Raw genomic sequence first — 72,089 nt, 5'->3', positions numbered from 1 at the left:
CTTGAAAGCTTCTCTAGCTTCCGAAGGTACTATGTTTAACTTCACTTATAAGAGCAATTGAATTGATGACTATCTTCCCATTCTTTTGACCATGTTGGAATTAACTGTAAACTGTGTGCATTGCATATATGGTTAAAAAAGAAAACAAACTTGAGACATGGTCTGATCCCCAATGCAAACATCTGTCTGCCATTGTTTGAATGTCGAATTTGTATACGCTAAAAAAAGAAGGGCTTTTGACTTGCTGTGGTATTCCTAGCGTAATCAGCAAGTATTTTTTTTTCCCCTTAACTGTTATTGTTGGGAACTGCCAACTTTGACAACTAAGGTTGATAGGAATGGCGAGATGTCACTAAAAAGCCATGTTCATTCGCGTGATTTATAAGAACTAAAAAGCCATGTTCATTCCCCTGACAGGAACTCCAGCTATTTACTAGAGTTCCCTGTCTCCTGAAAATTGTATTTTTTATTTATACTAAAAAGAATCTGAGATTCAGGTTACTAATTGAACATCACAGGTAGAAGGTTCTTCTGTCTTAAATTTACATATGATTGTTTTATGGTAAGTGCTTCTGTGCTTGTATGGTAAACCGATAGCTTTAGATAGTGCGATGGGAGGATAAATATCTGTGATTTGGTTCAGAGACAGGGCCTTCTGGATGCCTCTCACCAACATAGTGTGTGATGTCTAAAAAGCCGTGCTATGACAGTCTTTTGGATTGGGTGGACAAATGAAACAAGATTGATCTTTTGGGAGCTTGTGGAATAGAACTAGATAGATGACTGCTTTGGGCATAGGAGTGAATTTTCAATTCTATATTTTTGGATTAGGAAGCTACTGTACTTTTTTTTTTTGTCAATGAAGCTACTGTACTTTAATCTGCGTTTTTTTTGTTTGTTTTTATCTTTAAATACACGATCTAATAAAACTCAACAACATGTTTCAGTGTACACCATGAAACATATATTAAAGAAAATGCATGGTTAAGTATGTTTTCATAGACATAAAATATGCATTAAATTTTGTACACATATGATGAAGTGATGCAAGAATTAAATCTATGGATTGAGACAACATTCTGGTGCTAATGCGTCGGTCATGGAAAAGTGCATAAGCTCAAATGACCTACATATTATGGAATATAATAATTTGTAGTGAGCATAGTAAAATGATATTTTCGTGACAAGGTATAATATTACCAAAAAGCCTCTGAGGATTTTGTCATAACTGGGGTGTGTGGCCAAGCATGTCATAACTAGGTAGTGGAGAAAACTGTCACCTGCCTTCACAGATATTGTCAAAAAGCCTATGAGGATACTGTCATCACTAGGGGCGTGTGTGTGTGCGCGCGTATGTGGCATAGCATGTCATAACTAGGTAGCGGAGAAAACTATTTTTCACCTGCCTTCAAAGATGACCTCATGTCAGATACTTTTGCAGGTGTGCCAATGCCTATTCTTCATAGACTTTTGAGGAACATAGTGTCACGTCCCGCCAACCTTCATAGAATTTTTCTTGGGCATTTCTGAAGCCAGCATGGCTCAAGGAAGGTATTATAGATCACTTGAGTATTTTGGAAGCATCTGGAAGACTTTAGAACCCTCCAGAATTTCATAGAAGGTTATGGAAGACTTTGGAAGATTATAGAAGCATCTAGAGAGTCATAGAAAGCTCTGAAAAGTCTTAGAAATCTTTAGAAGGTTTGGGAACCTTTGGACATCTCTGGAACTCTCTAGAACCTTAGAGAGGCTCAAGAACCTAGACCACTCCGGAAGTCTCTAGAATACTCAAGGTATCACTTAGACTTGTATAGACTTGTGTAGAACTTTCTAAAAGCAACTACACTTGTACATTGTCCTAGAATTCTCTAGAACTATTGAGGTAGGATGAGGAAGCCTATAAATAGCAAGACACCCCTCACATTTGAAGAATCAAGTAAGTAAGCAAGCAATCAAGCAAGGAGTATACTTGTAAGCTTTCTTTCCTTATTCAATATAAGTTTTCTTTTGAGATATTCCCTTTGTCTTTCAATTGTTCTAGCAGGGGGTTTGCGACAGTAAAGCTGACTTAGCATAAGGGAGTTGCTAAGGCCGCACGAGTTGCATAGCAAAAGAGTAAGCTCGTGACAGTTAGTATCAGAGCCGAAGTTCGATCAAGAGGCTAGCTCGACACAATGGCAAAGAATGACAATCATGTTGGTACTGTTTCCGACGACACGCAAGAGAAGGGTCATGAAGAACTTGTCAACCCGACGGTTCCAAAGAAAGAACGAGTGAAGGATATGTTAGCTGCAATCGACTCACGACTAACTCAAGTGGAAGACAGCGTGAGTGGCATGCGAGCCCAGGTGGAAGATTTAGAGGCGGAGGACGCCGCAATCCACACTGCGATCAAGGGCATGATGCTCAAGCTAGAGGAGTCCTTGCGGGGTGAGATAGACAAAGTTGGCGAGGAGTTCATGGGGGAACTCGCCCGGATGCGTGAAGTGCAAGAAAGGGAGCACAATAACATGCTTGCACACATGGAGGAAATGCAGGCAGATTCTACACGCATGGAGGCAATGCAAGCAGATCTTGCCCTATGCAAGCGCGCACTAGCCGCGGGGGCTATGTTAGGTTAATATTAACCTAATAATGTTTGTCTTATTCTTATTCTTTTGCTTTATCTTTTTGTATATTTATTTATTTCTTATTACGTTTCCTACTCATGCTAGAAAAATGTGCAAATGATCGAAAACACGTCAAAAAGAGTGGATTTAGCGCACATTCTGGATTCGGGTGAAAGTTTCAAGCCAAAAAGAGCAAATGTGCAGATTTCACAAGAAAACAAAAGTCAATGCCGAAAAATGCCGGTTAAACTCCGGCGATGAGAAGGTGGTTGCTGGAAATGGTGGTAGTTAAAGTCAATAAGTCAATGAAGTATATTGGTGAATTATGAATTGTGAATTTTAAGTTACAATTTAAATTCAAAATAGAAGAAGACAAATGAAAGAGACAATTTCAAGAACAAGATTCACAATTTATGCTTCATGAATTGATGATTTAAATTTAAAATAGAAGAAGACAAATGAATGGGACAATTTCAAGAACAAGATCCACAATTTGTGCTTCCACATTTGTCTACCATATCTAGCCATTCATCCGCTTACATCTCTACCATTCATTTGTGACCTTAAGGCCTTTAAATACCCTCATTCTTCCCAAATTCGTGTAAACTCCTTCACCACACTAAAACTCCATCAAAACTTCATCTTTTCCATAGGTTTAACATAGTTTTCTTAGGCATAAGTCATAGATATCAAGTTGTGCAAAGAGAAGTGTAAAGTGTCTTGGGTTTTCACAAAAAATTAAAGATATTTTACACATTTGATCAATCACAAACTTGTTTCATAGATTTGGGTTGGAGTAAAGAGTTGTGATAGTGTGAGGGTTTTACTAAAGTCATACTCACTTCACTCTCTTCATCCTTTACACATCCTCATCCTCAACCATTGTTCTTTGTTCCTAGATTGTGTGGATAAAGTATGGTGTTCATGGAGTTCTTCCTTTGTTAGAACCCATTAATACCATACTTAGAAACACTTTCTTTCTTATTACATCTTTGTAGGTAGTGAACTTTTAAGAGGTACGGTTTGATATTATTTTGTATCAAACCCTTGGTAATCTCTTCTCTATTTACTCTACTTCTCTTTTGATGTATTTCATTTTCAAGGGTTTGTTGTATTTAATGAGTTGTGAGTAGTTGAATTTGAGGCTAGGCTAGCCCTAGCCAAACTCATGTGCTAATGAATTAATTTTACTTTTAATTGATGTTGATGCATGTTGAATCTATGGGCTTCTACACTTAAAATACTTACTAAATGTGTTACTAGTTTTGTCACCTAGAAACATATTTAGGTAATTAATGAATCGGAACTTGAACTTGACAACTTCTTGAATCCGTGAGCATTGGTAGCCTTTAGGTGGTGGCTTAGTGTTTCTTATGGGAAATATTAAGTTGCTTGAATTTCTTATTTTGAACTTAATGCTTATGTCATGAGTGTAATTACTCTAAGGGGGTGTTATGCTTGTGGTACATAGCCCACTTGTATTATAAGGTAATATAATTGAGACTAAGGTTGTGTGATTTAATTTGGCTCCAAAAGACTTTGTTAAATTGCATGATTAATTAGTTTCTTGGTAGCTTTACCAAAGCACTAGGGGGAAGTTTGTCAAACATGTTTATGCATTAATCTTGAGTTACATTTGTGCATGAGTAAGGCTAGGTGCAATGCCTAAGTCTCTACTCTTTTGATTCTATCTTTACATTTACCTTTCTTTGTTGTTTTTGTGCAAGAATTAATTTGCTTAGCTTAATTTTAAAATCAACCAAGTCGATTCACTACCACTTGTTAATACAATCTCCATGACTCTTAGCTTTCAAAGGGCTAAAGTTGTGAACTTGTAAAAAAGTTAGAATGCATGTTTTTCTTGTTTTTCTTGCGGAAATCTAGTTAGAGTTGAGTTTCCCCCAATCCATTAGGTACGATACTCTACACTTTCCCTTACTAAAACTTGACCTCCTATACTTGAGAGTATGTAGTTTCACACATAAATACACATAATCATACTTAAGTGATTCAATCAATAGGCTAGCACCAGCAACAGCGTAGAAGCCAAGCAGATCGAGGTGCCAAAGCTAAAGAGCTTCGGAGGCATGCGCAACGCTCGAGAAGTAGACAACTTCTTATGAGGGCTAGACCAATATTTTGGGGCCGTAGGCATCGTGGTGGAGGATGCCAAGATAAAGATCGCGACTCTTTATCTAACCGATACCGCTATGTTATGGTGGAGGAGAAGGCGAGGAGATGTCGAAAGAGGTACATGCACCATTTCTACCTTTGATGACTTTGTTAAAGAGCTCAAGAAGCAGTTTTATCCTGAGAATGCCGAGGATGAGGCAAGAGCTCGCTTGCGACGGCTCAAGCACATGGGGCCTATTAGTGATTACATTAGAGAATTCGCTAACTCGGTAATTCAGATCCCCAACTTATCTGACGAGGATGCTCTCTTCAATTTCATGGGTGGTCTCCAATCATTGGCCAAGACGGAGCTAAGGCGACGAGGAGTGCAAGACCTTGCTTCCGCCATTACCGTGGCCGAAGGCTTAGTAGACTTCCCAAGTCCAAGAGAGTCCACCAAGCCCAAGGAGAAGAAGAGCAGCTATGCCAAAGGTGGGGGAGACAAAATCCAAGGCAAGGAGGAGCCCCGCCGTGAGAGCTACTCGGTAAGATTCAAGGATAAAGACAAGCAAAGGGACGTGCGGAATTGAGACAATCCTAATGATAACAAGTGCTTGTTATGTAATGGTCCGCATTGGGCTAGGCATTGCCCACAAAGGAGAGCTCTAAGTGCACTCCTAGGAAGTCATCAAGGTAGGAGTGAAGCCAAGGTTGGCAATGAAGGTGCACACTTGGGATCTTTACAGGTGCTTAATGCAATCCGCTCAACACCCAAGGTCCAAGCCAAATGTTTGCTCTACACGGACATCACCATATGTGGGAAGCCAACAACGGCGATGCTCGACACGGGGACAACTCACAACTTCATTTCCGTTGAAGAGGCACGCAAGCTTGGACTCAAGGCAACAAATGGGGGAGACTCCATTAAGGCGGCTAACTCACTTGCCCGCCCAATACAAGGAGTAGTTCGAGGAGTCAAGACAAGCGTGGGAGCTTGGTGTGGGAATCTAGACTTCTCGGTAGTACTGATGGATGACTACAAGGTAGTCTTGGGGTTGGAGTTCCATGATCAAGTCAAGGCATTCCCGATGCCATTCATTAATAGCATGTGCATCATGGACGGCGACAAGTCTTGTGTACTACCGACAACTAGAGGTACAAACAAGGCGTAAAGGTGTTGTCGACATTACAATTCATGGAAGACACATCAAGGGGAGCTTCACATATGGCACCAACAACTTTTGTCACTTATTTAAGGAAAGAAGTAGATGAAGTACTCGCTAATCGAGTCACCCGACGTCGAGGCATGTCGATGTACAAGGAGTACCTCATCAAATGGAGGGTTCTTCCTTAAACGGAAGTAAGCTGGGTGTCCGAGGATACACTATGTCAATTCAAGGACAAGATCTAGCATTACGAGAAGGAATGTGCGATGAGGGCATCGCGTGCTTAGGTGGGGGAGAGTGTCACGCCCCGCCAACCTTCATAGAATTTTCCTTCGGCATTTCTGAAACCAGCATGGCTCAAGGAAGGTATTAGAGATCACATGAGTATTTTAGAAGCATCTGGAAGACTTTAGAACCCTCCGGAATTTCATAGAAGGTTATGGAAGACTTTGGAAGATCATAGAAGCCTCTAGAGAGTCATAGAAGGCTCTGAAAAGTCTTAGAAGTCTCTAGAAGGTTTGTAAACCTTTGGATATCTCTGGAACTCTCTAGAACCTTGGAGAGACTCAAGAACCTAGACCACTCTGGAAGTCTCTAGAATACTCAATGTATCACTTATACTTGTATAGACTTGTGTAGAACTCTCTAGAAGCAACTACACTTGTACATAGTCCTAGAATTCTCTAGAACTATTGAGGTAGGATGGGGAAGCCTATAAACAGCAAGGCAACCCTCACATTTGAAGAATCAAGTAAGTAAGCAAGCAATCAAGCAAGAAGTATACTTGTAAGCTTTCTTTCCTTGTTCAATATAAGTTTTATTTCGAGATATTCCTTTTGCCATTCAATTGTTCTAGCAGGGCGTTTGCGAGAGTAAGGCTGACTTAGCATAAAGGAGTTGCTAAGGCCGCACGAGTTGCATAGCAAAAGAGTAAGCTCGTGACAATAGGGACTCAAAAGGTGAGGAAACAACAAGTGAACCCAAGCCAGAGGATGCTCCTGCAGATAACAATCGAGAGACTTCACCCCTTAGGGAAGTTGAATCTGCTGAAAGAGCAAAGGGAGAGAAAACCCTGTAGGATGCTGTAAAGGCAAAGAACAGGAAATCCAAGAAAAAGAGTTGCTCCTCTGCTGGTCCTAGCTAGAGAAACTTCTGCTCATCGCATGTATGGGGTCTTTCTGTTCCTAACACTTTGTTGGCTATTTCTTTTCCTAATATTATTTGTTCACCTGGCTGCACTACTGCCTTAAACACGCAGATAACTGAATTTCTTAAAACAAAAGCAACCAAAAGAAAATGGATAATATCCTCTCCTAAGCAAATTAGCTCAGTTTATTTTCCTGACTCTAGTGTTTGAAGATGTTAACTATTTTATGATAAATGGAGCCGTATATTATAGCATGAGTGCAGCTTTTTAGCATTATGACTATTTGAATTTTTTTTTATCATCATGATAGTCAAGTGCTATGTAGCACCGACACTTCTAAGGCCGGAGTGTCGGAGTGTCCGACACTTCCCGACACTCCCCGACACATCCCCGACATGCCACGTGGCGTGTTAATAATATTGACTCTTCCGACACTTCTCCGATACTTTGACCGACACGCCACATCATCATTTTAGATTCTTACGTCATCTTGAATTTGTGTTGCATCTAAAGCACACAAAATTTGCAGATAAACAGAAACAAAGTTGAAGAATAATAAATTTATGGGCCATTGTATGAAATTACTGAAAATGATGATTTGAGCTTCTATTGCTACCACTGTGGAAAGGGAAGCAAATTGAACTCAAGTAAACTAGCTTGGATAACGACCACTGAGAGTGTCATACTCTTAGCAATAAGCTTAAGTTCAATGTGGTATTAAGACATTGTGGTTGCTAGCTTTCTACAGTCATTGCAATGGAATAAAAATATATAAATGTTTAAATTGAACGAGTATTTTATAAAGATACTAGGACTTATGGCGAAGTAAAACGAAGAAGTTTATAAAGAACTCACACAGCTCACAACACTTCGGGTCATTCAAAAAGATCAGCACGCCACAACAAAATAGAGCAACACCCACATTCATCTTTTGGGGCAAGATTGGCCTAGAATGCCACACTTGTGTGTGCCCAAGCCAAAAAGCTACATTAGAGCATCCGCACCGGCGATCAAACAGGGAAGAGCTGCTCGAGCATGAGGTGGGACGGCTTGGGTTTGCTCGAGCAAACCCAGATCATAGCTCGCAGCGGCAGCAATCGAGGTTTGACTTGCTTACCTAGTCAACCTTCCAGTTTTGCTCCATCTTCCGCTCGAGCAAACTTTGCTCGGCCTTTTGCTCAGCAAGTGGGTGACATTTTTTTTTCTTTTCTGTCAACCAGTAAAAAGTGAAAAACAAATTACAGACCAATGATGCGATGACACGTGGCTTACTGACTGTGTCATTCAAATTGCAACGGTTTAATAGATTTAGGCCTTCCATTTGAATCATAAATTTCGATCGAACGATCAGAATTCATAGGCAACGGCTACTATTTGATCAGAACAGAAACAAACCAAAAAAATAGTAAAAATTTTTCAAAACTCTCCCAAACATTTGCCTATAAATACTACTTCAATTTTAGATCAACTCACACCAATTTGTGCACAACAAATTTCACATCTTCCTCCATCTCCTCTCTCATTTCGTTTAGCATTTTATCTCCAAAACAATGGGCTCCAATTGACTTCCTTCCGAAGATTTACAAATGTGCATATCTTTTGTTCATCATAGCGTTGATGAATACGACGGTAACAAACAAAAGAGAGACAAATTGTGGGAAACAATTCATGCCGATTATATGCAAAATTGGCTGCTAGCACCGGGTGAGAAACCTCTGAAGGAGCCGAGGACCCAAATCGCGCTCACTTCTCACTACAACAAGTTCAAGCTACTCTTGCAAAAATGGGGCGAATGTTTGGCGGCGGCACAACAACGTGTAGATAGCGGTACTTTGTTTTATCATATATTATATTTTTATTCGCTTATACATATAATTAAATTATGTAATTTATATATCTAATTTTTTTAAATATGTAGCATTGTTTACATCATTTGTTTTAATATATCTAATTTGGTTACATTATTTTTTATCCAATTTGTTTAAATTATGTAAATAAATATGTACCTAATATAAGTTTTTCATTAAGAACGACAAGCTCAATCATGTTACTATAATGCCAAGAAGAAAAAGTTTACACACTTTGAATGTTGGGAAGTGGTTAAGAATCATCCATTTTTTGTTGCGGTGCTACTAACTACTCAATCTCCATATGCAAGTAGTTACGATGCTACTCCTTCCGCAACCGAATCATCTCCAACATCAATTTAGATGACGATCAAGTGAATGAGACACCTCAAAGAAACACGACAACTTCTTTGAGTCTGCCTAGACCAATGGGAACCAAGGCGGCAAAAGAAGCTAAGCGCTAAAAGAAACAGAGTAAGAATTTTATTGAGCAACGAGTTGAGGTTTTGCATACCATTGAAAGTGATCAAGCATTATAGCACGCCAAGAGGCTAGCGCATAATGAAAGTGAGCTTAATTATTACGCGGAGTACATAGACATTCAAAAGCGGAAGGAAGTAAGGGCGGAAGAAGAGCTACGATTGAAGAAACAAGAGAATGACGCAAGGATCATGACAATGGATTTGGAGGCTATGACCCCAATCTCGAAAAGGAATTTTACCAAGAGGAAACTAAAAATCCTTAATGAAGGAGGAGATAGTCAAGATCAACCTAGCGATTAAACAAATCCTAATTTTTGAATTCATTTCAGTTATTCAAAAATTAGGAACGAGTCGCACATACACCCTAGTACATGTTCCTCGTCCATTTTGTGTTCTTGTTAGTCACGATAGGTCGAAAATTACCACCGAAAAGATTAAACCAATCTAATTGTGACCTCCCGAGAATTAAAGGAAGTGGGAGGTAAACATATTCAGATTGTTATCACCCAAGTCACCCAAGCCGCGTCCTATTTCCATGATAGTTATAATATTGTACTAAATTGAAATACACATTATAATATTGCAATTTAAATTTTATGTAATTTAGTTTTTCGAGAAATAAAAATGTAATTTATTTATTAAGATGAAATTGAAATATACATTAAATTTAAACACACACTTAAAATTTAAACACATACGAGCCTAATAATTAAATACAAACAGAATGAAAACACATAATAAAATATATTTAGAGTATTTCTTAATTTTCCACCCTCCAAATGTGTTTCACCAAGTCTCTCTAGAGCTCTCTATGGATGTAAACGGATTCGAGATCGGCAACACGGTCGTGAAACTGTTGTATATTGGCTTCATATCTACTTATTGGCTCAAAACGAATTCAATTCTCTCGTACATCCACCAACCCATCATCCACCAGCTCAAAGATCTCTGACAACACATTTGATAGGTGGAGCACGTTAATGTCATTTTTAACTCGAGGACACCCAAATAAACTATGTCATATCCACGTATCATAGGAGGCCACGGCTTCTAGGATAACCATTGGGTGATCCATTCGACCCGAGTATGCCCCTTGATAGGTGGTTGGGCAGTTCTGCCACTCCCAGTGCATGCAGTCGATGCTTCCAATCATATCTGGAAAGCCTCGGCGTTCGTGTTTAGTTAGTAGTCGAGTGAGGTCTGCCGGTGTTGGACTACGAAGGTATCTTGAACCATAGAGGTGAACCACTTGCCTAAAAAAATCCTTCAAACAATGGAGGGTAGTCGAATCCCCCATCCTTGTAATTTCAGTATATTGATCTGCATCTGACCCGTACGCCAGCATTCGTAGAGCCCCGGTTATCTTTTGTTGGGGAAGTAGCCCTAGCAAACCAGTGGCGCCTTCTCTTTAGTGCCCAGATTAGTCGTGGTTGCAGAGGTCCATCATGATAATGTTGAATCCGTCTCTGCTCATCCTGTAACTCCGGTAAAAGTCTTGTGAGTCAAATATTGGACGTTCAATGAAGTAATCTTCCATGAGATTGTGTCCCCTAGATAGCCTCTAACGTGGCTTGGTTTTTTACCGCGACGTGAACCAGCATGGCCAAGCGTAAACCGCTTGGCCATGCTGGTTCATCGTCGTGTTGTGCTTCTGTCAGGACCACCTGATAGACGAATGATTGCTCCATATGGTCATCCTCTTCTTGTTGACGTTCTCTCAACTAAAAAAAAATTGTGGAAGCTGAAAGGATGCATTGGTGCATGAACAAGGAAATGCTGCTAAGTGTTTAGATAGAATGATCATAAATCCCACCGGTGTGAGTATAGAATGAGTGATATTAGACAATTTATCACCAATTGGTCGAAAATTTCACCGGAAATCTGGTCTAATTATTTTGCCGATAATGACAGTGGCAGTGATACTTGTCAGTTCTCTATTAGTCAAAAATCTATCTGAAATCTTGTGTAATATCGAGTCGATAACGACACGTGGCACATTATTATTGGTTGTAAATATATCCGGTAATTTTTTTTAATCATTTCAAAATAAGACAAAATTGAATTGCTGAAGCAAATTATGAATGAGTGTGTGGAAAAATCGATTTGCGTGAAGCAAAATTTGCTTCCGGACCCATCATTTGCTTGAGCAAACTCATTTTATGGGTGCGGAGGCTCTTACAGCCACAACTGTTGAGAGTTTGTGCTCAACGAGGGTGTGGCAATCATGAAAAAGCCACATTTGTTTTGGAATGTGGCATGAATTGGATTCTGACAATGTGGGCCCAACTTTCATATGATGAATGTAAATTATATTATAATTTCTTTTCTTCTTTTTCTTTTTAATATATTTTGTTCCAATATCAAGTTCTTCCCTGATCATATTTACTTAGTTTCATATATCTTGAGATTGAAGAATCAGTAATGATATTCATCATCGATAATATTCTTGGTTCACTCACTGTCATGGTTTCAGTCTCTCTTACTCAGGGATGATATTTGGCTTGCATAGACTCATACTTCATTGAAACACTGAAACCAAACTCTTACTAGGAATAAGAATAGAGCTTAATATATTTCCATCATCATTAATATAAAACCCTATAGAATATACATCCGCTATAGCACTACTTATCAAAAGAACCATGTAAATTCGATGATAAAAAAAAAGACACATAAAACTCATAATTAAAAAAAAGAACACATATTCATTTAAATCTTAGGCCCCACCGTGTACTTATTTCCAGTATTGAAATTTTAAACCTAATAAAAATTGACCACCCCACTCTTCGTGTGCTAATATGGGAGAGATTGACTAGGTCTGCTGGTATTGCCACACTTTCTCATGTTTGTAGCAATAGAAGTGTGGCAATACCATTTCTGGCTTATTCAATAGTCAAGGTGTGTGGTGTTCGATGATGGATGAGGTTGAGGCTATTGTGCTTGGGTACTTTCAGGATTTGTTTTCTTCTAATCCCACAAATTTTCAAAACCAATTGGAGGGGATTCAACCTTTTATTACAGTGGAGGACAATGTTCAATTAACTAAAGAGATTGACAAGGATGAAGTTATGTTTGCTCTTAAAGGAATGCACCATTCTAAGTCCCCTGGCCCAGATGGGTTTGATCCATGTTTCTATTAATCTTTTTTGGGAGGTAGCGGGAGATGATGTAGTGGATATGTTGCCTTCAGTGGAAGCTGTATGGAATGTTAGCAAGACATATGTAGCTTTGATTTTGAAGGTTGATACTCCTCAGTTTATGCAATAGCTTTGCCCAATTTTGTTGTGTAATATGGTCTACAAAATTGGATCTAAGGTGCTAGCCAATCAATTGAAGTGTTATCTAGATGGTATTATTAGTCATTTCCAAAGTGCTTTTGTTCCTTGTTAATTTTAGAAAACTCTCTGATGGCTTTCGAAGTTTGTCACTAGTTGAAGAAAAGGAGGAGTGGTAAGGAGGGTTTTGGTGCCTTAAAGCTAGATGTGAGTAAAGCGTATGATTAGGTAGAGTGGATTTTTCTGGAGGAAGTCATGCGTAGGCTGGGGTTTAGTGAGGTATGGATCAGGCAGATTATGAGTTGTGTGTCAATGGTGTCTTATTCTTTTATCATCAATGGTGAACCTCAGGGCATAATTTTTCCTTCGCGGGGGTTACGGCAAAGGGATTCCATCCCTCCATAATTGTTCCTTTTGTGTGGAGAGGTGCTTTCTCGTAGTATTCTTTTTGCTGAGGCTTCAATTTCTCTTCAAGGATTGCGCATTTGTCAGGCGACGCCTAGTGTGACACATCTATTTTTTGTCGATGATGCTTTCATATTTTTTCAGGTAGGTAGAGAGGAGTGTGAAGTTGTAAAGAACATTATGTCTTCGTATGAAGTTGCTTCTGGGTAGATGATGCATTTCTCTAAGAGTTGTATTTCTTTCAGTAAAAACATATTGGAATTTTATTTGAATTTCAAACTACAATATTATTTTGAGTAATCTTAAATTTTGAAGTTGAACATCCATTGGGTGTTACAAGCTAATAAATTACTTTTATTTATGTATATTTATCATGTTCATAACATTTATGTGGGGGTTATAGTGGTTACAAATTATTTATTTCTTTGTAACTTCTTTTTTATCATTATGAGTTACAAACTTCCACTCCTATATAATCTTGACATCTCTTTCTCATTTCATTATATATACATATACACATATACATACATATTCTATATTCTATTCCATATGGTTAAAATTCTTAGTTGTTTTCTATCATGCCAAAGGAAATACAAAGTAGTTCTAGGATCCGACTTTGCAAGTGTACGCTTACAAGGATCAACGGTTGTTGTACCCTGGAGGGTAGACACCACAAACCTGCTACACCGAGACATTGTCTCCGAGGGGCTAAATTTACTCTTAAGGGCAGTGTTTACACGCCTCAAGCTTAAATATTTTGTTATTTAAGTATTATTTGCAAGCCTCGCCAATCAAAGATAAGTAGTCATTTTATGTTATTTACCGATGATTTTGACTTAAATATTACTAATAGTATTTGTTAATAATATCTTGTATTTGTATGACTCTGTAGGAGACAGAATCATGATGACTAGAGGATCATCCATCAACCAAATTTCCCATAGAACGTTCACCCGTTCATGCAAGAGGGAATGACTTTTACGTTGGGAGTTGAGAGGGTTGACAAGCATGATAAGTATTTGGGCTTGCTAACGGAGTTGAGTTATTATAAGGTGAAGTCGGTTGCTTTTCTTTATGAGAAGATCAAAAGTAGAACAAGCGGGTGGAGGCAGAAGTGCTTAAGTAATGCAGGGAAAGAGCTTTTAATTAAATCAGTGGGTCAAGCAATTCCTTCTTATGTCATGAGTTGTTTTGAGGTTTCAAACTATATGTGTGATGAGATCAATTGTATTATGGAGAGGTTTTGGTGGGGTGATGAGGAGAATAAAAGTAAAATTCATTGGCTCTCTTGGGAGAAGTTGTGTGTCAAAAAGTGAAAGTGGCTTGGGTTTCAGAAATATGCATTCATTTAATCTTGCTCTACTGGCCAAATAGGGGTGGAAGCTAGTTCATGAGCCATATTCTTTTCTTGCTAATTGTTCGTTTATGGAGGCAGAGCTGAAGGGTGGAGAGTCTTATCCATGGTGTAGCATTCTAGTCGAGAGGTGTTGAAGCAGGGCCTTCGGGTTCAGGTTGGTTTGGTGGAGCAGACTAGAGTTCGGTAGGACCCTTGGTTGCATGTTCCACATTCTTTCCGTCCTTACTCTTCGATAATAAAAGGGACAGAGGATTTGTTAGCGTGTGAACTTCTAACTAATTATGGGAGGGGTGGAACATGGAGGCCCTGCGGGAACTTTTTATGTTTGGAGAAGTTGAGTTGATTGCAGTTATTAAGCTTGGCCATGTGAACTCTGAAGACAGATTTGTATAGCACTTTCACAATAAGGGAATTTTTAATGTTAGAAGTGGTTATCATGTGTTTTCTCATTAACCAAAAAAATCACGTGTCATAGGAGAGGGCTTCTTCTTCGGTGGGTTATGTGGGGGGTATCTCAAAAAAGTATTAGTTTAAGGTGTGGAGTTCTAGGGTGCCACCAAAAGTTAGAAGCTTTATTTGGAGGCTTTTGAGGGGTATAATCTCAATAAGGGCAGCATTATTAAGAAGAAGAGAAGAGATTGCGGGGAAAATTATTTAATGCACCAAAGTACAAGTGAACAATCTACATCTTAACTATTTTAATAATATATTTTTTAAATGATAAAATTATATGCTTAATGAAATCTAACCACTCATTTAAGTTGGTACAAGTGCACCTTGGTGCTCTAAGTAAGCTCCCAGATTACGGACCCTCTTTGTGTTATATGTGGAAAGAAGAATGAAGTGAATGTGCATCTCTTTAAAAATTGATGGGAGATTCAAAGCTTTTGGCTTTTGGGACCACGTCATCTTGATGCCCTTTCACACACAACAAGCTCTATTGCCGAGTGAATTTTGGCTGTTCTGGATGATTGTGATATGGCCGTTACTAATTGGATTTTCACGGGACTTTGGGATATTTGGGCTGAACACAATAATGTGGTCTGGAAGGCACATCTTTTCTCCCTGTGAATATGATTCATTAGGCTTTTAAGATGCTGGCGGATTTTCAGTTATATCACCCAAAATCAATAAGGGGAAGAGAGCTACAGTTAAGTGGCAGACCCCTCATAGGGGACGTCTTAAAATTAATGTAGATGGTGCGTATGAGTTGAGTTTGAATAAGGATGGTATTGGCGTGGTTTGTCGGGATGAGAATGGGAGGAGTATTACTGTGCTTGCCAAATCCTCTCTCCATGCTCACTCAGCTCTTGCTATGGAAGTTGAGGCGTGTAGAGTATTAACCAAGGTTGGGATAATATGGACATTGAAAGCGACTCCTCGGTTTTAGTTGGAGCTTTGAGTTCTGGTGGAGCAGATTTATTGGATGTGACTCGAGTTATAAAAGATTGTAAACGGTATCTTTTGACAGTTTCTTCTTCTACGATAAGACACACTTTCCGAGAAGCAAATAGTGTAGTAGATCGTCTGGCTCACTTTGCTTGTGGTGGTACTTTATAGTTCATGATTTGAGGAGCCTCCTGACTTTATTCGTGATGTGCTTTACGAGGATATTTGTGATTTACCTTCTGTAGTACGGGATTTAGGTTCTTTGTTCACTCAATGAAAAATTCATTCTATCAAATAACTCCTGCGACACCTAGTCCTTTCTAGGTGTTCTGCCTTAAAAAAAAAGTGGTTGTTGCCCCATTTGTTGCTTCGTAGCTTTTTAGCCAGAGCGTACTGGCCGGCATGGTGATCGATATGCTCCTTGTAGCGGAATGTTAATGGAACTCAGAACCATTTTTAGACATAAAATCCTCGATGTATTTCTCAATATATACTTATCTCTCTTCACCGTGAAGTCATTGATTAGAAAATTGAAATTGGAATTCACTCAATTTAGTTCCAACGCCAAACTGAAAAGAGACTAACCTCATTGTAATTCAATTTATATAGAGAACTACGTAGTTCACCTTGACCTGATATATGTAAATTAGTGAAGAACTAATTGTCTGTAAATCAATAACTTTATAAGTGTTTGAGGATGAAATACTTGTATATTATTGAATGATATGGGGGCCTATATATAGGCATTTACAACACCACAATCCCGTAGGATTCGGAGTCCTAATCTACTACGGAGATGCTAATCTATCTCCTAACAGGAAACCTATTAGGCTAAGACACACACAAGGGTAGAATAGTAATTCTCCCGGAACACTCCCCCTTGTGTCGCATGCCTAGGTTGCATGGCGCACAACGTTGCCTCGGTAAAAACCTTGTCAAGCAAAACAAAAACCTCTTGGGTAAAACAAAAGCTTGATCGAAGGGAAAAAGAGCACAACGCACCAACTACTTAAGGATCTTAACATGTGATGTAGACTCCCCCTGAAGTCTACCAAACTCTAGTGTTCCGATAAACGACGCATGCCAATGCTCTTCACATGTTTCACAAAAGTAGATTTAGGCAAAGACTTGGTGAACAAATCCGCAACATTGGATTCTGAACTCACTTGATTGATCTGAACATTCAAGAACTTCTGTTGTTGAACATTGTAGAAGAACTTAGGCGAAATATGCTTGGTGTTGTCTCCCTTGATGAAACCTAACTTCGTCTGCTCTATGCAAGCAGCATTATCTTCATAAATGCACGTAGGTTGATCAGTTGTAGAGACTAATCCACAAGAATCACGAATATGGCGAACAAGTGATCGTAGCCAAACACATTCTTTCACTGCTTCATGGAGAGCGATGATCTCCGCGTGATTCGAAGAAGTAGCAACAAGAGATTGCTTTGTGGATCTCCAAGATATCGCCGTATTCCCAATGGTAAACACATAACCGGTTTGAGAACGAGCCTTGTGAGGGTCAGAGAGGTACCCTGCGTCGGCATAACCAACTAACAAGTTGTTTGGAGTCTTTGCATCGGGGGAAAGAGCTGCACGGGACCGGTGGCTGCTCTCGGCACCGCGCACGGTCTCCACGCCATGGCGGCCGGCGGCGTCGCTGCGGCGTACGGCGGCAAGGCCGGGGTCGGCGACGGCGGTGGTGTGGGGAGATACCGTGGCGGTGTTCTCTCTGCAATAGGGGTAGAACAATCCCATGTCAAGGGAACCTTTCAAGTATCGAAACAAATGCTTGATTCCATTCCAATGACGTAGCGTAGGTGCGGAGCTAAATCTAGCCAATAAGTTCACTGCGAAAGATATGTCCGGTCTAGTGCATTGAGCAAGATACAATAGTGCCCCAATTGCACTAAGGTATGGAACTTCAAGACCAAGAACTTCTTCATCATCCTCTTTAGGACGGAAGGGATCCTTCTTGATATCTAGACTTCGGACGACCATGGGAGTAGACAATGGACTGCATAGATCCATATTGAAACGTCGAAGCATCTTCTGCGTGTAATTTGACTGATGCACTAAGATGCCGTCGGCCCTATGCACAAGCTCAAGGCCGAGACAGAATTTCGTCCTCCCTAGGTCTTTCATCTCAAATTCCGACTTCAGATAAGACACGGTCTCTTCAATCTCATCAAGAGTACCGATTATGTTCATGTCATCAACGTAGACCGCAACGATGACGAATCCGGAATTTGTCTTTCGTATGAACACGCATGGGCATAGTTCATCATTCTTGTAACCCATTCTCACCAAGTATTGATGCAACCGATTGTACCACATTCTTCCGGATTGCTTTAACCCGTACAACGAACGACGTAATCTGACTGCATGAGCACTCCGTGGTCTGGAGGCACTTGATGGAGGTAAAGGTAGTCCCTCAGGAGCTTTCATGTATATCTCTGCGTCAAGATCCCCATAGAGATAAGCTGTGACCACATCCATAAGCTGCATGTTTAGTCTTTCGGACACTACCAGACTAATAAGGTAGCGGAAGGTAATGATGTCCATAACAGGAGAATAAGTCTCTTCATAGTCAATACCAGGTCGTTGTGAGAATTCTTGCGCCACGAGTCTTGCCTTATAACGCACGATCTCGTTCATCTCATTACGCTTACGAACGAAGACCCATTTATGTCCAACAGGTTTGACATCTCTTGGAGTCAATTCAACCTTTCCGAAGACTTCTCGCTTCGCTAATGAGTCAAGTTCTGCCTGGATTGCTTCCTTCCACTTCGGCCAATCTGCTCTGCGTTCGCATTCAGCTACAGAGCGAGGTTCAACGTCGTCTTCAGATATGATCTCAAGTGCGACGGAATAAGCGAAAACGTCATCAATGCATGTAGTGGCTCGGTTTCGGACCGACTGCTCACTTGTGTAGTTCACTGAGATTTCGTTGTTCTCTGGCATCAAACAAGGTTCCATAGCGTCCCACGGAAACACTTGAGTTGATTCATGGACATAGCTGTAATCAGAGACAACTTCATACGATGGTGATTCATCGTTGATGACGCGCTGTGCCTTAGTCATTCGCTTCTTTCTAGGTTTTGAATCCCTAGAGTTTATCGGTCTTCCCCTTTTTCTTTGAGGAGCCGAGGCCGAAGCTGCTCCATGCTGGGCCATCTCAGCATCGTCGCCACAAGGGGCGCCGGCAACACCACGGCGTACGGTGGTGCCGCCGTCGGCCTCCGTCCCACTGTCAGGGGCGGCGCCAACGTTGCTAGGTCCAGGAGCTTGTCTTCCACGCCCGTATTTCGGGACATCCAACCGTGCCGGTACGTTCGCAGCGGGTATGTTTGATCTCGTCACTTTAGCAATATCTACAAAGCCGTCGGGCATCGAATCCGCGACTTTCTGGAGGTCGATAATGCGTTGCACTTCTAACTCACTTTGAGCAGTGCGGGGATCATAATGAGACATAGTGGGGACACACCACGTCAATTCCTGACGTTCATTTGGAATGATAACATTCCCATCTCCCCCTAATGACGGGAAGCATGTCTCATCAAAGTGACAATCTGCAAATCTTGCAGTAAAGAGATCTCCGGTGGTTGGTTCTAAGTAGCGGACAATCGTTGGGGAATTATAGTCAACATAGATACCTAATCGTCTCTGAGGACCCATCTTAGTACGCAGCGGAGGCGTAATAGGCACATAAACGGCGCAACCAAAGATGCGTAAGTGTGAAATATTGGGTTCGTAACCAGTTACCATCTGGTACGCACTAAACGCTTGGTTAGCCGCGGGTCGGAAACGAATAAGTGTCGCTGCATGCAACACTGCATATCCCCACGCAGAGATCGGCAGGTTAGTACCCATAACCATTGCCCGAGCAACAAGCTGAATACGCTTGATGGTAGCCTCTGCTAGACCGTTCTGTGAATGAACATGAGGAACGGGATGTTCAACTTCGATCCCAATAGACATGCAGTAATCATCAAAAGTTTTGGAGGTAAATTCTCCAACATTATCCAAACGAATGGATTTGATAGTATAATCGGGGTGGTGAGCCCGGAGTTTGATGATCTCAGCTAATAACTTAGCAAATGCAGCATTCCTTGTGGATAGCAATGCGACGTGTGACCAACGCGTCGATGCATCAACCAATACCATAAAATATCGAAAAGGTCCGCATTCTGGTTGAATAGGTCCACAAATGTCACCTTGGATACATTGTAAGAATGGAATGTTCTCGGTTGAAGCCTTAGCAAAAGAAGGACTTCCTTGAAATTTAGCAAGAGAACAAGCTTTGCAAAACGAGCGATGGGCATCAGAAATTGCCATGGAGGCATTGGAAAGCACGGGAGGCATCACAAGCTCCTGTGAAGGAGGGGATGCCGCCACCGACGGCATGAAAGCCGTGGAGCTGCCGAGTGAGGCATGCTCGGCCTCACCATGCGGTGCATGGGTCGGCACGGCCTCACCGTGCGGAGCACGGGTGAGGTGATCGTCCAATCGCTTCCGGGACTTGAAAAATGGATGACCATGTGAATTCTTAAGAATTCTAATCATCATATCACGTCCAGGGTGCCCGAGACGGGCATGCCAAAGCATATAAGAGTCCGAATCACAAAAGTTGCGTTCAACCGCATATGATTCAAAGATCCGAATGGAAGTAAGATACAAACCATTCCCAAGACTCTTCATCTTCTCTAAGATGCGGCGATGGCCTGCTTTCTCAGAGGTAACGCAAAGATATTCCTCTCCATTCTCAACATAAGTATCGAGGTGAAAATCATTGGCACGTATGTCCTTAAAACTTAGCAAGGTGCGGGGAGACTTCGGCGCATAAAGAGCGTCTACGACGTTAAGAGTCGTACCATTAGGCAACATGAAAGAAGCAGTGCCTCTTCCTTGAATGATGGATTTCGAGCCAATCATTGTAGTCATCGAAGAAGTCGAAAACACTAGATCCGTGAACAACTGCCTGTGCCGTAGGACAGTGTGGGTGGTTCCGCAATCAGCTAGACATTCGATTTCACCGCGTGACATCTACAAAATGACAATTAAGAGAGTCAGCGACACGGGAACAATTCTATACAATACGCCGTAGGATATTGTAAGAAAGGGAATCGGAACGAAGGGCGATCCCATCGAATGTATCACATGGCAATAGTACTACATTCTTCAACTAAAGAGTTGGAAATCATGGTATTGAAGCAGTGAAATACCAAACAGTAAACGAGGGTGGTATAAATCATCCAAAAATGGTGTGGAAACACACCCAAAGAGTACCGGTGAGTGCATATAACGGACTTGGAGAAAACCGGAAAAACAAACCGGAAAACCATGTCAAAAGAACTCAAAACCGGGTGAATTTTGGACGAGGAAAACGTGGCAGCAGGGGCTGCTGCAATATGCCGGAAGAATCACGAGAAAACGACGAAAAAATTGTCGAAAAACTCGGTGGAAAACCGGCGGCACCTATTGCCGAAAAAACCGGCCGGCGGCTGTCGAAACTGGCCGGTATGGAGGCCGGGACTTCAGGTCCGACAGGGGACGCCGGCAGGAGCCGAGTGGCGGTGCCGGAAACGCCGGGAAATGGCCGGAAGACGGCGAATACGCCGGCAAAACGTGCCGGAATAGTAACCGGGGCCGGCCAAGGCAAAACGACGTCGTTTTCGACGTTCCGAGGTTCGTTTTCCGAATTTTAAGTTCCAAATTCACAATGTAGTGCTATTGGGGTCCCATGTGACCCAAAAGCGTCCAATTTAAAAACCACGTGAGTTGCACACGTTGATCATCATGCTAAGTGTCGGATAAATAAAATTCTCAAAGAGATCGTCTTGTAAGCAAGAAATGAGAAATTTTATTGAATGCCAATCTTTAATACATCACACATAAACTTCTAATTCCAAAATCAAAAGACTATTACAAAGTCAATGAAAATAACAATGGCGGTCGGCCATAACGATACTTGAATCATAAAGCTAAAGAAGCTAAAACGACTAATCAAAGTCGGGAGTATCCATGGTAGCAACCGGAGGCCTAGCCTTAGAAGCAAGGGGCTCGGGTTTCATGGAGATATGGTGAGTCTCGATCTCATGGTCCTCATCCACATGATTCGATTCGGGTTGTAGAAACTTCTTGTAGGTGGAGTAAGCCTTGATCATCTCTTTGCTAGCGCGACAATCGCGATTAAAGTGCTTAAAGGAGCCACATTTGAAGCATGGAGACTTGCCATTACCGGAAGTGGAGGCATTAGGAGGCGCACGGCCTCCTTGGAGTGTGGGACAGGGACGGCCTCCCCCTGAGGGTGCGGCGCCGCCACCATCACGGGTCCATGTATTGAACCGAGGTCGAGATCGGCCTTGTTGCCTCCCACCACGAGAGTTGTTATTTTGGTGCTGATATGGAGCGTTCCTTGATTGATTCTTTTGCTTAGGAGCTTTCCCATAGTTAGCCTGTGGCGTAGAAATTCTTTTAGTGCCAACAGGTCTATTGTTGTTGTTGAGGAGAATTTCAGAATGTCTCTCCTTCTTAGCTAAGAGTGCCATTAAGTCGGCAAAAGACCGGATCTTCCCTTCCTCTACATGAGTGCGGTACGTATGAGCTTGAACCTCATAGTTGATTGGAAACGTGTCCAATGTCTTATTGAGAAGATCTAGGTCGGTCTTGATGACACCAACGGTGCCAAGATCGGATTGCAAGCATAGCATATCCTGATTGAAATCATCCACTCTCTTATAGTCCAATAGACGGATGTTATCCCATCTAACGGTCAATTCAGGAAGAAGCTTATCATGAACGTTGTTGTACCGCAAGCGTAGTTTGTCCCATAATTCTTTAGGATCTTTTACGTTCAAGTATTGCCTCTTGAGAGTTGCATGGATGTGACGTCTCATAAAGATGAGAGTCTGAGTCTTAGCCATAGGTGGGAAATCAGCAGGAGGGTCGGCAAACATGCCTTCAATCCCTCGGCTCTCAAACGCGAGTTCCATGTCGGAAACCCAGCGATGGTATTCCTTTCCTTCTAGATCAAGAAAGCCAAATTCCGGTCGAGATGGCGATGACATCTACAAACACGAATACAGAATCGATTAGATTCAAGTATAATAGGAATTAGAAGGGGTGACGTATATGGTCACAAGAAAAATCGATGCAAGCGGCGATACTCATGATCGCACCCAAAACAGCGGTGCACTCAGGCGACCACACGAAAATCGATTAACTTCCCTTTCAAAACAATCGTGACTCCCCCAGGACCGTCACACAGAAAACATCGACCAAGAGGGGAAACCCATCCCTCTATAGTCTCATCGGCGTTATAAGAAAGGCCGGAATTAAGACAAGAAGAAGGCTAATAGCGCCCGATATAATATATCTATACGTTCAAAAGCGGGAACGTTTATAAAAATTTACCTTGGAAGGTTTGTAGTATACGGGAGTAGCTTCTCTTGAGCGAAGTCCTTGCTTGTGACTTTCACGTCTCTTGCGTGAATATGCGGGAGGAGCAATTTTGAATGCTTTGAGGCGAGCAGCAGGTGCGGCGAGCGGCGAGCAGCGAGTGTGGCGAGTGCGGCGAGCGGCGAATGCGGCGAGCGGCGAATGCGGCGAACGGCGAGCGGCGAATGCGGCGAACGGCGAGCGGCGAATGCGGCGAACGGCGAGCGGTGAATGCGGCGAGCGGCGAGCAGCAGGGCTGCGGGCAGGGGCTGCAGGGCTGCGGAGCTTGCGAGGGGCAGGGGCTGCGAGGGCAGGGGCTGCGAAGGCAGGAGGTTGCGGCGGCAGCAGGCAAGGGCTGCGGCGGCGGCAGGAAGCTTGCGGCGGCGGAGGAAGGGAAGAAAAATTTCGGAAGGCTCTAAAAGATTCAGGGTTTTTAGGGCTTCGTGCTGATAACGTGTTTGAGGATGAAATACTTGTATATTATTGAATGATATGGGGGCCTATATATAGGCATTTACAACACCACAATCCCGTAGGATTCGGAGTCCTAATCTACTACGGAGATGCTAATCTATCTCCTAACAGGAAACCTATTAGGCTAAGACACACACAAGGGTAGAATAGTAATTCTCCCGGAACAATAAGAATGAAATACAATTAACTCCCCAATTATAAGTGAACTCTTATTTATATGTTTAAATTCCGTTGATCGATCTAGCACGTACCCCAAGTTACCATCCTGATATGGGATATACGTGTCTATATCAATGATATCGATTGTTAACAGTGTAATTGAGAAAACAAAAACCGTCATTTGGTTATGATCGAGGGGCACATACCTATCTACACTCAAAGTCCTAATTAAACACAATATAAACATCGAAGGGGCACTTGCTGAATGCTGAACAACTAGCCGAATCTAAGAAAAAGTCTCAGCATCAAATACCGTACGGCTAGCTATACATATATATATATCTGTTCAAAACTTCAAAAAATCCTAATGAAAAAGTGGCATGGTTCCATCTTCATGTGAACATTAATTGCCATTTCAACATCAGTATTGAAAGAAAATTGTAGGGTATGTCGAAATCTACAGTTCTACACTAAGCTAACCTTTCGGTCCTTTCTCTCCCAATTTGTTTTCGATTATGAACGTATGTTAAACTACCAATTACTAGTTGTACTAGTACTACAAACTTTGGAGACTTAAGCGTCCGTTTTGTAAAGTCATTGGTAACATCTATATTAGTCTTGGTCGCCATGCTAAAGCTCGAGTAGGTGCTTAAGCTCGAGTATGAAAGCAATTTGCTATTAATTCCCATAGCGTGTGCACGTCTAAAACTAATATATTCACATATCAGTATTAATTTTCCAGTTCAAAGACCACTCTAACGCAATTAGAGAGAGTTAGAGCATGTTCAAGGATCACTAACTCACCTAATTGGCATAAGGATCGAGAATTAGACCACTAAGCAATCCACCTGCGCAATCACGCAATGGATGTAAATAACCACACTTTAACCTATTAGCTTAGAAATTAGAGGTGTCTCGATTTCCATATTCCACTTATTTCCTACGAAATAAATAAATTAGATTAATTACATATTAATCGATTTAATAATTAGCTTAATCCTAGTGTTTAAGTAGTAATTACGTGTATAAATATGCACGTAATCATTTGTGGTCGTAAGAGTTTATAGTCTCTATTTGAATTGGGTGCTTTACGTCTTAGTTTCTGCTAATTTAATTCAATTGGGTTATGGATGATGCTGGAATAACGTATCCTTTGATTATTCTGCTTCTAATGCTAAATTTATATATGGTGCAGTTTATTTGAATTGATGAATCCGCTCTCTTAATTTTACTGATCTCTTAATTGATCATCTTGACAGATCCACATATTCAAATGCTCTCTTAATTTTACTGATCTCTTAATTGATCATCTTGACAGATCCACATATTCAAATGCTCTCTTAATTTTGCAAGGTCACCAGACTTCTCAACAACCAGGGAATGAATTCCTCTTCTTCTTTCCCTCTCTTCTTTTTATTGTGTGTTTGATGATTCCTGGGTCTGGCTAATTTACAGACTCGGGATTTTGTGTATAAATTTTCATTTTCTAACATTTCACTATTGAGGTCTATTGCTTCTGTATCTCTGGTGAGTTAGTTCTATTAAATCTAATGTTCAAAATATCCCTAATATATTTGATATATCATATTTTCAAACAAAAAAACCGATATATCTTAAGAGTAAATATCTTATAACATAAAATATCTTTAATATTTACGATATATCAGATATATCTTCGATATTCTTGAGAATTTTTTGAAAAATTTCACTTAAATTTTTTTATCTCGACTTGAGGATGTGTCGGACTCTCAGAGATGAGTTTTTTTATTAATTAATCACGTCAATGGATATCAGAAAGAAGACTAAAAGATAGTCCCTTAATTGGCTAATTTTTAATATTTTGTATGACCCAAACAATGCAGTAGAGACCAAAATTTATCTTTCGACAAAGAAAATTACTAAAACAATACTAAAGAGTATAGAAACAAGTTCTTAGTATAGTATAATCACGACTAAGTCATTTTAGTTCCTGATTTTAGGTTATATGTGCATTGCTTTCTCAGGAGATCCCTGATATGTTATGTTATTCCACCAACTATGAACTGAGCAAGGGGATTTTCCTCAATAGATTAAGCTACTGCATCGTTCCATGGTTTTGGAAGTTTTATGTAATTGTGAGTAGTAATTTTGAAATTTATTTGTGTGTTCCTCGAAATATCTCATATTACAAATACTCAGTTGTTTGAATATTTGCTCTAGTTCTTTCCTTTGCTTGCTCACAATGCCCTATTATATCTCCACAAAATTGAGTATAAATTGGTTGAGCAAGTTTGGTTGCCCAGTTTGGCCATAATGAGCTTTGCTTATAGGAATTATACCATTTCTGGATAAATCCTATCAAAGTTGACTCATAATATGCATGAGCATCCTCATATGAATACTTGGATAACACAAGAGCTTGAGTTAGTTTTAAGCTAATGACTTAGTTGTCTATAGCTTTTCTTTTGTCTCCTACTTTGTCAACATCTATGTACACACCTCTTTCAAATACAAAATGTCCCCATTTTGCCTCTTAGGGATGAACTTCTTTGAGCTATGTTTCTCAATCCTTCCTGTAGGAGCTTGCCCTTTTGAAAGTTTAACCTTACTTTCTCAAATAATCTTTTTGTTCGATAATGCTTAATATTTTGGATAACTGGTGCTGGTTCAGTGCCGGGCTCTACATCCATGGATGTTTCTCCAGGCTTATTTTTTTGGTGCTTCTTGATAAGGAAAAATATCTCCCCATGTTGGATTTGGAAGATTCTCCTCATAATCTCTTCTAATCCTTCTATGGATTCACAAGTTTTTCCTTATAGTTCTTTTAATCCCTTTGTTTTAAGTATTTTTAGATGTCTTTTAGAATCTTCTTCTTCAAAAGCTTCTTCGTGGAAGGTTGTAGCTCTTGATTCAAATGTACTAGCCTCATCATATCTAGCAAAGGAGTGCCTATGATGGAATTGAAGGTTGATTTTTCCTCCCACATCTTCGTAAACCGAAGCATTTGAACTTTGAACCTAACTTTCTGGAGGTAAAAGTCTCAATTCCCTTGGAAATGTTACTTCATGCCATTTTGTGACTTATTTTTGCTTAGAATTATTTTTGGGATTAGTGAGTATGGATGTAGTAACACTAGGATTATTTAGGAATCTGGTATTAGGTACTACATTCGAACTCATTAACTTGTTATGGAATCTATAATCTATAACAAGTTCCATCATCCCATTCTTCATCGAGATACCATCTTTCTTCAATCTCAATCCCAGGTAATGGACTGCATCTCTGAAATGAGTGGTAAAATTTGGGAAGCATTAAAATATGCAACTTGATTGCACAACGAAGCTTCTACTGTTTCTAACAGATTGTTCTTGAAATCTATTATTTTGTCATCATGTATAACACACAGGAAAAAATAGTCTATTCCATCTCTTACTAAGAGCTTGATGCCTACTTGGACAACACCAATGTGCATATAAGAATATCTTTTCTAGATAGCTTCACTCACTTTTTTAGGAGTGATCAATCTAATGCATGTCTCTCCATCATTAGCCGGAACTGTTAGTTCAAGAATCTTGAACCTATGAGAATCTAATATGAAAAATCATTTCTTATATATCTCATTTAATCTGAATCTGAGAGCAGATGCTTCCCTGATACTAGATTCAATCTCAATATAAATACTCAAATTCTTGAGCATAATTAATGAGCTGTACTGGTTACTCTTTTTATTATTAAGGATTCTACTCAGCATATCTTCATATCTCTTTTGGATTTGGATTCTTTCCACTCGAGTAGTCTAGGTTCACTCTTGTTTTCCCTTTTTGGTAGCGACGATTTGTGCCAACACCTCTTCATCAATTTTTTCATTCGTTCCTTATTTCATTTTTTCTACAAATTTTTATAGACTACATATTCTGTTACTTAACTCTCGAAACTGTTCTTCGAGGTTATTTCCTATCTCTTGAAGATAGGTTATGATGTAATTTTGTTGGTAAATTATGGCATCAACGTTTTCGCTGAGCTTTTCTATGGGGAGATAAAAGCTTAAAGCTTTACTATCTTCCCTTCTTACTTTTAGATCTATTCTTTGATTCATCCTATTTGATAAACAAGAGTTTCTAAAAGTTTTTTTAGGCTTTCTTGTGTATCTCTTAAATCAGCAGCTTGCTGATGAATATTATTAGCGAAATTCTTGGTTTGAGCTAACTTCGTTTCAATATCTGCTTGACTTCAAGCTTAACTATTCTATAATTAATCTCCTCGAGTTGATCTATTCGAAAGCTAAACCTCTCAAGTTGACCTGAAACTTTTGTTTTATTTTTTTTCTCGAGATATGTGATCTTGGACTGAGTTGAACAGGTATCATCCCTCCTAGAACAACGTTCTCTTTCAAACCTTTCAACCAATCGATACGACCCCGGAGGACAGCTTTTGCTAAAACGCGAGCAGTTTCTTGAAAACTTGCTTTAGATATGAAACTTTGAGTATTTAGAGCTGCTTTTGTTATTCCTAATAATATAGCTCACCATATGTATGTGATGCCCCCTTATCCATATCTAGCTACTGACTATGGCACACAACTTTCATTGTTCACACATCATATGTGGATTGGTGGATTTCTGACAATTGGTGTTGCTGCGCATGCAGCCATTTTTATGGTAAGAGACTATGATCCAACTACTCGATACAACGATCTATTTTTGGCTACTACTTAGTATCGGCAATAGGTCTGAAAAAGTATCTAAAAATTTCAGATTTAGATATTTGTATACGGTCGAAGTAAGGAACCATGGCATATATGTTTGGAAGATAAAAAAAATTATTTCCTTTTCTTTTGTTCTACATTCCTATCCTATACCGAAAGAATGAATTGAATTCGTATTGGCATTTTTGATGCTGCTATTGAAATAGCCCTGGGTGAAAAACATTAGACATTCCATCTTCTTAAACCAACACTTTTGATGTTATTTGATGTACAATGATTTCGATATGCCTATTATGGATTTGTACCCCCTCTGTGACCTACAAACCTTTTGAATCTTATTCACCAAAGGGTACGACTTCGTGCTATAGTTAGCTCCGCGCCAATCAAGAATTCCCAAGGAATTCCAAGAATTCTTGTTATACACTCATTCGAACCCTCAACTCTTTTTTCTAGGTTCATTGATATTGAATCAATCCAACGTACCTCTAAAACCTGTTCTACTTTTGGATGACCTTGCGTTATATCACCAGATCTAGATTTTTCATAGATAAATGTAACTAATACATCTCCTTCGGAAAGTATTTCTTCATAATGTCCATGAACAATACACCAGTTGACTAATGACTTTATTATTGGTATATCGATCGGTCCAGCACGGATTGAAATAGAAGCCGGTTTGACAGGAAGCTTTTGAAGGAGCATCCCACACCCAAAAGGTGCCCCACATAGGTCTAAGAAAAAATGGATAAAAGTTAATTCGTTTTATTTAGACTATAAAAAAGGCACTATATAATACTAATATTAGTAATAAAAATTCAAATACTTTGTGTGACTTATCTGACTTTTCACAAGCCTATGTATTTTACAAACTCGCACAAACCCAATTTCTTAATTTCGATTTTTATAAGTTAAAATCTATCTTTCAATATAATGGAGCATCTCCTTTTATTAAGGATGAAATAAGGGGTTATTTTGTTGGAACACAAAAACTTTTTCTTTCTCAATTAAAACATAAGATTCATCAGAATTCTGGAATAAATCAATGGACAAATTGGTTAAGGAATCATTGTAGTATTGTTTGTATATCACACATATATCTTACTTTATTTGAAGATGGTGATGGTGCAAATACATTCCATGCTTTTAACCTAACTCAAGCCGAAGAAACTTATTCCATGGTCACCACTAACTGCTTTTGGTCCCAAATCTTTTGGGGTTGCTTTTTCCAATAAACATTGGTTACATTTCTTTATGAAATTTTAAGAAAAATATTTTCTTCCAATTCAGTAGATTCAAAGGAGTGACAAATATGAAAATAAGGGCCTTCGTTTGTAAAATTTGTGAAAATGTCGATTGATCCGTAGGCAGGGGTGAATTATAGTAATTTGTTCTAGCCTGAGACATACACAAAGACAAGGATAAATATTTTTAAAACAAAAAGGAATCCCAAAATCTAAAGGACCTGTACAAAAAAATCAGTAAAAAAACCAGGATCCGTTTTGACATGAAATGGATATATCCATAAGCTTCTTAGTTCTGATTCGTATGGAATTAGCATGACCCCGGTGATCAAATTCTTAGTGGTAATCATCAACTTTATAATGTTTTAATAACGGCTCACGCTTTTCTAATGATCTTTTCGTGACTGTGGCAGGACTCTGCTCTCTCGCGACCCCTACTCTAATCAAAAGAGTAAAGGCCCCTTATCATCTACAGATATATCATTTAACACAATGGTTATATAATAGATGGATCTTCTCTGCCTTCGAGCTCGGGGTTTTAATTTTTTAACGGCTAAATGAATGATGACTCTATAGATGCTCATATCTCCAGAATATCGATCATAACCTACAAGACTAAAAATACTAGATAGAACGATTAAGAGATAAGTAGCGGACTTTATCGAAGAAACTTTACTTTACTATCGAATAAAACATTACAATGACAACATATGATCAATCGTAATATAATTCTCAAAAATAAAAATTACTTCACACTTGAAGAACACGGTCAAGTGTATTACAAAGCCACGAATGACGATAACGCTACGGAGGTCGTTAAAGCCACAAAGGTCTTGAATGCCACGAAGGTCTTCCAATGAAGCCATGAATGTCTCTTGCCACTAAGGACTAACTAGAATGTCTCAGACTGTGCCAGAAGTCACAATTGCTAAAACCTATTTTCTTCTTCCTTTTTCTGTCTCGGTATCACTATCTCTGTGTATATGTTCCGTGCAGCAACCCTAGCACAACTCACCTTATATATACTGTGCCAACTAATCCTCTCCACTTGATCCGGATGCTCTTTATCACACAAGGAAACAAGTCTTGTTGAAATACAACTCTTTTAAATAAATATGAATAAAACAACTCATTCTTATCCCATTAACCACACAACCATTTTTCTATAACAAATCTTTATCTCCTAATAAACTGAAAATATATTTTATAAACTCTTCCAAATATATCTCATCCTACCCAATCAAAGGATAAAAGGATATCTTTAAACTTCATCAACTCATAGAGGCCAGCATATCTTCAAAGACAATGTAGTAGGTGTGAGTGTCGTCCTCACTTACCCAATAGAGATCAGCCCACCCATGAGTTTGAAAATCAAAACAAAATAAGGATATAAAATAAATTTTATGAAATATTCGAGAGCGTGAGAAAATCATTTCACAAAAACATGCAAGTTTAGGGAAATACAACATGCTAAAACAGTATGGCATTTTTTATAAGATTGCAATAAATATGATAGGAATGCACTACTGATACTAACAACTAGAAGACGAACGAGTCACCTCTTAAGTCGAGATCAACTGCCCTTATTATTAAAAACAATAAGAGAGCTAAAGTTTTCATTTAAGACTTTGGCCAAATATATAAATCACTCAAATAATTTCCACATGAGATAAAGTAGGGCATTGCCCGTCCGGATGTTTTACGGTTTCGACACCAAGAAGTCCTGGACCAGTATCCCAGAACCCCATCACTCTCAGGTCTATTACACTTGAAACAATCTTATCTTAAAAAGTTGCATAATTTCGGGTTTTCACAAGCATTTAATGCATATGAATAATTCAATAATAATTAATCCCGAGTCCTAGATTATAAAATAGTAGAAGTTAAAAAATAAAACAGTGAAATAGTAACTCTCTGCAAGGTCAAATAGCCAGTAAAATAGTAAAAAAGTAACTTTGTAACAGTAAAAACCCAAGATTTCACCTTATATCTCCAATTTCATTTCCGGCAACACACAACCCTTCTCCGATGAACCAAATCGACAAGCAAAAGCTAAAGATAGCATCTCTACTAACCCAACAACTGAAAATATACTAACGCAGAAGTGATGGTGATTTATCTCTCGGTTCTGAACCCAGGCTACTGCTCCTCCAAATGAAGCTGACTTTTCTCTCCAAAATCCTCCAAAACTAGTTCCATGCTCTTCAATAACGTGTGAAAAAGCTTCAGTTCCTGGAGCTTCAGTCCTAGTCGGCGAAAAGAGAACGCACGGTGGTCCAGCGATGGAGCATGACGGTGGTGTTACCCAGAAAGAGAAATTGAATTAGGTTCTAGAGATCAAGAAATTGAAAGATGAATTGAATGAATAACGATTGAAGATGACTGGGTTTACCCAAAATCGAAGACTAGGAGGTCTATTGGAGCTTCACGGCGGCGTTGCAGCTCCGGCTGCTCTGCACTGCTTCAACTCCGATCTTCACCAAAACATGATTCCAGAGATGATCCAAGGGTATGGTTGTGTAGAGAAGAGAGGGCTAATTGATGATGATGATGCATGTGGGTTTCCGGCATGATGCGTAGGCTCGACGGTGGAGAGAGTGGTGGTTCGGTGGTTTTCTGGAATGAGAGAGAGAACAGAGAGGAAGAGTGAGGTGTCGGCAAGAAGAGAGAGAAATGAGATGACAGTTAAATAATCGGGAAAGAAACGGGCCAAGACCAATTCGTATGCTTCATTAGCCCATACTGCTCCCGAAAGAATACCTATTGTTAAAAGGACAAATCCTAAACTAATAATACGGAAGAAAAAGGCTTTTCTCTCAAGCCTAAAAGGAAATGGCCCAAATTAGTTATCAGAAACTAATCCAAGGGCTAAAATGTTGTCATTGTTAGATCAACGGTTGCGGCATAGTCGCATCAAAATAAGTGTAAGTAAATCATTTTAAAAACAAAAGAAAATAAATAAGATTATCAAAAACACGCATGGCAACGTGTAGTTTAATATCAACGTAGTATCTACGTTATTCGACAAATATCGATTAGTTAGCCATAATGTATCGGTTAAACGAGATTAAAAATCTCAGGTATTACATTGGAAATAGAGCTTTGATCGGCGTTGACTTATTCGTGATCTTGGCAAGCCGATGCTTGAATGCGATGGTGGTGGCTTGATGCGGGTATGACGGTGTTGTATTCCAATGGGTCTTGGGCTTTGTTTGGGCCTAGGGTCATGTGACATTGGACTGGATTACAATTTTGGGCTCCATGTCAGGCTTGGGTCTCCTTGACCCTGGTGATCTATTTGTCCCTCTAGCTTATGTCAGGGAGACTCCATTTGTGTAGGGTGGTTTCTGTGGATCTTGCCGGGATGATCTCCTCTGAGTAGGATGGTTCAGGTTGGATAATAAGTGAGTGTAGTCTCACATTCAAAGAAAATTGGTTACTTCTATGCTTGCATGTCATGGTTAGTTAGCATTGCGTTAGTTAGAGTTTTGTTAAACTTTAAGGGTTCGTATGGATCCATTGTTTTGATGCCCTACAAGCTAGGGTGTTCCATGTTTATATTATCTTTTCTACCCTATTAATATCTGACATTATCTTCGATTTAAAAAAACACATATTATGATACTCCCCGAATCTTTTTTTGTCCGTAAAGCGTCGTTAAGTGTAACGACTGTAAAATTTGACTTTTCGATGCGTAAGTTTTTCGAGAAAACTTCCTTCACGTAAGTAGTAGGGCTCGTCGATACGAAGTCATGGACACGCGGCACGCCTAAATCAAAGTTCGTACGAAAAAGTTACGAATCAAAAGAGCATTTGGGTATTTTTGAAAATAATATAAATAGGGGGTGAAAATGGGAAAGAGGGGAAAATCAGAAAAAGAACCGGGTCGGGTACTGTTCACCAGAGATCCAAGTTTCCGTCGCCGGCGCCAATCTCCGTTTTTTGGCCACCGATCAGAACGCGACCGGTCCCGTTCTCTTCGTCTCGTTCTCCTCCTTCAATCTGCACCGGACCCAAGCCTCGCCAGCCACCGTGCGAGAAACTACGACAGTTGGAAGATAGCGCAAGCGTCGGGGCCGCCGTCTTCGGCCACCCCGGAGCTCGAGGCCACTTGCTTTCCACCTATTTCCTCTCTCTGGGTCCGGTTTCAATCACCTAGAGGTTCGGATCGAGCTGCAAGATCGGGTTCCATGATTTGGGATGCCGTCGGCATCTCAGCTGATTTCCGGCCACTTCCCGGCCAAACCAAGCTTCGACTCAGGTATGAAAGTTGCTTATCTCTTCTTGATCTACAACTTTGATGTTGGAGTCGAGTGGTGTTGGAGTAGTTACAGGTCGTGGCGCGTGGGGCCCACGCGCAGCCACTGTGGCGGTGCGTGTGGGAGTTTTTGGAGCAGTGAGTTGCTCCATTGAATAGCATGCGTCGATACGAACTTATCGACATATTAATTGTTGAATTTGATTATCATATGAGGTTGTTGATCTAGATTATCGTTGGTAGGAATAAAATATTATCGTAAACATTGTGTTAATCTAAGGTTAGCTGCTATTTATTTGTATTGATTGATAATAGATATGGTGTTGTGTACTTGATGAATGATGGTTATGTTATTAACTATGTGTGTCGGTTGTGATGTGTTTGTGATACGAATCGGAATGGTTATGAGGTTTACGTTGTTATGGTGAATGAGGTAGGTTTGTGGTAAATGTAATAACCCTAATTTTTCAAACAATATTTGAGTTTGATTTGAATTCCATAAAATTGTGAAATTTAATTAGAATGAGTGTGAGTGGTTGCGACGTTATGAAACGAGAAACGGGAACGTTCTCAGAACGTTTAATTCGAAAAACGTTACGTTTTCGAACAAATTTATCGACTTGATTCCGTCACTCGGTTGAGAAAACTTTCTTCACGAAAGTTGTAGAGCTCGTCGATACGAGTTTGTGAGTATGTGACGCGTTCGAATCGGACGTCGTACGTAAAAGTTATTAACGACGGAAGTTAGTTTCCGATTTTAGACGGGGGTATAAAAGGAAACTTTGTGAAGTAGGGTTTCCATTTTCAAAAACCCACTTCCTTCATTCACCCCGCGCCTCCTTTCTCTCCCTCTCACCCGATTCTTCCTCTCCCCTCTCGGCTTCACCATTGATCTCCCATCTCAGGGAGACGTGGTCCTCACCGCCGGCCTAGGAGGCACCGCACCACCCCCCGCAGGCAACCCCAAGGAGGACGCACCCTCTCGCGCCGCGCCAGAGCTCCACCAACATCTCCAAGTTTCTGCTTTTCTCACCGCCGCACCTAAGCTTGTCTCCGGTGGTTTTCGAGCTCAAATCGAGGTGAGGATAGCCTAGGTTGGTTGTTGTGATGTTGTTGTTGAATTATTGTGTGGATTTGTGATGTTTTGGTGGAGATCGGAGGTTAGAGATGATGGGGAGGTACCGCCGCCTATGGCGGCGCGTGTGAGGGTTAGCGTGTGAGGGCGTGGGAGGGTCTAGGAGCGGCGTGAGGCCGTGGGGAGGAAGAGGAGGAAGAAAAGGAGAGAAATGGGGTGGCGGTGGCGTGATACGCGCCGTTGGGGTGTCAGCGCATGGGCCCCACGCGCAGCCTGCCGGAGGTGGCGCGTGTACCGCACGCGCCGCCACGTGCGGCGGCGTGAACAATGTTTCCGGAAGGGTAATTTTGTAATTTATTTACGTACGGTAAATGTAAATGTAAATTTTATTTACGTACGGTAAATGTAAATTTTATTTACGTACGGTAACTATAAATATAAATTACTTTTAGTAAAGGTAAAAAGTAATTTTAGAAGGGTAATTCGGTAATTTTTATTTAATGAGACAGTACGTACATTTGAATAGTATTTATACTTACAGAAATACGTAAATAGTATGTACTCGTACAGAGATACGTATTGGATGTGTATTTGTACAGTAATACACAAATAGTAAATATGTGAACAGTGAATAGTAACATTGAACAGTAAATTCGTAAAACCGAAAATTGCTGAACAGTAACCAATTATTACTGTTTCGGCATTTAAAGGTTTACGAAACGTTTCTAAATTCTTTTCTTATCTTTTCAAGGTGATCGATAAATCAAGGAAAAGAATTATCTTCGGAAATTGTGGAATTACGCTCGAGTCAATAAGGTGAGTAAAATCTCACATATTTATGAATCCACCCTTGCGGTGATTTCAAGATTTTTGCAAGAGATTAAATATTGAAATACGACATGTATACGATATAGTGGATTACATATATATTGTATAAATGGTAATAAGTACATATATATATAGTTTGCTATATTATATACTGTTATGAATTCATTTGAAATTAGTCATTTCGATGACGAGCTTGTGAATTAGTTTGTACATGACTTTAATATGAAGTTTGTTAAACGTTTTGTCTTCGGACGTGTTTATAAATTATGACGTGTATATGATATAGTGGAGTATATATGTATTGTAATAATGGTAAATAAATACATATATATATAGTTTGGTATATAATATACTGTTATGATTTTATCGTGATGATGTCATAATGATGACAAGATTTTATCGAGCATGTGATTTTGATTTGTACAATATGATGTGAGATTATTGTACGTGATTTAACATGGAGATTGTAAAAATGTGATTTGTCTTCGGACCTGATGTTTGGTATGATGTGAGATTATTGTACGTGTTTGGCAAGTCGGAACTTAGCCTTTGGCCGGGCGAAAGTTACGATACAGTTAGAGCTCTAGTCTATCAGCCTGAGTCCTGCATGTGAGGTAACGGGTGGTTATCTGCTCATGAGCACTCATATTGTTTTGATATTGGGTAGCGGGTGGTTGCCCAATATCGGCGGGGTATTACGAGAGGGGTAACAGATGTGTACCAGCGTTCTTGGTACCCGTAATATAAATGCATTTGGGTAACCAGAAGGGTTACTTAATTTCTCATGAGCGTTTTATTTCATATTTCTTTGGGACGACCAGATGGGCCGTCCATTGACTATTGTTTGATTTCTGGATTTTCGTATATATTGATATGCGAGTTATATATTTTCATTTTACTCATACGAGCTGTAAAGCTTACCGGGTTTGTGTTTACAATCCCGGTGCACCAATTCAATGGTGTAGGGGATACTTCCGCAGGTGCAGATTAGTGGTGGTTGAGGGACGACTCCAGAGACCTCGAAGTCGTTCGTATCCTGCTTGTGTTGAGGTTTCTAGCGTGGATTTGTGTGTGTGAGAATTTGAGTAGAGTTATTTGTGAGTTTTGTGAGAGTTTGTGAGGATTATTACCATTCCATCTTATGTAATGTTGAATTATAAATTTGGGTTGTAATAATTGGTTTTTCTGAGTTGTATTGAGAACTCAGTAATGATCCGCTGTGCATTTTAAATGATTTCGATTTTATTGAAATTGTTTAGTGCTTAACGACTTTGAAATTTTGAGTTTTTTTTTTTTAGCTTGAAATTTTAAGGTCGTTACAGTAAATGTGTGGGTTCAGTGTGTTAGAGTGTTTGGCTTTGTGAACTGTTGAACTACGAGTGACTTGAAAATGGTATGTAGGCAGCCCAACCAACGTTTGGGTGCAGCCACAATTATTTTAGATTAGATATTAGTTCAGTTGATATAAATTGGATTTTAACGCGTAAATAAGTTAATTTTAGGACGGATCGTTTCATATTATGCGTTTTACTTTTTATTCCAATCCAATCTAGTTTGTAACCTCTAAATTTTTCCAGAAAACCAACATATCACATCTCACTGACCAACTCATGTTGTCCTATTATTGCGTCAAAAATTGACACAAGTGAATGTTGTGCTTCTTTAGCTCGTATGCTCAACACAACTGAATATTACTCTTGATAACCAGCATGTTACATCTCACAGTTGGTTCTGTTTGTTGCCTCCATGGAAAACTTTAGAACTGGATACATTAAACTATGCATACAAAGCTGATATGAGGATTATATGGCATTACAATGGTCGCAGTGTTTATTTCAAATGCGTCTCAGTCACTAAATACATCTTCTGACCGTCACTTATGAAGTCTACATCAAGAATCTTTCCTGCATCCTCTGATAAAATATACACACCACCTAAAATTTCTAGTTTCTCCGACGCTGATTTTATAAGCTCTTCAATAGTGGGAGGCACCCATAACACTATTCCAGGCCTTCTGTCTTCTTTGCTATCCCATGGGTGGAAGGGAAACACTGTGCATTTCTTCACAATCGGATGCATTCTATCTGCAAGTTGAAACAGAAAGTTGGTATCAACAGGCCATGACAAGTTGAGCAATGACTGTTAAATTGTTCGTAGGCAACCAGGTTAATTAGTGTTTGGTGCAGTATATGTATCAAGACGCATGATATAATTACCCTATTTTGTAAAAATGCAATCAGTAATATGCAGCCTCATTCAACTCGAAATGAAAATAACCAAATTAGGACTGAACTTGGGGGAAATATGAATTTACTTCACTTCGAACTAATTTCCTAGACCCAGTAGGGAACAGTATACTGTAAATGCTCAAATTAAACATGGTTCAATCCCAGATTGGCTCCCTTGGTTCTAAAATTGGTGATACCAAAAAGTAGTAGCATCTTTCTATAATTAGAAGGTAAAATTTAACGATGAACCTATTCATTAGCAGTTCGGCCTGCCTGCAGGTCAATAAGTCCAAACTAGGTTCCATTTACTGTAGCAAAGAAATTATAGAGGAATGATCACCTGCAATTTCCTGACCATGGTAAGGGGATTCCAACAACTGAGCAGTCTTCGCTTCTTCTAATAATCCAATCAAAATCTTGTTTCCGCACATCCGAGCTTCATCTAATGGGGTGTTTCCCCACCTGCAGGGTAACCAAATAATCATAAGGTATTAGGGTTGTTGGAAGCATCTAACAGGCCCAGATAGTAGTCCCATATCATATTTATTTGATTAGAACTGCCTTTTCTTTTTTCTCAAATGCAGGGAGAAATTACAGACAAGTTGAATGAAACTATTGAGTTACGTGGTTAAATGTTGTAGCATAACCTGATCCAAAAAAAAATTATTAAATGGTTTAGTTAAGCTATGTATTTTGCTAAAGAATAATAATCACAAGAAACGTTTATATATGTATCTGTCAAGAATAAAAAGAAATTAACATTACAAGTTTACCTGTCCTTTGAGAAAACACTCGCCCCTGCTTCTAGTAGCAACTTTGCTATCAAATATAGTCCCTCTGAGGCAGCTATATGAAGTGCCGTTCGTTGATCATAACCTTTGGAGTTCGGATCAATGCCATTTGATAATAACTTTTTAAGGAAATCTGAATCCCCCTTTACAATTGCTGAACATAAAAAACTACCAGCATTCTCTATCTTCAAGGAGGCCCCTTCTTTTATAAGTAGAGAAGAAACTCGATCGTTCCCATTCTTGATGGCTTCGAGTAAGGGTGTATTCCCAAAATTGTCTATGGAAAAGAAACAAATACATTTGATGTAAAACAATTTAAGACGGTACAATATTCAACGGCATTACGTTATTTTATTATATGTTTATTACCTTTGATGTTGATGTGTACTCCTTCCTGAATAAGGAAAAGTGTAACATCTTCATGCCCTCGTAATGCAGCAAGATGCTGTAGATAAGAAAAAAGATACTCCTTTCAGACAAAAGCCATCTTCCTTTCATATTTACTTTAGATGATAGCTAAAGCACTAAATAGGTCAGATCTTGTAAGTCTTGTTAAATACAGTTCTTACTCCCTCCTAAAGCTAGGGATGCTGGTTTTGCTTGCTAAAATTGGCCGTCCTCTCCTTGTTAATAACTTTAAAAATTATAAGCTTCAACTATTAGAGCTGACTGGAATAAATACCTGCCATTAGGAGTGATAATACTGATGGTTATACATGTCTATGCTTCAAGTTGCAGTTTCCTTTTAAAGTCAGATTTCAGATTTTAACTTTCAGCTATGAGGGTTTTGGGATAGTTTTGTGTATTTACTATTAGAAGTGCATCTATTCCTAGTTATTTTGTTTCTAATATAATTCATTATATATGTATAGAAATCCATTTATATATATATATATGTATTATTCTCAGATATTTATGGAATTATTCATACCAAGGGTGACCTTCCATCATAATCGGTCTTGTTGGGATCAGCTCCAGCTCGGATCAAACCTTTTAGCTGATACAGATCTCCATGATAAGCAGCACTATTCACCTTCAAAGAAAGTTCAGCTTCTTGCTTTCCAATATGAAACGTGATGTCCGACTCTAGTTGCTTGATATGAGGTCCTTTGCGCTGTACAAATTTCAGCCATATGATTGAACGCACAGAAATTATAGTCAACTTAAATCAGATATGACGATGTCGATTATGAGTATCACTGAGAACTTACCTCTAGAAGATTGTTCAAGATTTTTCGCCCATCATAGAAGTATATGTCAAGGATACTTGTAAACGATTGTTTATCAAGTCGCAGAAGCCTACAAAGTTCACACACCCTAACTGTATAAGGTTGCGGAATGTTACAAAGAATGGAGACTTCCCCAAATGAGCTGTTTGGCTCCAAAAGCGAAATTGTTTTTTCTGATCCATCTTCCCCAAAACCCACCTCCTCCTGTACAAGCATATCTTTGGTCATGGATGTTTGGTAAATCCTTGACAATAATATAATCAGGGGAGTCTACAGTCGACTAATGTATCAGTACATCAATACTAGTCTACTAGACCAGCTCCCTACAACGGTAGATCAACAAGCTCCATGATAACAAAATTAAACTGGCTAGAGACCAGACTGAGCTAGCCTACCTGCACGCACACAGTCTAACACTGTTTGTGGAGCTAACATATGCAAACCCGAAAATCAATTAAAAAAATAAAAACCTACTGAACCAACTAAGTTGAAAACATACCAGTATTCCATGACAGACGAAATAAAGTTGATCTACAACATTTCCAGGTTCCATTATCACTTCTCCTGGAAGGAAAAATTCTTCATGTAACTTAATAACCTGCACGATGAAAAAATAGAATCCAAATTCATTACTTCGCTTATGCAGACATCCATGGACGAAGGAAGACTTGTTTGACATTTTATGCGGTGTTACACATTAAAGCACGCAGAAGTTTGACACAATTCCACCAACAGGTGCTTCTTTAAGTTGGACTAATAGAGTAATAGGCATGTCACAGAAACATGGACAATTGAGTATACCCTTGAACACAGTTACTCCACCAGGTTCAACGTAAATTTATTTCCATGCCATCAGTAAACAAATATAGAATGTTTTCCATTCATTACGAATCTACAAATACAAAGTTAATATGATTTTAATTATATACGATGACTTTACCAGTTATCCTCAAACAAATTGAACTTTGTACAGAACAGCATTCAACTAGACTTCCATTTGAACAATAATTGTGTAAATGGTTAAATGGAAAATAAAAATAAAAAAAGACTTACAATCTGATTGATGAATTCTGTTGAGCATCCCTTGAAGAGAGGAATATCCTCAATATATGGAAAATATAAGGTTTGTGAAATCTGCAATGAAAAGGAAAAAAATCTGATGATACAGAAAAAACTCAATAACTAAAAACCTTGTGTCCTGCAGTAGTCTGAATAATGTATATCTGTTAAAACTCAACGAATATGCATTATGCAGAGAAATTCCTAATCTATTTATGATTACAAATAATGTAAAGCAACCAAGGATATAGATCTCAACGAAAAGTTTAAAAAGACAGAAACAGGCAATAACGTATACTGGTGTAGTCGCAATATTGAAGGATCCTATTATACTCAAATCAAGAATATGAAGAAGTCGACAGGGTCCTTATAATTATGTTACCTTGGCGCGAATTGAAGCAGGGATGCCCTGGAGAACAGAAGCTTCTGTGTAGCTACTCTCATACTGCAGACGCAAGTGGCCTTTGATCTGATTACGTATATCTCTACCAAGTCTATTTCTGTTCATATACTTGGTAACATCTGCCATTTGGTCCCTGAACTGTTCTGTCTTTGATCCTTTTACAATTAACGCTGTCATGTTACCAATCAAATAAGCTCCAAGAATCATGTCAAAGGAGACATAAACCATTATGAAGACCATTTCCCTCATATTCACTGCATGTATATCTCCGTATCCTGTGGCAGAAAGAGTGTTGTTCATACATTACTCAAAATTCAAAAATATTATCAAGCAACATTATAAACGAAGTTTAAAAGATAATCATCCAACAGATGTGAATGAGACACTGATCATAGTAGTAATGGCAGTACCATGTAGATGATTTCCTCTTAAGCTTAGTATCTTGGGTTTCACTGACTGAATGATGGTTTCTTGTTTAGCTTAGATGTTTTGGACGTTAATTTGACATATTAGATACCTTGAGTTCACATGTTATGGTTGGTAACTTACAGATACTACATGTGTTTCAGTGGATAAATTTTTCTTTGTGCTCATGACCAATTACTATAATCATTTGATTTCTGATTCAAAGATAAGAGAATGAGAATCAAACTGCGGTAACAATTATGGCTGAAAAAATTACGGATAAAGAAAAACCAACTTACCAACAGTGGCCATGGTTACAATGGCAAAGTATAAAGATGTTGTGTACCGCTTCCACAGATCAATCTCTCTGAAGCTTGAATAACTATAGTCGCCCAACTTCAGACTTCCAATCCATGTGTACCCTTCTTCGACAGCAGGCAATGTGGTGGCCAAATAGTAAAAGATGCAGGCTGCTGTATGTGTGCAATAAAGTTCAACAACAATAAGCTTTACGATCCTGGTAAACTCATAACTAATCCGAATATCCTTCTCTAGGTCCTTGAAGAACTTAGTGACCTTGCGCACCCTCCACAATCTTATCCACAGAAGGTACCTCACTTCCTCTCTTTTCCCACAAGCCTATAATCATACAAAGTACATAGATAAGTTGAGGAGCAAACAAGATCCATGTAAAAGGGAATTTACAGATTGATGATGGTACTGTAGTACGTACCTTGTATATGTTATCCCAAGGCATGCAACCAAGCAAGTCAACGATGAAACCAGATTTCAAGTACCTACATCATTCAAATAGTCATAAGAACCAAACAAACTAGATATATGTACTTGGCATTGAAGAATGAAGGGTCAGTAAGTTATAAGATTGAAGAAACAAACCGGAGAGCAATGGGAGTGCGCTTATAGACCATTCGATAGGTCTGACTGTCCCGGTAGGCAACGAAGAACTGCAGAATAATGTCGACGAGGAAAGCTACCTGACCTACAATGTCTAGTACGAAGAGCTTCTCTTGCAAACCCCTGAAAAACCCGAACTCGAAAGGTGTGAAGAAGGACGAGTAGATTGCCCATACCAGTATCACTTTCGTCCATACCCGATACCACCTGCATTATTGATCCAAATATCAAACATCAAATCAAAGTGAACAATTCAAACCAACAGCCAGGTTTGTGCTCATGAGGTTTCATTTAGTTCCATATATACTTCATCACTTGAGAGTTAATATTCAGCTCAGTTTGTGCTCGTGTTCATTTTCACATTTGTTGCGTAATTTTTCCGTACATTTTATTTTATAGTGATCGGTATCTGTATACGGGACATTTTCCATAGTCGCAAGTTTTCCAATATTGAATAATTGCACCACCTAAATGCCCGAACTAAATGACATGGATTATTGAACTAATTAAGTCGGATTTGAAAGCACTTTACTTCCGTCCTCGATCATCATAGTAAGGCCAGCCGGAGTACAAATTTACTTCTAGTATTTTGTTTATGGTAGCAAAGAAATTTTTTTTAAAAAAGGAAAAAATAGATAGATAGATATATATATATATATATATATATATATATTGTTAGGTACAAAGAAATCTCGTTTTGAATTCTGTTCAAGTGACTTTTCTATATACATATCAAAATGTTGACTCGTACACCTTGATATAGAATTATAGATAACTACAATTTAACTATTGATTAATTCATATCATTCCTATGATGGACCATCTATATAACTAAGAAATATCAAAGTAAGGATTTTGTATAAATAAATTCACTTTCATACATCTAAATGGTGATGACAATGAGGAGATCGTTCGACGTACAATGTGATCGTTCGATAAGGAACCAGCTATGGGCGTCTTCGTTTTTCTTTTATCACAGAGTCAAATTTCATACAGAAAGCCTGATACGACCAGGTATTCGATTATAGACTTGTTTGATACGACCAGGTATTAGGAAATACGGCACATGGAGAAACATGTAAACTACAATACGTGGGGATTTTGATTCGTGAGTCAAACTAAAGTAATGGCCATTGTTTTGCAATTTTGTCACCCATTGATTCAAAAAATTGGTATGTTATGTCTAGTTGTTTTGCCTAAGATCTTGTCTTATTAGTAGGAATTGCTTATTGACCTTCTAAGATTGACTCGTACCATGCATGAATCACCCACCTGATTTATAGTGGATATGACAATCAGAATCTGAAATTCATAACATTAGTACGTGGTCGGCGAACTATCGGAACTTTTATTGTAATATTGAAAACTTTCAAACGTTGTGAACTATTTATAACTGAGTGTTCCGGCAAGGGGATTCAGATTGAGACGAGGCCCGGGATGGGGTGAAGCAGGCATGAGTTGTTTATTTCGAGTACATAACTAAGCATGACTTGCACATGGAAGGGAACCAGAGAAAGGGACATTGCAAAGCTGTACGAGTCCAGATATGGTCTATAGATACAAGACAGATATGCAAAGAGCAAATAAGAGACAAATATAATGCTTGCACTGTAACTATCACAAGTTCACAACAGAGCCAGGTCGATCGTACAGTTCATATATATATTTGATTATTTGCCCATCATATTGCGTATCCAAATTTAAAACTTCACAATTCAAGCCTCGTCTCCATGATATATGCACTATTCAGGTCCCCCTGAAATTCTATCTATTTTACAACATCAATTTTATCGCCGCTATCTTAATCTAGGTGTAATATATATTAACCTAGTCTTTTTGTTAAACAGCGACAAGCGTGGCCCGTGGCCCAACTGTACCGATATTGTCCCAACTTAACCACCTCACAGGTGTTGGATTTTAATCACAAAAGGCCTCAGTACAATTGGTTATTATCCACCCACTTATAAGCTTTATTTTCTTTGTCACTTCTTAGATGTGGGATCTATCCTCTCCAACACGCCCCCTCACGTGCAACCTAATTTTTAGGTCTGCACGTGACAGATTAACATCCCACATACTGGGATGAAAGAAACTAAGGTCTAGTAACCAACGACACTTAGTGGCCATCCAATCGGAAATCCTCCGATGGCATGACTAAGTGGCACCCAACTCGGGCCCACGAAATATTGGAGGCGCGACTGGAGAGGGACCCGCTCTGATACCATGTTAAACAGCGACAAGCGTGGCCCGTGGACCAACTGTACCGATATTGTCTCAACTTAACCACCTCACAGGTGTTGGGTTTTAATCACAAAATGCCTCGGTACAATTGGTTATTATCCACCCACTTATAAGTTTTATTTTCTTTGTCACTTCTTAGATGTGGGATCTATCATCTCCAACACTTTTACTATTTGATCGATCTAACTATGAGAGTATGACACTTTCAAGTCCCTCCTAACTTTATCTCCATATGAAATTCTGCATCATTGATTAATACTAAATTATACAGCATTCACTATCATCAAGTACTTTCATCTACACGTATACTGATCAATACGTTTGAAAAACACATATACGGCAATTGTTGGGGATGAATCCAAGAACCAACAAATTAATACCAATCATCCTAACCTGCTATTGATTTTATTATCTTCTCAATCACAGTTGTAAGGTCAAAAACCATCTAATTAATTTGTTTCTTATCTCTTAAACTAGAAAACAAAAGGAAAAAAAAAATTAGTGGCCGGAAAGAGGGCAGTACTGAAGATGGAGGGTACCTGTTGTCTGGACGAATAACTCCGATGCCCTTGGAGAGGCCTTTGACGCCATTGATGACGCTCTCTTTGCTCAAGTAGTATCTCATTCTACTCCGAGTCGTTGACGATCCTTCCAGTCCCAACTCGTCCGTTATCAGATTGAATCGGCTTCCGCGAGACGACTTGATCTGGTCCCTCAGATCTTGCACCTCATACTCTTCCTCCTCCCCAACGTCATCCACCTCGTCGTTGTCGTTCACTACTCTCCTCGACATTCTGCTCTTCTTCTCCTCCTCCTCCTGTTTATAACACCCACGCATTTTACCACAAACCATCGCACTCACGATACGTATCGAAATCGAAACAGAAATTCACAACCGAACGATCATATATATATGAATGGTACGTAGTGTATGATATAGGGCCGAAGTACGTGTATAAATAATATATAGATAGATAGACAGGGAAAGCTGTATATATATAAGCAATGCTAATAGGTACCTTTATTCACGGAAACCTTGGCGATTTTCTGGGGAAGACGATAAAGCTCAACGTCAAAATATCACGGCGCTACTTGCCGAGAGAGAGAGAGAGAGAGAGAGAGAGAGAGAGAGAGAACCTCAATAATCATATATACGCGCGCTGGTTTTACTCATCAAAACAACACCAGAGCTCTCACAATCTGTTACTATTCCTTGTGTTAAAGAATTTATATAGGCCCCCATTAAGCTGACGTATTTCCACCATTTAAAAAGAAATTAATGTTTTTGGGTGTGCTATCTGCAAAAGCAACGTGTACCGCATTTTAAGCCGCTGAACCCATTAATATTCTTCATTAATTTGTTTTTATCATGCCAATTATGATGGTATGATCAAATAAAATATAACAAGTACAATGTTTTGAGTTAATTAAGCTTTCTTTCGTCTGAAGGAATTTCATGTTTTAAGTATGGAAGGGAAAGACATCTAATCATCGGTGAACAAGCATGATACAAACACAGATAAGATAACACAAATCTAAGTTTGTGATTATGTGAGTATTACGGTGAAAGCGTAACTTATAGTATTAGAGAAAATGATGAAAGATAAAGGAGACTAGTAAGACTGGATTTGTGATCAATTAAACCAAGTTAAAACGAACACACAATCCAAAGAACTAAGCGCTCAGTGTACAACTATTTTATTTTATCATTTTTATGAATTTTTTGGCAACTACCAGTAGTAATGGTAATTAAATAGAATGAGTGGGTGTAGGTAGATGATGATATTAATAGAAGCTGTAGATGGCTGCTGCTTGCTTGCGGCTTAGGTACGCAGCAACTGGCTAGCAGCTGACCTTTTTTCTTTTATTTTTCCTCTTTTGGAGTCAAGACGGCAAGTAATATACAATTGTTACCTTGGAACTTGGATGAAATTATTTACATAACAATGATAACATTATCGGGTTTTTTTTATTTTTAGGCAAGGATTTTTTATTTTTCCTTGAAGTTATATTGATCTTATAATAATAACTTAAACATGAAACACTTTCTTAGATTTCGATAAAATAAAACTACGTGAAATTTAGAGAAATAATTGCGGTAATTTATATATTTCAAACTTTAAACTGAAATTTATAAACCAACGGAACCCATCAGATATTTTTACATATTTGGATGCCCTACGCATAGGGCGTCTCCTTGGTTTGAACCACTAGCGGGGCATACAAAAATCAAAGGCAAAGTGAGACTCAAAACCACCACCGGAGCAATAGTGCAAGAGAAATGTCCAAAATCATTGTGCCAAATAAGCCTTAAGGCTTAAGCTCACTAGTAAAAACCCTTGGACTGTTAACCTACCATAGCCACCACCAGCAAAACCGCCCCACCGGCATCCAATATTTCAACCGATCCTAGAACACCATCACTGTCAAGCAAGATTGTTGAACTCATGACTACATGATACGCAAAGGCTCACGTCGGAAAACTTGCAAGCCTAACAACACCATGGAATCAAAAGCTTGGACACCACCCCAAGACATGCCAGCCTTGGCTGCCACAACTTCTAGTTGGTAATCCAACACTTTCATTTCCACACAAAAAAAACACAACCACCCCGATGCTGTAATCCAGCCGCTTATACCACTATCATCACCATTTTTGCCGTCATCGCAACTAATTCAAAACCCAATAGCACCCACAGAGATGACAGCTAGGGTATGAGAGAGAGAGAGAGAAGCCATAGATTCTTTATTCTTACATTTTGATATTTTTTTATATCAGAATGAGTTTAGTGTATTAATTTGTGATCTTGGTTATTCTGTGTGGTATGTAACATTCCTTATAACCCAAGATTCATTCTTTACTTTTCTAATTTTCTAATGTGGAATTTTAATTTGCTGTGATCTAACTATCTAAGCCACACCTTTCCGACAACACTTAAGTTAATTTTAATGGTTCCCATCGTTTTGAATTATTTTATATGCGTGGCTTCTGGGTAACCGGTCTTGCACTTTTGCTTAAATATCTTCACTCTGAAAGTCTGAAACTACTGGCTTGAAATGAAATGTTTGTGGGGTTTTATATTTGCCAACATTATGTGCGTGCATGCTTACAGCAACATTTTTTATTCATCATCAGCTTCTTATTTATAGAAAATAGTAGGTACTGTAGATGGCATACAAAGAAAAAAAACGAGACAAAAAGAATTTGTACTGTGCTTACTTTGCTAATGGAGCAGTAACTTATAGGCTATAGCTAGCTGCTACCATTCGAAAAATTAGTACGCCAAACTTCTATGCCTCAATAACTTGAGCTTGCTAATGGATATCTACGTAGAAGGAAACCACTAACTGTTAAAGGTTAAAGCCACTAAGCTCTCACTAAGAATTAATCAAGCTAGTGGCTCCAATTGGTTCTAGATTACATATATATAACTCGATCAACCGAATTAAGGTGGTAATGCATATAGCACTATACGTACAGAGCTGGTGACAATCCCATTTTTATTGTTTTTGTTTTCTTTTCTTTGCATTCAATATGTGCAGCACCAAAATCTAGTAAACTAAATTCATGTGGCCGGAGGAGATAAGTCTTTTATAACATGCATCATGTGTTGTGACACGTTCATGATAACTAGCTAACTAGAGAAAATTAATTCTTATTAACCTAGGTGCATGGCTACTAATGTGGTTGAAATAAGAAACACAATCTTTCTCCCATTGACATCGTGATCATGTTGGGGGATGATATTGATTCAATGACATACAGTACTATATTGTGGATGCATATATTAGAGTGATCAACAGAGTTTTTAATTTTGAGGGACGCATTGCTAAAATTCGAGGTCTTAGTAAATATGACCGATCGAGGAGACATGAAATCGATCATTAATGGCTTAAATAGCTGCATCTTTATTATATGATATTGGGGTCTATATATACGCAATACAATGATAGAATCCTAAGGAATATGACAATCATAATCTATTAAATATATGGAAATACTATCTCAAATAGAAAAATGTAGACACATGAAATTTAATGAAGTAAATCATCTTCATTAAATAATTAAATCGACCAAGAACCCGACAAAATTGCACACGTGGCCCAAAAGTCAACAAAGTTAGTGCGGATCCGAATAAAACTCGTGTCAACACATAAATAGATTATCGTAATCGAAACTACGTGATTCCGACTTAAATCGGAAATTGAATGTCATTGACGATTTGAAATGGTAATCGGACATTTGACTAAATTAATAAATTCTTTAACGGTTATAATTAAATCAATTATTTTCTGCTTAATTTAGTTATGGGAATAACATATTTTTTTAAAATTAATCAGAAAATACATATTAATTTAATTATACAATTAAAGAAAATATTATTATTTTAGTGTCATTAAAATATTATATAAAATAGAAGCCTTGACACTATAAATACCCATTCCAACATGAAGAGAATGAGACTTGAGAAAAAGAGAGAAAATCACTTGAGTAAGAGAATATATACTAGAGCTCAAGAGAATGACCCCTACTTCGACTTCGACACAAAAGAGAGCAAGATCACTCTCGAGAAATCCTGAAGTCTCCAAAGTCCATGAAGAATCATTAAGCTAGCAAATCGCTCGTTCTTCATCAAATCCAAATCCAAATTCAAGCCCACGAAGAATCATCAAGTTACCAAATCGCTCGTTTTTCATCAAATCCAAATTCAAACTCAAGTCCACGAAGAATCATCAAGCTACCAAATCGCTCGTTCTTCATCAAATCCAATTCCAAACTCAAATTCTTAAGATCAAGTGCATGTCACACTTGAACTAAGTTACATACGGAGATAGAATTAGAGGAGTTTCACAAAGATTGTAACATCGTGCTTAATTATCAATAAATTACATTTTATTTGTGCACGTGTTTGCATTAATCTAATTTGTTTTCAGATTCTCGTTCTACAAAAACTTAAATAGACTTGCTAAGACACACATACGGGTAGAATAGTAATTTTCCATAACACTTTCCGTTGTGTCGCATGCCTATAGTGCACATGACAGTGCCTCGATAGAAACCCTTAGCACAAATTTGGTCCCCTCTTTAGCTATTTCTATGACATATGTTAAAATGTGCCCATTTCAAAAGAAGGTATCTTAATATTTACCTGCTACAAAACCTATGTTTTATATATTTTCAAGACTATTTCACTTTCACATATTAAAAAAAGCATAGAGAGAGAAAGTTGATGAGAGAAATCACTAGGCCGAAACATCTTCGGCTTCGGTCAACGACCGCCAAACTCCAGTCACTGATTACTAGACTCTAGCCAGTGGTTGCCAGAATCTGTCATTGATCGCTAGACTCCGGACACTAAACAGCAGTCACCGGAATATATTACTGATCCTTAGTAACATACAACAAAAAATTACTAACTCCCAATCACATACAATAATAAATTATTGACCCTTAATAAATATGTTCTTGTTGGCTCAAAAATCCTCCCATCCACGTGTCACTAGACCAGGGTCTTCTTTGACTTCCACCTGTTGTTCTAACTTGATAACTGTCACATCTCAGAAAGGAATGTGACATTATTAGAGGGGAAAATTTTGAGTTAGTTTGAACACTCGCTAGTTTGGAAACATATACAAATTTTTCGCAAAAGAACAAACTAAATTCACAACATCTTGAAAATGGAAACTCAATTACAACTTTATAATACACTTTAACAATAATGCGAGCTTTACAAATAACTTGAAAATCAACAAAAGGTGATTAAAGAGTCACCGACCCCAAAAGAACAACGACAACCCGAATTACATACTTTGGTGACATATAACTAAACACAACCTCAAAATTACAACTTTGAGAATAAAAATCAAAGTTACACAAATAGAATGTCAATCTCAAAGTACAAAGTAACTGAATTTGTACTCCTTTGTTGTGTACTCTTAAACTTCACGTTTCTTAAACCCTTGTTGGTTCCTAAGCTGCACAGAAAACTAATGTAGGGGTGAGATTTGTCCTCACTCACCTAGTAGGGGCCAACCCTCCTATGTGGTTTGAAAGTAGGGTATACTAAATTTTATGAATAGTTAATTTAATGCGAGCACTTGCTTTAAACCTCTTATGAAAATGTCAAGTTTCTTTTAAGGGAAAACAATGCAAACATGCATGGATGACCATAAGTCAAACATCCAGTTAGTGGTGACCGAACCTAGCGACTTGTAACGGAAGTGAATATCAAGTTGAGGCCAACTGCCTTTGTTGCAACAACAAAGGAGTGAGAGTGTCCATTGGAATGCTCTAAAATACACTACATAAGATGGATTCAAGTCTCAAATTTGCCTATGACATCAAAGTGATTAGTCGAAATTAAAACTTAGAAGAATAAACTAGAATTTTTTATAATTTGAGAAGTGACTAGTATTTTTTCCTTTGTTGCAACAACAAAGGAGTGAGAGTGTCCATTGGAATGCTCTAAAATACACTACATAAGATGGATTCAAGTCTCAAATTTGCCTATGACATCAAAGTGATTAGTCGAAATTAAAACTTAGAAGAATAAACTAGAATTTTTTATAATTTGAGAAGTGACTAGTATTTTTTCGATTATAAATTCCCGAAATATAAATCTACGCGGGGAGGGGGGGGGGGGGGGGGGGGGGGGATCGTAGAGCACAAAGCCCTCAAATTTGGTGCATCTGATACTCCCCTGGATTTTAAAATTAATTGTTTGGCAGAAAGTAGAAGGAATGGATGCTAAAGCCAAGAACAAGGCCCTGTTTCGTGCCAAATTGAATGCCCAGAAGAAGGACAAGCGCATCAACTCTCCTCTTGTGAGGTCAGACTGCCCTCCCTTCCACCCGCAATTCTTCGTTTCATTTGTATTATGTTTTTCTTATCATTAACTAGTAGAAATCACAGCACTTCACATTTGTTTTTCAATGGCCGAATTTCGTGAATGATCGATATGTGCTACAGCTGTAACTACTGATTTGTAATCAAAATCTGTTACAGCATCTAAATCGTAGCAATCGTGTTTTGAAATCCGGAAACTGTTGAGAAGCAGTCAGTTTCAAACGTCAGAAATTGGTTCAGATGTCTTGATGTTTATTGGATGAAGCTGATTCCAGTAACTAAATATGTAAACAGAGTTCCTGACTTGAGTTTTGTCCTTACATGATACTGTGTAGGTACAATGATTCTGACCAGCCCGTATGCAAGATATGTGACTATGTTTTGAGATCTGAATCTGGTTGGGATGCACATCAACTCTCTCGTAAACATAAAGAGGTGATATATCAACTTCCCTAATTCTAGGCCTCGACAGGTGTCTTGTTTTGAAAATTGAAATCTTCTCTTAAATTTTTCTCAGTTTTTGTTCAGTAGCGTGGCCAATACCATATTGTGAATGTGGGTAATAGAGAAAATTTCTTGTATACTAGTTAGAATGGGAGTCTCATGTTCTGCAACTTTTATGTTGGGAGTAAAGCTGTTGCAGTTACTGCAATTTGATGGTCAACAACCACTGAACTTTCCTAGGAAGAATGCAGGTTACTTTACCTTGGGGCTGTCTATGCATTGCTATACAAAATTATGGGCCTACGGATGAGATAGATTGCAATTTCCAGCCTATAGAGATCCCTCAACCAACTGTACTTAATTAGAAAGTTGCAATCTTGTAGCAGCAGAATGGTATATATGCTTCATGTCAACTCCTGTCTTTTATCAAACATATTCCCCTTTCATGCTTAACTTACCTCCTGTTACCAGATTTCAATTGTGTGCCTTTCCCATATGTTGGTTTATGCAATTGTTTGCTAACCAATATAGCGTCACGGGGCTACTTCCTGTAGACCCATAAAGGGCATGTAGAGTGTGTGATATATCTGACACATGTGCAAGAGTTTAACATTCTCAGTGATGAGTTTTCTCTCCAATGGGACACTTGCATAGAAGTTCACAAGTAGCTACTCACATTTGAGAAACTCATCATTATTACACCTTCATTTGTGACTTAAGGAAAAAGACTGCCTTACTGTAGATTCTGGGGGTTGGAAGAAGCAGGTGCCCTAAAAAACTATTTGGGTCGGGAGAGTGATGTGCAATTTGCATAATTTTTTTTTTCTTTTCACTTATTTTTTATGGTGATAATGCACCGCATAGTTGTGGATGCAGTGCCCTTATCTTCAATTTAACTAGCTGACGATCTATTACTTATGCGTTTCTTCTTTTGCAATAGGCAATAAATAACCTCAGAGCCACAGCAGGTGGAGTAAACCGAGTCAAAAGTACAACCACTGAAGCCCATCCAGAACCGTCTAAACTTAATCAAGGACATTCTGTGGAGTTGGAGGAGCCTAAACCCGAGTTGCTTAGACCTCAGACATCCTCTGGTCTTCCTCCTGGGTTTTTTGATACCCAGCCACAAAAGCAAAGTACAGGTAAGAACATGCTGTACTTCCATCCTTCAGCTAAGTTTTCTCAAGGACAAATTTAGAGCAGGGACAAAGGACATTCATGTAACAATCATAAATAGAGGACATAGACATTTATAAGCAAGAAATTGCATATATCTTTGAGTTGTACACGGTTGCAGCCTTCTCTTTTATTCTTTTTACCTTGGTGATAAATGTAATGACCTATAGAATTGTGGTTCTATTATTATTTGTTATTATCCTTAAGTTCATAAGCTGTTTTGTGTATACATGGTTGCCTAGAAGTAATTATCTCCTCTCATCCCAGTGTAGTTCTCTGCATAGTTTGATATATGACTGAATTAAAATCAGGGATTGGTATATTGGTTTTTATCAAATGATAAACAAATGAAGTGTTGAACAGGTGATTGTGATTACAATATCATTTTAGAAAAATGAACTAGAGGATCTTAAGTTTGCCTGGATGGCATTATGTTGGACTAAGATTTGCACTGTCATTTTAGGATGGGACTAGCTTTCGTATTCGCAGACATTGCTTTTATCTTATCTATTACTTCTCCCAAATTTATAAAATTAAGTTTGAGCTGTCATTAATTCAAGTAAAATCCACTTGTATCTAGTAGTGTTTCTGACTTGGTAAGATCATCCTGGAGCAGACTCTTACTCATCAGCGGAGACTGATTCATACAAAAAGATTCAGGACAGAAGTATTGAGCCTTCTGGGGACCTTAGTCACCTTACACAGGCAGCATCACAGATTCCTACTTCACAAGCTAAGCAAATAAAGGGTGCTCTTCCTGAAGGCTTCTTTGATAACAAGGAAGCGGATTTATCTGCACGGGGAATAAAAATTGTTAAGCCAGATGTCAAGTAAGAACACAATTTTCTCAACCTTTATATTGTAAATGCGTTCTGTTTCTAATCAGAATTTTGCTTCCAATTTTCTGCTCTAGTATTTATTTTGTCATTGAGGCTCATAATGGCATTCTATATTAGTCATGCAGACATATTCTTACATTAAACTTGTTCGTGTTAATAGGCCTGCAAAATTTAAAAATGTTCAACTTGATCCTTGATTTATTGTAACAATAAATGTTGACCATTTATTGAAATAATGTTAACCATCTATTGTCCTATATTATCTTGGAAAAAATACACATCAATATATAAATTTAAGAGGTGGAATCTTTATCATTGTTAGTGTCGTCTGCAGTATTTTTTTTCCATCGCTGTTTGGTTATTGCAAAATTAAGGGTACAACATACTAAAAAAGGACTAGGGAGAACTAAAATATGAGTGCAACAAGCATACAGACCATATTGATCACGCTTCTTTAACAAGATGACACTTAGATATATATGCTTTTTTCTTTTTTCTTTTTTGTGAGAAAGGAGATATGTATATGCATATGCTTTTAGCTGACCTAAAGTTTTGTTTTTCATAAACTGCATCACACTGATCACAGTTTGTGTGGACCCTCTAGAGTTCTTATTTCGTAATGTTACCGTTATATTTTCTTTCTTGTTCTTCCTCCCATTGAGGATTAACAAGGAAGAAAGTGTAACTTTTTTATTTATTTTGAATTTTGGGTAGAGATGAGTACAAAGAATTTGAGAAGTTGATCCAAGAGGACCTGAAGGAGGTTGACAATCGTTTAGAAGAAGAGGAGGTGATGCCTTTATATCATTGCACTGTTGATCCAGATTAATTTTCTTCTTGTTCCTAAATCTATGAGGTTATGTACGTATAGAAATTTTATCTTACTTTGTTACCTCAATTTGGCTGCAGATTGATGCTGCTGAAATGATAGAAGAAGCCGAATCTGTAGAGCAAAAGTGAGTTTATACTATGCCCTGAACATTTTGACAACTCGGTTGTTTGCTGTTATTATTTACAATAGTTCTCCTCTTTGTTCAGAACATATAGGGAGAAAGTGGAATTGATGAGAAAGAAGAGAATGGAGTTGAAGGCTGCCAATGCTGCCAAGCGTAGAAAAGCTTCAGATTTTGTCAAAAAGGAGGAGCCTAGTCATGAAGGGTCATCTAGTGATGAAGACTGTGACGAGAATTTTGTAGTAGATTGGAGAGCTCAACATTTGTGAAGGTCTTCTTGTGAAATTTTTTCTCCTTAAGTTTGGTTCTAGTTTAGAACATCAAACATGGAATTTGCCGAGTTAGATGCCTAAACATGCTTCCGCTAGTGTATGTCTACTTGCAATTAGCCAATTTGGTATGCATAAGTTGCAGGAAACTGGAAGCACTGTGAGGCTCTGGGAACTCAAAAGCTAAATGCAACATTAATTTAGCCCAGCCTACACTGTTTACTAGGCCATTTGAGAAATACTTGTTACAATGTTGCACAGTCAAATTTTTCTTGTCCTGCCCTACCCTATTGAATAGACTACAAAGTCTTATGATGGAATATCATAACCATCACTGGATCCTGAGAACCGTGTTTATAAAGGTCTTCAGATTTTGTATAGTATATGTTTGGTTTCCGAGATTGGTTGTGGATGAACCTCCTGCACTAGATGCAAGCAATTGGTGTCCCTCCAAAATGTAAATCAACGTAAAGACTAAAGAGCATGGCTAGAGTTTCCATTCCTGCTCTAGATGCAAATAATGACAGTGCACACGTTTCATGTAAAAGACCACTTCATGAATATGCAAAATGTCCAAAACTAGGAGAATGATCCCATCAGTTAATCATGCTATGGAGTAGAAGCAGCTTGCGGCTTCTAATTAAAAGGAAGTCTCCCCTTAATTAATTCTGTTTTTTTCGTTGAAAAAGTTAGGGTTTTTCGTAGAAGCGGGCTGCCTGCCGAGTTACCAAACACTTTTGTATCTTTGCTTAAAAGCAGGGGAGCTAAACCCCCTCACACCCTAAAGAAAGGCAATTGTAATGCCTATATAAAGACTTCTTTAGCAAAAAATGAAGATGACGCTCCCAATTTTCTTACGTATTATTTTCTTGGGCAAATCATAAATTAGTTACAAATGAGAACTTAAATTATAAAATGGTCAATCAATTTTTTCCAATTATAAGATGGTCATCTCAGCTACAAGTGACACCAAGGAGTGTTGGTACAGATGAGAGCAGAATGATAAATGATGGTTGTAACTATGATATGGGTGCATTCTTTGAGGTGAATGTTTTCAAGGTATTGTATGTAAGGTCTGTTGGTCGTTTATCTAACAATCAAAAGATAACTAAATACAACAAATTAAACCATGCAAGTGTACAAATCCAAGCATAATATAACAAATAAGTAGGGGTTGAATTGATTCGAGCGTTTTTCATACACCTATCACGTAACAATCAACACGGTCATCAAAGATGGGAAGTATTAACGTCCCGGTTTATTGTACCTTGGGGATTATGAGCTAGCAATAATCCTATGGTTTAGGTCAACGGAAATTACTTATGCAAAGGAATAAAAGAGGCTCACACCTAAATGCTTTTACAATGAGATGGTAGAATGTATGATGAGCAATATTTTTGGGGTTTTCAAATGATAAGCAAACTAAATAACTAAGACAAATAAGAAAGATAGATAGAATGATGAGATGCATCACATCAATGGTCACCAAGTAGTCAAGGTTCTCCACCCAAATCCGAAATCATATGGCATAAAGATGACTAATTCAAGAGATGCTTCAATGTTTCGTCAAATTTCCATTTAGTATGAAAAGGTCGAAAAGAAAGCTAAATTGATTGTGACAAACATAGTAGTCAAATATCCCCAAGTAAAAGAGGAGGAAGAAAGAACATGCACTTAGGCTTTGACTACCATATTCTAGCAATCATCATAAAAAATAATAAGGCCGAAAAGAGTATTTGTGATAATAACAACCCTACCCAAAAATTCCAAATGTTATTCCGACAATCAAAGGTAAAAACACTCAAAATTTGGGTGATTAAAGGAACCACAATCTATAGAAATTCAAATGGAAATAGATATGCAATGGGCGAATTCCACCATACTCATGCTAAAACCCAAATTGAAGTATAAATTTTTCCTATTCAACATTTTAATTCCAACACACCCAATTAAGGAGGGGAAAACCCAAACCATACATCAAGAGTGAGGAAAATAAAGTAAGAGTACACAAATCATGTGAATAAACATCAACTTTATTAAATCATCATCCAACCATACAAACCAAACTTGAGTATCAAAACCCTAAAACCATAAGAGTTCACACACAACTATTTTTACCCATACACATCAAACAACACCATAATCAAGAGATAATAGAGCATAAGAAAAAGGAGAAAGAGGAGAAGTTTATGAAAGCCAAGGCAAAACTTGTCACTAGCAATTGCTCTAACTCCATTATTTCTCTTGCTACCCTTTTTGATCCATGGTGTAGAGATGGTGGCCTAGATATCGGAGATGTGTGTGTCTCCTCCTTGTGGAAACTTACATGTGAAGAATAGGAGAAGAATGAGAGAATGAGAGAAGAAGAGGTGAGAATGGAGAGAGCTCCCACATTCGGCCAAAATCAGAAAAGTAGGAAAAACTAGGTCTAGATGATAGGAAATGGGTGTGCAAGTGTGCTTAAATACCCCATTGGGTTCAAGGGTCAATATTAGACTTACACCCTAGATCTAATGGCTCAAAAATGAGGAAATGGGTGAATTGGGTATTTGATACAATGGAATGGGCTTGGGTCTTCACTAGCTTGTGGGCTTTTTTGTTCTTGTGTGGGGCTTCTTGCTATTGTGTTGAATCAACTTCACCAACCTGAATATTTTTTCGTCAGAAATTGACTCTTGGCTTGGAATTCCACATTCTTTCTCATTTTCTTCTCTTGACCATAATTTCCTACAAATGAACAAAACAAAGTAAAAACTACAAATAATACTTGAGTACTCGCTAATTTCAAGACAATTAGGGATATATACACACGTAAATTGCATATGCAACACGAATCCATAGAGACTTCGTATCAATTGTGATAATCATTGTTAATAAATAACTAAGCGATTAACTTAACACAGACACACACACAATCTGAGGGGTTTTGGTTTGAGTTATTTTAAATCAAAAATAGAAGAAGAAAGCAGGTTAACAAAAGCACTAGATGAACAAATTCAATTTGTGAGTCAAACTTGGCAAACAATGAGGTGACACTAGTTAGAACTTCTTTCCACCACCCAACAAGAATGAAAAATTAGATTATGTATGTATATGTTGACAACATTCAGAACCAAGTTATGGTATCTAACACTAGTTGTGTCATACTCTCTTAGTTTGTAAATTCCGAGTATGACATCTACTACATAACTTATATCCTCAAACGCAACTTAGCATGACATCTACTCAAGTCAACATATCAAAACTCATTAAGCTCTAAGAGAATCTAAATGTCACAAGAACCCCAATACATGGTATCTGTATTAGAAATTCAAGAATTGATTTCCCAATGAATGCTACAAATAATTCCAATTGCTTCAAAATAGAGCATAATAACATGGATAATTGGTTATACTCTTTAGCATATTAATCTAATTGAAGCTTCTAAGATGCGTCTATACATAGAAACATAAACGAGATTATAATTTAATCTAGAGTCAAAATCACCAACCAAATATAAAACTGAAATCCATCTCAATTATGAATTGAAAACATGTCTGGGGCTTCAACTAAAGCCTTAACTATAAAAGAGTTTAGCTACCCATGACTTAATGAAATTCGAAAACACGAATCAAAAATAAGAAATTGAAAGATGAGCAGAAAAACAAGAACCCGAAATCCTTGAAGCCTTTCTTTTTCTTCCCGTTCATTTTCTCCTTCTCCTTTGCCTCCCAAAACTCTAATTATATACAGGAAGTGATGCACACATGGAGTAAAGAAGTGGAGTAATTACAATTGAACTTCTGCCCATTCATTCACCATGAAAGTTTATGTTTTCCTCTTCAATTTCGTTAGTTTCGGTTTCTTGTTTTAGCCATATCAATTCCTCCTCTCACAATCATAACATCAATGCAGCAAAATCAATCCCAAATCAAGAATTTAATGCAGCAAAGTCAAGCACAGATCAAGGATGATTTCAGGTTTCCTAATATATACAATCTAATTTCGTTATGGCATGAATCATGTATTTCATTGATTGTAATTGATCTTGTACCTGTGTAATCTCCAAAACTTCTGGATCTAAATAGTGTAATCATATGTATAAATTTGTACAATTCATAAATGAAAATCATCAAGATTTTACCTCTCAATATTGAATTCTTCATGGATATTAGAGCATTTGTCTAATGCTAAGCTTTTCTTTTTCAGATCCCTCCCTCATCCCTAGTGGTCAATGACATTATCCCCCCAACTGATTTCAATCCACCACCACCTTCTCCTCTTGCCAACACAAACTCTGCCCACACCACCGTCCCCATGGCTTGCCCATGCCAGAACCAACTACTCCCAATGGCTTGCCCACATCACTTCTCTTCTGAAAAGTCAGAATCTCAAGGCTTTTGTGGATGGCACACGGCCTTGCCTATCGCTTTTTCCATAATTCTGACGGCACCCTCACTGATTGCGTCAATTCAGGGTATGAAGAGTGGCTCGCTACGGATCAGATGATCCTTGGATGGATCAACGAGTCACTCACACCCTCTATTATGTCCACGGCAGCTCGTAGATATGCTTTCACTAATTAGAACTACATCCTTCAGCTTCGGAGTCAACTCCTTTGTACCACCCACAGAGATCCGTCCATTTCTTACTATGTAGACAAGGTCAACCAAATTGCTGATATTTTGGCTCTCTCTGGACATCCGGTTGATGACTCCGACCTTATATCTATTATTATGAATAATGTTGGTCCTATTTATGAGAATACTATCTGTGCAGCACAGGCCAGGGACACCCCTATCTCATATGATAGTTTTGAATCTCTTTTGTTAAGTGTTGAGACGCGGATTAATGATCAAAATGTTGCAAGTCTAGATGCTGCTCATACTGCTCTTGTATCCCAACAACAACGCACTTCTATTGGTGACACTCGAGGTTGGCGAAACAATTTTGGAGGTTATAGCCGCCCCAACAATTCTACTAGGACCTCTTTTTCTGGCCCATGTACTTACTGACGTGGATCCGGTTCACGCACTCCACCCCACGGTGGTTCGATCTTGGGTCCAACTCCATTTAATCACACTAATTCCATGAGTCCTTGCAAAATTCGCAATAGGAATGGCCATATTGCTTTTGATTTTTGGAGAGAATGAACCTTGCATATCAAGGCCGCACACCTACCCCTAGGCTTTCTGCCATGGCTGCTAGTACAACTTCTCCCCATAATTCTTCGGCTTGGCTGCATGATATTGGTTCCAATCCCACATCACCAACAACTCTCAGGTCCTCACTTATTCTCGTAACTATCAGGGAAATAATACAGTCGTCGGTGTTGTTACTTGTCAAGGGTTACAAATTTCCAGAATCGGAACTCTTTCCCTTCCATCATACTCCTCTCCTATTACTCTATATGATGTCCTTTACTGCCCTAATGCCTCTGCGAATATTCTCTCTGGTCACAAGTTATTATCAGATAACTCTTGCTATATACTAATGTTTCCCAATTTTTTCTTATTAAGGACATGCAAACCGAGAAGACACTTTTGGAGGGGAGGAGTCACAATGGATTCTATCTGGTCTCTAGTCCATCACCATCAAATAAATCTAGGGTTCTTTTGTCTTTGTTAGTCAACCGAGTCACTGCCGATGTGTGACACACTTATTTAGGTCATCCATCCACTGATGTTTTTCGCCATTTAGCGTCTAGTCTTCCCTTAGAAAATAAATACTTGCCTAATCGTCATGCTTGCCCATTAGGCAAATCAAGCAAGTTACCTTTTTCCTTGTCAGAATCTGTCAGTCTTTCTCCATTTGAAATAATACATAGCAACGTTTGGACTTCACCACATCTCTCTCTCCATGGGTTTAGATATTATGTCCTCATACTCCAAAACAAAAATGGGTTGGCCCTACAAAATAATCGCCATCTTGTTGAAACTGCTCTCACACTTCTTGTTCAGTTTTCCGTGCCTGTTGTGAAATTTTAATTAAAACTCGCAAGCGCATGAATCGTCGTTAGTGTGAAAGTACAAGGTCGTTCCAACTAGGGATTCAGAATCGATTTAATACTGACTTGATTGATCTAAACTAAGAACATAGATTTTAGGTTTTTAAATAACAAATTATAAAAGAAACAAATAATATAGAACCTAGGGTATTTGAATCAACCACTAACAATCCTGTTTATGTATCAATGCAACTAATGGATTATTTTATATCTCTAGATAACAATTCCCATATCTAAGTCCAGGTACGTCACTTAGACCATAGTTTTCCTTAAGTGTATGATACTCCCTAGGTATGACAGATGTCATATATCCTAGTATGTAGTCTATCCATGTACGGTCTAAATTTAACATGAAAGACTCATTACGTTCTAGAAAACAAGATAATCATGCAAACCATTACTTCAGGTACGACAATAATGTAATTCACAACTCTTAATCAGAAGAAGCTAAGTTGCATTATATTACAGGTACGTCTCAAATTCATCTTCTAATTACTATATGCAAAGCCCTAGGGTGTTCAATCAAAGAACATAAACATAAAGCATAAATTCAAATGTGGGGCCAAGACTCATAGTCTTGATTTTGTTACAGGTTTGCCCAGGACTCGGAGGAATAAAGATTCAATCATGGTGGTGGTTGATAGGTTTTCCAAGATATCTCATTTCATTCCTTGCAACAAGACCAATGATGCCTCTCATATTGCTGATATGTACTTCAAAGAAGTTGTGAAACTTCATGGCATCCCAAAAACAATTACTTATGATCGAGATTCAAAATTTGTTGGACAGTTTTTGCGCACTTTGTGGAGGAAGCTTGGAACCAAACTGCATTTCAGTTCTTCTCATTACCCTCAGATTGATGGGCAAACCGAAATTGTTTACCGCAGCTTGGGTAATTTGTTGAGAAGTTTGGTTGGAAAGAATATTCGCCAATGAGATTTGATCTTGGCACAAGATGAATTTTCTTACAACCGGTCTCCAACCCAAATAATTGGTACTAGTCCATTTTTTGTTGTCTATGGAAGAAACCCTATCAGTCCTTTGGATTTGGCTTCTCGTCCAACAAAAATTCAATTCAGCAGTCCAAGTCAAAAAAATTTAGCAATTGCATGAACAAGTGTGAAATAATATACTTAAGAAGAATGCTAAATATCAAGCTCAAGCCAACAAACACCGGAAGCTAGTTGTCTTCAAAGAAGGGGACTTGGTTTGGATTCACCTTCGCAAAGAAAGGTTTCCTAGAGGAAAGCATGGAAAGGTAAAGCCTAGAGCTGATGGTCCTTTTAAGGTACTCATGCGCATCAATGACAATGCTTACAAGATTGAATTGCCTGGAAGTTATGGAGTTCAAGCAACTTTCAATGTGGCAGATCTTTCGCCATACTATGAGCTTGATTGTGAAGAGAACTCAGTGACGAGTTCACGCGAAGCGGAAGCGAATGATACCAACGATGAACCTAGACACAATAAGAGATTGGTTGCATTACTTAAGGAAGTTGATGAGTTTTGATATCCATGATTCAGTTATGATCTTTGAGTTTCCTGGGAGTGAAGGAGATTTGAATAGCTATCTTAATTTCTAAGTTTTAATAAGTAGTCTTCATGTTTTCCCTTCCTTATGATATAAAAAAAAGCTTCGTATTCTATTGTACTCAGACTTGAGTATTATCATTAGTAAAGTATAACTTGGTGAAGGAGTTCTTTCTAATTATCTTAAAAACTCTTATCTCTTACGTGGATTCCTAGAGTGGTGAGTTTTGCTCCTATCTTCTTGGTGGATTCCCTAGAGTGGGAAGCGTATCTAAACAGCTAGGTGTTTCCCCGCACCTACCTCTTTTTGGGATTTTCGCTGCAGTAGTTTTACTGTATCAATGGGTGAAGAATAAAAAGGCTAAACATGTAAGCTCAAAGGGGTTATATATCTAAGGGTTGTGCATGTATGCACAAAGATTGGATACATGACAATTTGACAATGGTGGAAATCGTAAAGTCCTTTTAATCCCTTCCCAAATCAGAACATGTATTGACTAAAAGCTTCGAATAGCATAAGAGTGAGTTCTAGTAATTTCTCTAGTCCATTAAACTTAACCTACGACAAGTAATCAATTGAAATGAAAGAATAATGAGATCTAAACTCAAGCTAAGAAAATAAGAATATTTTTTCCATTTAATGTTCAGAAAGGAAAGCACATATAAGACTCAAAATCTCACAAGGGTAATTTTTAAACATAACTCATCCTAACATGCCTATATTTTGTACCATGTTAACAAAGCTATATCCACTACACATCATATGCCACATATATATTCCATTTAATCAAAGAATAATATCAAACATGACTTTAAAGATATAGAATCGGCCTAGACATAGTTGAAAGGTATCCTAGCTAAAATACAAGAAAAATAAATAAATAAAAATTAGAAACACACAAAACTAACAACCTAGAAAGCAAAATCAAAATTCTTCCCCCACAATTAAATCTAACATTGTCCCCAATGCTGAAAAAATTAAAGCAAGCAATGCAAATAAAAGCATGGAGATAAGAAACAAAAAAAATATATAAAGTGAATAGTTTAGAGCTCCTTGAGAATGAGTGAAGACTGAAGAGTGACACGGAATCAATTTGGAGTCGAGTTGGAAGCAAAGTAAAAGATGTCTGATTTCCATGCAGATTGAGCACTGGTTAGTATTTCATGAATATCTCTAAGCTCAGAGCATCCGTCGATTGCATTGGAAAAAGTAGACCCGCAGTGCTTTCCGGTAATATGTAATAAGGCTACAAAAACGTCCAGAAAGATGTCCCCGGCAACGGCGCCAAAAACTTATTGTGAAAGACAGGTACAGAACCTGCATTTTAAAATAAGATGGAAAAAAAATCTAGTTAGAAAAAGAAAAATATAAGCAATCAAATTAGAATTAAACCAATCGTCGATCACCGGCAACGGCGCCAAAAACTTGTTGTGAAATTTTAATTAAAACTTACAAGCGCATGAATCGTCATTAGTGCCACTACGAGGTCGTTCCAACTAGAGACTGAGAATTGATTTAATCCTAACTTAGCTGATCTAAATTAAGGTATAGCAGTGGTCGTATATCTAGCATGCAGTCTATCTAGGTACGGCATAAATTTAACATGAAAGACTCATTACGTTCTAGAAAACAAGAGAATCATGCAAACCATTACTTCAGGTACGACAATAAAGTAACTCATAACTCTTAATCACAAGAAGCTAAGTTGAATTATATTGCAAGTACTCCTCAAATTCATCTTCTAATTACTATATGCAAAGCTCTAAGGTGATCAATCAAAGAGCTTAAACATAAAGCAACAATTCAAATAGTGACTAAGAAATCATCCTAAAGAAACTATAAATCCATCAATTAAATATCAAACTACATAAACAATCTTGAAAGGGCATCATCCTAACCCTAGAAAAGGTTTAACAAACTATAATTATGAAAAACATAAAAGAACGGAATGGTGAATATGGATGGATGGATGGTCTCTGCTCTTGAGACCTTCTTTCATATGAAATTCATGCTCCTTTATATAGGGAAAATTCTTGCTCATCTTTAACTTAAATTTCATCGTAAGACTTGGTTTCAGACTCCTGACTGATTTGGAATGGGAAAACTTTGAAATGTATTTTGTAAAGGTAGGAATTCAGGTACTCTTCACATCTTCATCTGAATCATTGACCCTGATGTATTGGAATTGAATGAATTGGCAACATAACTTTAGTTCTCCATAAATGTTAGCAATCCCGGACATGTTTCAGCTTTGACCTCTCGTCACTCAAACGATCATAACTTCCTCTCAGAGTATCGAAATCAAGATCCGTAAAATCGTTCAGAAAATAGACATCCACATCTTTCCAATGGTATATGACTCATGGTCTAATTTTATCTGGAACGCTCTCAGGACGTCAACAAAGTTGGATGTTATGCATATACAAATTCTGACAATGAAGAATATAATTTCCATTTAATATTTGTTAATGTTAAAGGAAAAACATTATTTCGTTATTAGTGTGCATTCATCAAAGTAACTGACGGAGACAATTGGGCAATCAATATTGATAATTTGTTAATTACGGATCTAAATTATGTAACGGATCAATTCTCATTCATTGTCATTAAACTGATTGATATCTTTCCATGTAATATTTTCCCTATATAAAGGGGGTTTGTAGTTATACGAGTAGACCAATTCTGTTTTCACTTTTACAGTTAACTCATTTTAGCTTCTTTTCTTCTCTCTTTGACAGAAACCTACAAACACATTAAAAGAAAATAATAAATCATAAATTAGAGAAGTAAACACATAAACCAAGGATATGATGCATAGAAAAAAATGATAATATGAGCACATCAGTGCCCAAATTATATTGGCTTGAAGCTCTCACTACGTCATTTTATCTCATAAATCGTTTACCCATACGTGTGCTTCAATTTTGTTCTCCATATGAAAAACAAATTTGTGTCCTCTAGATTATTCCTCTCTCTGTACTTTTGGGTGTGTCTGTTTTCCCCATTTGCGTCCTTATAATGAAAACAAACTTGATTTTCGTTCGTCTAAGTATGTCTTCAATGGTTACTCATTAAATCACAAGGTTATATAGATGTTTAGATTTATCCACTGGTTGGGTCTATCTCTCTCATCATGTTGTGTTTGATGAGTCCTCGTTTCCTTTTCGATAGTCAGTCGCCACTTCTCCTTCTCCGGCATCCTCACAACCTCTCTACCAAACACTTTCCATCACCACTACTACTACAACAACAACAGCCCATAACCTAGGCCCTGTTATCCTGCTCCATCGTTACAAACACTACATACTTGGCCAAACTTCTCAGATCCCAAATTTACCAATACATACTCACGACGCCTCGCCCTCTTCCCACCAACCGGTCACCGCACCACCGCCGGTCTTTAACACACTGGCCAATCTTCCCCAACCACAGCTGCCACTCCACAAGTCACTTCCGTCACTACAAAATCCCAATCCTTTACCGCCACAAAATCCTTCTCCATAAATCCCTCAGCCCGCTCATCCACTCACCTGTAGCCGCAATGTCATTGTCAAACCAATTCTCAAATATGCCATGTTTCTGACCTCTGCCACTCATCATATTGAGCCCTCATGCTACACCCAGGCCGAAAAATAGAAGGAATGGTATGATGTCATGGCTGTGGAATTCAACTCTTTACTTCAAGCCAAGACCTGGCAACTTGTACCACGCATTGCTCATGTGAATGTTCTTCCCAACAATTGGGTTTATCGCATCAAGAAGCGGCCTGATGGTTCGGTGGAACGATATAAAGCCAGATTGGTGGCCAAGGGATTTCGGCATAAAAAAGGCATCGATTATTGTGAGACTTTCAGGCCAGTGATCAAACACTCTTCCATTCGGTTGATTTTGGCTATTGTTGTTTCTTCCGGGTGGCCTTTTAGACAATTGGATGTTCAAAATGATTTTTCGCATAGTTATCTATCCAAGGATGTTTATATGCAACAACCGCAGGGGTTTATTAATTTTGATCTTCCAAGGCATGTGTGTAAGCTGCGTCGTTCTTTATATGGTCTTAACCAGGCTCTAAGGACTTGGTTTTCATCTTTTTCAAACTATTTGGAAGAATTGGGCTTCACTACTTCTCAGGCTGACTCATCTTTGTTAGTCTACATGTCCAATGGTGTTAAGCTATTGTTACTCATCTATGTTAATGACTCGCAATGAGCTTATAGTTGGCTATGTCTCTATTGAGGATCAACTCATTGATGTCTTTACCAAGTGTCTTTCCAAACAGCGCTTCCAACACATTCTTGCCAAGCTTCTTGTCCGTAGTAGGCCCATCATCTTTTTTTTTTTTGGGGGGGGGGGGGGTTGGTGTGGGTTGTTGACCATATTAGTTCCAGTGCCGGCCCTGGGACGGTCAAGGCCATCTGGTTGGCAAGGGGCCGAATTTTATTTTTTAATGGGAAAACAAATCTGCAATATATGATTTTAAAAATGTCCTACAATAGCAACGCGAGCTCCTCGGTGGAGTTGGCTAAAGTGCTTGTAAACTTTAGAGAAGCATAGAGAATATAGGTCTTGACTTCGAGTCCCCACTCTGCTATTTTGTTTCTTTTTTAAATTTTGTTTCCCTCTTCTTCTTCTTTTTTTCATTTCTTTCTTTTTCCTATCTCTAATTGGGTTGAAATAAAATGTAATCCTCATTTAGAGGATTTAACTCAACATTATACATTTTCTATGCAGCAAAGTCAATCCCAAAATCATGATATCCATGCAGTAAAGTCAATCCCAAAATCAAGCATTCAATGCAGCAAAGTCAAGCACAAATCAAGGATGATTTTAGGTTTTCTAATATAAACAATCTGATTCTGTTATGGCAATAATCTTGTATTTCATTGATTGTAATTGATCTTGTAGTTGTGTAATCTCCAAAACTTTTGGATCTAAATTGTGTAATCATCTGTACAAATTTGTACAATTCATGAATGATAATCATCAAGCTTTACCTCTCATTATTGAATTCTTCATTTGTAACTCTTTTCTTCAATTCCTCATCAATAGTCTGAGTTGGAAACCCACCCAATTGCCTCACTCTCTCTAACTGATCAAAACTTTGAGTGAAAGATTGATTGTTGTGGTTGTTTCTGAGAAGAAGGAAAGTTGTGGTTTGTGGTGTACAACTACAGAGGAGATGGATGAAAGAGAAGGAAAACGGTTTTTCTCTTCTTTCTTCTGAATAATTACCAATGAGTAGGTTGCACCACTTGGACCTTAAAGTCCAAATTAATAACCCAACTCCAACTTCAGTCAGCCTATTATATCATCCAATTTCATCACTCTTACTGCAACTGACCTCCCAGTGATTAAATGTTGTATCTTCAATCTACAAAACTCCAAATCACGAACCGTAAAATACTTTAGAACACTAATATCCGTATCTTTTCCAATGGTACAAGGCTCATTTGCTGATTTGATCTTGACTATTCCCAGTAATTCAACAAAGTTGACTGTTCAGAATGGCAGATTCTCAAAGTGCTTTGTTTTTGCTCAGTTTCACTTTATGACTACACAAACACTAAATACCATTTAAACACAGAATAAAAGGCTTAAGAACATGCACAAGTCCAAGAATTAGAGCATCTAAATGTGTCAGTTTTAGGAACACATCAAAGCTAAAGCACTATGTAGTGGTACTATGCTTCTCTAGGTTTGATAAAAGGGTTCGCGATAAGGGGAGTACTTAGTTCACAAGTGAACTCATTATGGAAGACCTTGTATAGGAAATGACATCTGGCAATAGTTTGTATGGTAGTAGGGAAAAGAAGTCTGAGAGGCATGGTACTATAGCAATGACTAGCATTGAGGAAGGAAATTATGGCTCACTCATACTATTTTTATGAATCATTTAACACAATGCTTCTTGGTACTAAGGCTCATATTATCATCGATGTCGACAACAAACTTTTATTTGGTGAGGTGAATCTTTATATTGGAGACAACTTTGGAAGAATGCTCGTAAATTTTGAAATTGACAGGACCAGACCCGAATTTCACCCTCAAATTCAAATTAAGCCCTGCGGGATAGGAAAATCTATAGAAAATTCTGCATGACCTCTCGTGAAAATGGACAACCCTATCTTGTCAAAACGAAACACTTCTAAATTCACAAGTCTAACTTCGACACCTGGAGACTCTGTGGTCCGAATGCATATAACCAAACTCCACAATTAAAACTCAAGGATGCAAATTTAATTTACAGATCGTTTAAATCTCCAGGTTACTAGAGAAGTAACTAAAACGTCAACCAAATTAGCGGAAGATACAAGGATCATATTAACGGAAACTGCAAGGATGACCATGCCTTGACTTCAGGTACCCTTGAACTCATCTGGCGTTTGAAAACAAAGGGCCCAGGAGAAAGTAATTTAAAATGAAACATGTTAGAGTGAGTGGACGAAAAATCATATATTGGATAAAATAAATAATTTTATATACTTCCCCATTTCTTTATAGTACGAAAATCACCAATGCATTCAAATGTTATTAAAAACGTTTAACGTTAAATAATTAAACATAAATGAACTTGCCCCCGCTAATCAATATAATATTGAGAACATTAGTCAAAAGATAAATAAAAAAGTTGACTAACAGGGCTAATTCTGGGAAAATACCAAATATAATTAGAAAGTATACTAGCCCCGCTAGTCCAAGGATAATATCAAATAATATTAGAAAGTGGACTAGCCCCGCTAGTCCAAGGAAATTATCAAAGGAAGATATCAGATGCCATACAATGTGCAGCTTGGGCAAAAAGAGCTACTCTCATACTCCTAATACCGTCATGTCATGTTAACGGAGGGTATCAGGCTTTCGTTATATTGCCGGCCATATCACATCGTCTCTAGGTGGAAAGGGCTTGGGTGCACTACTTAAGCATAGTCACCGACACCATAAGGTGGAACATCCTACTAGTATAATAGATGATCTCAAAATGTATGACATCACAAATAGTCAAGGGCATAGCCCACATGCGTAAGAAAATATTTCAAATTAAAAGCAAGTACGGTTCCCAACCGTATATAATAAATAGAAAGAACATATTTTCTTTCAAATAACCTACTGACCAACCATCTGACGAAGTACCGATGATGGGCATTAAAGGCTCTTAAGAGGCCCCTGAAAAATAAAAAAATACTTTATACTCAAGCTCCATCCTATATTATATTATAATAATCGAATAAAATTTTACTAACCGGAAATCCCATTTCCAATAATTTCTCAATAAAATCATGTAATCAAATAATGTAACTTAAAGGGAAAAATTAAAATAATCCGACATCACATCTAAAATAAAATCATAGTTTTCCAGAAATCTCATTTCCGGATAACTACTAAAATAACAATATAATTTCCTCGAAATCCCATTTCTGAAATAAATATTCAAAAATTAAAAATGTAATTTACAAGAAATAATGAATTCAATAATCATGCATGCATTATTTAAAATAAATGTCCACTCACAGTACAACTAAGCCTGCCGCTGATCTGAGCTCTCCGCAAGTCGAGTATTCTATCGGCCTGTGCAAGTGAGATATTTAAAAATTATATTTAGAACTCGGAAGAAATAACATAAATGAATATACATGTCCTCACTCACTTAATTCGTTCCTACTTCAACAAAAAATCCTCCAACTTCGCCAACATTCGCCACATACTCTCCAAACTATTATAGAATCAAAATATTGGGAGTTCCTTAATCAACTATCAATAACTCATCACCTTAGCAATTTATTTGGGGGATTAAATGCATAATTCATCTTAAAATTCCTCTAAAAATTCATACATGATCCTCAACTGTCATACAACTCAAAGTTGCCTCAAAAGACAACCTCGGCATGGCAGCAACCGCCCCACGCGCCGCCGAAAATGACGGCCGGCCACGCAACTCCAACCACCTCCAATGGGCACCAAATTTTACTACCCCAGTCCATACTACCCTAGTCCATACAACCTATCAAACATTCATAACTACAACAAAGTCCAATTTCAAGTGTAGAAGATCGAATTTACCTTGAAAAGAAAAATCTCAATTTCAAACCCTAGAAATTTCATTTGGTGGATTCTCTTTCCTCGGGTTGAATTGAGCCATAAAATTTGGAGATGTAGCATGACCATGCGCACAACGTCCGATTAGTTTTAACATCTAATTTGGCCGAAGTTGGCCAGTTTTTGAAAAATACACCAGAAAAGGGTCATACCTTCTTTCGTTTGATTCGGCATGTACATGAGTTATAGGCTACAAACCAGATATGATTTGGACCAATCTCATAGCCGAAGGTGGCCGAAAAGGTGCGGGAGCACAACTATAATTAATCTAGGAAATTTTGGGAATTTTTCCCAAAATGGCAGGTTTTTCAAAATCTGACCCTTTCTTGAAAAGGAAAGGTGCTATTTATAGTAGTAAGGTTTCACGTTAAGTTACTAAAATGCTCACACACTTCAAACTCTTATAACTTCTTCATACAAACTCTGATTTAAGCGTCCTACGTGTCTATGGACTCGTTTTAACGTCGTTTCCTCATTTTAAAAATAAAATTCTCGATTGAATCCAACGATGAATATTCAACTTTGAAGTCTTCTAATTGTAAAACTACTCTCAAAACGAGTAAAAATTAACAATACAATCTTAAGCAGGTAAACGAAGATCGTACGAAAAAGTTATGAATAAAAAAGGATGTTGGGGCATTTTTGGAAGTAGAAAAATAGAGGTAGAAAAGATAAAACCATAAGATGGCAAATGGGATTTTTGAAAAAATAAAATAAAAACAGGGGGGAGCCGCA

The 72,089-nt window shown here is 38.3% G+C and overlaps 2 protein-coding genes across 3 annotated transcripts; one reads left to right on the top strand and one right to left on the bottom strand.

The window, feature by feature from the left end:
- Positions 1-37,726: 37,726 nt before the first annotated feature.
- LOC126797875 (potassium channel SKOR) lies at positions 37,727-46,353 on the bottom strand. 2 transcript variants are annotated; one of them, XM_050524632.1, is made up of 14 exons: positions 46,238-46,353; positions 45,758-46,035; positions 42,960-43,184; positions 42,796-42,859; positions 42,362-42,701; positions 41,637-41,932; positions 41,249-41,329; positions 40,695-40,793; positions 40,178-40,399; positions 39,898-40,080; positions 39,336-39,411; positions 38,949-39,243; positions 38,516-38,637; positions 37,727-38,031 (listed from the first exon to the last, which is right to left on the bottom strand). In XM_050524632.1, exons 2-14 carry the CDS (start codon positions 46,009-46,011, stop codon positions 37,778-37,780), a joined length of 2,511 nt encoding a protein of 836 aa, XP_050380589.1. In that variant the 5' UTR covers positions 46,012-46,035; positions 46,238-46,353; the 3' UTR covers positions 37,727-37,777. The 2 variants fall into 2 exon arrangements, with proteins under 2 accessions (XP_050380589.1, XP_050380579.1); XM_050524622.1 differs by lacking the exon at positions 46,238-46,353 and having other exon boundaries at positions 45,758-46,209.
- A 5,550-nt stretch (positions 46,354-51,903) lies between these two features.
- On the top strand, positions 51,904-55,954 carry LOC126797905 (protein ABA AND ROS SENSITIVE 1). Its single transcript, XM_050524668.1, has 7 exons — positions 51,904-52,048; positions 52,401-52,500; positions 53,450-53,651; positions 54,302-54,515; positions 55,239-55,314; positions 55,434-55,480; positions 55,563-55,954. The coding sequence occupies exons 1-7, from the start codon at positions 51,960-51,962 to the stop codon at positions 55,744-55,746; spliced, it is 912 nt and encodes a 303-aa protein (XP_050380625.1). The 5' UTR covers positions 51,904-51,959; the 3' UTR covers positions 55,747-55,954.
- Positions 55,955-72,089: the final 16,135 nt, after the last annotated feature.

The sequence above is a fragment of the Argentina anserina genome, chromosome 1 (genome assembly GCF_933775445.1).
Source record: "Argentina anserina chromosome 1, drPotAnse1.1, whole genome shotgun sequence".
Classification (NCBI taxonomy): Eukaryota; Viridiplantae; Streptophyta; class Magnoliopsida; order Rosales; family Rosaceae; genus Argentina; species Argentina anserina.
This window is presented reverse-complemented; position numbering and strand designations above follow the sequence as displayed.

What these genes read in the sequence shown, in the direction of transcription:
- LOC126797875 (XM_050524622.1), bottom strand. Translation starts at nt 46,071, where the DNA reads ATGGTTTGTGGTAAAATGCGTGGGTGTTATAAACAGGAGGAGGAGGAG. An exon ending in TGTAACCATGGCCACTGTTG is followed by an intron (nt 41,933 to 42,361) that starts GTAAGTTGGTTT and finishes TTTCTGCCACAG; the next exon opens with GATACGGAGATATACATGCA. An exon ending in ATGATGGAAGGTCACCCTTG is followed by an intron (nt 39,412 to 39,897) that starts GTATGAATAATT and finishes TCTTATCTACAG; the next exon opens with CATCTTGCTGCATTACGAGG.
- LOC126797905 (XM_050524668.1), top strand. Translation starts at nt 51,960, where the DNA reads ATGGATGCTAAAGCCAAGAACAAGGCCCTGTTTCGTGCCAAATTGAAT. An exon ending in ATCAACTCTCCTCTTGTGAG is followed by an intron (nt 52,049 to 52,400) that starts GTCAGACTGCCC and finishes GATACTGTGTAG; the next exon opens with GTACAATGATTCTGACCAGC. An exon ending in GCCACAAAAGCAAAGTACAG is followed by an intron (nt 53,652 to 54,301) that starts GTAAGAACATGC and finishes ATCCTGGAGCAG; the next exon opens with ACTCTTACTCATCAGCGGAG.